Source organism: Carica papaya, chromosome 4 (assembly GCF_054855325.1).
Source record: "Carica papaya isolate Zhongbai chromosome 4, ASM5485532v1, whole genome shotgun sequence".
Lineage (NCBI taxonomy): Eukaryota > Viridiplantae > Streptophyta > Magnoliopsida > Brassicales > Caricaceae > Carica > Carica papaya.
This window is the reverse complement of record NC_142312.1, coordinates 17,489,338-17,560,172: the sequence shown is the minus strand read 5'-3', so window position 1 is coordinate 17,560,172 and position 70,835 is coordinate 17,489,338. Positions and strand designations below refer to the sequence as shown.

General features: G+C 33.5%; 7 protein-coding genes and 1 long non-coding RNA gene across 11 annotated transcripts; 6 read left to right on the top strand and 2 right to left on the bottom strand.

The window, feature by feature from the left end:
- The first annotated feature begins 11,740 nt into the window (after window positions 1–11,740).
- LOC110807353 (Serine/threonine-protein kinase WNK (With No Lysine)-like protein) lies at window positions 11,741–17,391 on the top strand. The gene is made up of 10 exons (XM_022032475.2): window positions 11,741–12,292; window positions 12,920–13,009; window positions 13,126–13,234; window positions 13,377–13,424; window positions 13,617–13,676; window positions 14,126–15,724; window positions 15,970–16,071; window positions 16,173–16,343; window positions 16,437–16,562; window positions 16,648–17,391. The coding sequence occupies exons 1-10, from the start codon at window positions 12,183–12,185 to the stop codon at window positions 16,837–16,839; spliced, it is 2,607 nt and encodes an 868-aa protein (XP_021888167.1). The 5' UTR covers window positions 11,741–12,182; the 3' UTR covers window positions 16,840–17,391.
- Window positions 17,392–21,072: 3,681 nt separating this feature from the next.
- LOC110807345 (aluminum-activated malate transporter 10-like) lies at window positions 21,073–23,193 on the top strand. Its single transcript, XM_022032464.2, has 6 exons — window positions 21,073–21,488; window positions 21,605–21,745; window positions 21,828–22,100; window positions 22,186–22,295; window positions 22,377–22,523; window positions 22,614–23,193. Exons 1-6 carry the CDS (start codon window positions 21,251–21,253, stop codon window positions 23,001–23,003), a joined length of 1,299 nt encoding a protein of 432 aa, XP_021888156.2. The 5' UTR covers window positions 21,073–21,250; the 3' UTR covers window positions 23,004–23,193.
- A 543-nt stretch (window positions 23,194–23,736) lies between these two features.
- Window positions 23,737–27,128, top strand: LOC110807360 (HIT-type Zinc finger family protein). Its single transcript, XM_022032482.2, has 5 exons — window positions 23,737–23,927; window positions 24,347–24,419; window positions 24,731–24,884; window positions 25,784–25,825; window positions 26,032–27,128. The coding sequence occupies exons 1-5, from the start codon at window positions 23,848–23,850 to the stop codon at window positions 26,910–26,912; spliced, it is 1,230 nt and encodes a 409-aa protein (XP_021888174.2). The 5' UTR covers window positions 23,737–23,847; the 3' UTR covers window positions 26,913–27,128.
- Window positions 27,129–28,420: 1,292 nt separating this feature from the next.
- On the bottom strand, window positions 28,421–33,110 carry LOC110807350 (UBX domain-containing protein). Its single transcript, XM_022032471.2, has 4 exons — window positions 32,039–33,110; window positions 29,747–29,917; window positions 29,454–29,657; window positions 28,421–28,999 (listed from the first exon to the last, which is right to left on the bottom strand). The coding sequence occupies exons 1-4, from the start codon at window positions 32,858–32,860 to the stop codon at window positions 28,772–28,774; spliced, it is 1,425 nt and encodes a 474-aa protein (XP_021888163.2). The 5' UTR covers window positions 32,861–33,110; the 3' UTR covers window positions 28,421–28,771.
- Window positions 33,111–33,386: 276 nt separating this feature from the next.
- LOC110807349 (serine/threonine-protein kinase WNK8) lies at window positions 33,387–37,273 on the top strand. The gene is made up of 7 exons (XM_022032470.2): window positions 33,387–34,051; window positions 34,733–34,770; window positions 34,914–35,141; window positions 35,266–35,486; window positions 35,565–35,722; window positions 35,813–36,212; window positions 36,296–37,273. Exons 1-7 carry the CDS (start codon window positions 33,971–33,973, stop codon window positions 37,036–37,038), a joined length of 1,869 nt encoding a protein of 622 aa, XP_021888162.1. The 5' UTR covers window positions 33,387–33,970; the 3' UTR covers window positions 37,039–37,273.
- On the bottom strand, window positions 35,501–39,918 carry LOC110807351 (protein yippee-like At4g27745). Of its 4 annotated transcripts, XM_088218009.1 has the most exons (4): window positions 39,760–39,918; window positions 39,133–39,266; window positions 38,557–38,829; window positions 35,501–36,888 (listed from the first exon to the last, which is right to left on the bottom strand). In XM_088218009.1, the coding sequence occupies exons 2-3, from the start codon at window positions 39,223–39,225 to the stop codon at window positions 38,602–38,604; spliced, it is 321 nt and encodes a 106-aa protein (XP_088074135.1). In that variant the 5' UTR covers window positions 39,226–39,266; window positions 39,760–39,918; the 3' UTR covers window positions 35,501–36,888; window positions 38,557–38,601. The 4 variants fall into 4 exon arrangements, with proteins under 4 accessions (XP_088074135.1, XP_021888164.1, XP_021888165.1 ...); XM_022032472.2 differs by lacking the exon at window positions 35,501–36,888 and having other exon boundaries at window positions 38,388–38,829; window positions 39,760–39,917; XM_022032473.2 differs by lacking the exon at window positions 35,501–36,888 and having other exon boundaries at window positions 38,388–38,829; window positions 39,655–39,898.
- Window positions 39,919–50,853: 10,935 nt separating this feature from the next.
- OPT7 (oligopeptide transporter 7) lies at window positions 50,854–61,076 on the top strand. The gene is made up of 8 exons (XM_088218006.1): window positions 50,854–51,012; window positions 51,154–51,266; window positions 51,361–51,869; window positions 51,947–52,044; window positions 59,149–59,718; window positions 59,794–60,049; window positions 60,119–60,301; window positions 60,385–61,076. The coding sequence occupies exons 2-8, from the start codon at window positions 51,239–51,241 to the stop codon at window positions 60,991–60,993; spliced, it is 2,253 nt and encodes a 750-aa protein (XP_088074132.1). The 5' UTR covers window positions 50,854–51,012; window positions 51,154–51,238; the 3' UTR covers window positions 60,994–61,076.
- Window positions 53,175–55,771, top strand: LOC148266340 (uncharacterized). The gene is made up of 2 exons (XR_015818482.1): window positions 53,175–55,074; window positions 55,396–55,771. It is a non-coding gene; the product is annotated as an uncharacterized LOC148266340 (long non-coding RNA).
- Window positions 61,077–70,835: the final 9,759 nt, after the last annotated feature.

Genomic DNA, 70,835 nt, shown 5'->3' with positions numbered 1-70,835 from the left:
ATAAAAAATTTGTCTCGAATTATTTTTCGGGACTAGGTATTACAATATTAATACTTTTAATCTAGTTAAAAACTTACAATTATTCAACTTGTTTGTGCATTACAATTTTTAAGAGTTGGGAAACATTAAAAAAGACGAAATTTAGATCCATATTTTGTGGTGATCCTCAAGGGGTTGTTTACATGTCTTGATCTCAAAATTTTGTTGAGAAAGATTTTCCTCATCATGTTTGTAAATTAAATAAAGCTTCGTTTGGCCTTAAGAAGCTCCAAAGGCTAGTTTACAACGCTAAGTTATTTTTTCTTATCTCTAACTTGCCTCTCTGCATCTAATATAAATGTTTGATGACTTTTCTTTTATCACACTAATGGTATACATGTAGTTGAACAATATTTTTTGAAAAATAATTCTTCTCATGCTATTTAATATATTATATAGTTCCTAAACTCGATACTTATAATAAAATATTTTTAGAAAATTTTCAGGTATGAAAATTAATTAAGAAAAAAGTTCTCTCTTTCTTTCTAAATGAAAGCTTCTTGGTGCTCTCTAGAACAAGACAGGTAAACTATAGTAAATCATGTCCTGCACTAAAGACTATCTCATTTTCTCTCTAAAAACTATAGAGAATCTTTTTAATTAATGAATTCCCCGACTAAAGAACATTAGTATGTTGTTAATAGATTGTCTTGGTATGTTAATTACACTACTGATCTTGGTTTAGAATTTGTACCACTTAATTTGTTTATTTGGACTTCTACACACAACAGATTGGATGATTTTCGTAATGAAAGGCTACCGGTAAGTGAATATAAGGCACTATATATATTAGTTAAGAATTCGTGCCACTTGATTTCTATTTCATTTGTTTATCTATGTTTGTCCTTCTTTAATGTGGATTATGGTTATTACTCTAGAATAAAGGGTTTATAAGTGGGTGCAAAGTTTAATTTAGGTTACATTTGTTTTTTTTTTTTTTTTTGAAAAAAAAAATTGATTGCTTAATTATCCACCAAAATTGAATAAAAAAATAACAGATAATGGAATGACTAAGTTAATTTAAATTTAGTTAATTCTTAAGGAGAATCTATATTTCTCTTTATGCATTACTGTAGTATGGTGTGATAATGTTGTGCATTCAATGAACTTTTGGCAACTCTATGTTTCATACTTGAAACAAACATATCGAGCTTGATATAATTTTCTAATGCGTATTATTTTTATTTTTACTAAAGATCATTTGTATATTTATTCAAAAAGGCATTGCCACAGCAATCATTCTCGGTTTTTGGATACAACCTTTAGCTTTTAAAGCTCCAATCATTAAGAGTATTAGTTATTAAAACTACTAGTTAAACACCTGCTCCATCAAAACACAATAACTTACATTTAGAGTCTTGTTCTGATTCCACCTCCTAAAGAGGCAATTTTTCATTTCTTTTGTTTGACTTTTTGATAACAATTCTTTTTAGTTGTTTTATATCCAAAGGTGATCAAACTTATCTTTTGAAAGTATATACAAAACCTAGCTATGTTGTAAAACTAATTAATATATTAAGAAAATGTCAGTCAAATTGTCGTCAATATCTTAGTTTCTGTAGAGTTATTTTTCTAAAAGTGTGATCTTAACGCGATAGGGATTTTTAAAATCTATTTCATTAGATTTTTTATGTGAAGCATGGAGTACCAAGTATCGCCATTATCTAAGTCTTGATTATGGTTAATTGCAAAATGGTTTCACCAAGATTTTTTCCTGTTGTTGGTCTTGCTGTTGGGTTTAAATAATTGCACCAATTGCTACTTTCGAAATAATTCCTTAATCATGATTATGAATATTTGTTTGGACAAAATTTTTTGACTCTATAATAGGAAACCATTGTATCTGAATTCTTTCCTCTTTAGTTTCTCCACAAAATGTTCTACATGCTTTTTTTTTTTTAAAGATTCTAGGTTGGTTTCTTACATAACCTAGAATTTCTATTCTGCAAGCTTATAGATATGCATCTTAAAAGCTGCTTTTTTTTTTACCTATAGCTGGATCTATAGACGTACTTTTGCACCAAGTTAAACATATTTTTTTCTTCTACTTCTAATAAGTCTTCTGGCAATACAACATTGTATATTTATATATGCATTTTCTACAATGTCCTTAGTTTTACAAGTAGAAATTGACATACAATTATTTTGATAGAGCTAGTTAATTTTGGAAGTATGAAACTAATTATATGATGCTACTGTTACTATTAATTATTATTACTTTGTTCTTATGGATACATACGCAGAAAAGAAACCTGAATTAATCAATTCATGATCATATATAAATATAATATATACGTGTATATATATGGGAGGCTTGTTCAAATACAAATCACATTTTAGAAGAAAAGAAGGGTTAACATGCAAAACTACCTCTCTGTCCCATAACATGTGCACATTTTGTATCCTGCAAAACATGTTGGGCTTAATCCGATTGACTCAGAAAAAGCTTCTTTGGTTTAGATATTTAAAACGACAAACAATAATATTAAATATATACATATATATATATATATATATTGTTCAAGCATATATTTTCTTTTCTTTTTTTTTTTTCAATTCAATCATTAAATAAATTTAGCACCTGTTTCTAGAGTTAGCATGCATGCTCTCCTTTTAAACTTTAAAGGTAGCAGCTGGAACAAGGTGAAAGAAAAAAAGAAAAAAGGTGCATGAAACGCTTTAAATAATCAAGAAACTAACAAATTAATTATTAAGGGTTAAACTTTATTGATCTTGGATTTAATTGAATCTTGATCATATCTTTTGAGCAAGGAAAAAGTGGGAAAGAAAAAGATGCATGATTTTCCTTTTTTTTTTTTTTGCTGATGATCATGAGTTGACTTTGCTATCAACGGCTATGATGAAAAGTGTACTGTCTGCAGGAGACAAAATCATAATCTTTGCTTGGTGATACAACCTTCAACTTTGAGTTTGCAAGCATTTGTAGGTAGCATGAGGGTGGGGGTGTTGTGGGTTTAAATAAAACCATATAATTTCCATTGCTGACTAACAAATGAACACAGAAGTGATAATCATCATCATCTTTCAACAAAACAAACAAACAAACAAACAATTAATGGAGGATTATTATGTTCATCGATCCTTTTCTTTCTCCTTTTATTTACCCATACAATATTATTCGTTATTTGATCAATTACCCTATTTGAATCCCTTACAAAAGAATTTAGACTTTTTCTGAAAAAATTTTAAAATTCTATATGACAAAAAAAAAGCTATTCCCAGAGTATCACAGAAAATCAAGTGCAGAAAATGTTGAAGCGGCCGAAGAAGGCAACAGACCAAGAAGGCATTCTCCCTCACCTTTTGGTCAAAAACTAGGAAGGAAAAACATTATTTGTCGGTGGAATTCAGCCGCTTCTACGTATGTAAATATTAAGAAGACAAAAAAAAATTCTAAAATAGGTGTTTACCTAATTACTAGTATTTTAATTTTGTAATACCGAGATTCACGATGTTAACATGTTTTGTTTTTATGGTGAAAATAAATTATGGAAGTAAAAAAAGAAAAGAAAAAAGAAAAAAAGGGTTTTGGTCCTTTATCTACCACTGCCATGACATGTAGGGTTCACATGCAAAGGGTTTAGTGAACATGGAAATTAGGGTTTTATGGAAGAGGGTTTAAGTCAAGATTGTCAGACAGTGCCATGAAGATATGGTGTAAAATATGGGGACCCATTTTCCATTGCAGTGGTATCCAAAACATTCCTTTCATTCTATTATGAACAATTATGCATGTCTCCCTTAAGCTTTTAGCCTCTGGTTCTTGGATACCCTACATTCATTTGTATCTACATGTATGTGCGTGTCATACAAGGCACATATATATATATATAGCTCTTTTCATTATATATCTTTTAGCTACCCCAATAGCCATGCTGGCTAGATTTTTCTTAGGATATTATTGCTTTTTTTCAGCTAGCCAATAGAAATAGTTGTTAACTTCAAGAGAAAAAAAAAAAAAAAAAAAAAAAAACTAAAGGTACTTAGTTTAATAATAATTTCTAATTTTCTCTGTATTAGATAGTCAGTTTCCATGTTTTTTGTGCAAATTTCAAAAGAAAAATATTACTTTTCTTTTTTTTTGGGAATTAAGAAGATTAACAAACAACTTATGTTTTACTATCAATATTAGCTATCTTTTTAGTTTTCTTTTTTCAACTTAGCCTTGTTTAGTGTTAAATTTTTGTTTTTATTTTTCAAAAATCAGTAAAATTATGTAAATTAGAAAAAAAAAATCATGTTATAAATATTAAGCTATTAAAAAAACCGGAGAAAATAATTAAATAACAATTAAATCAAATCACATGTACGATTGAAACCATGTTTTTTTATTTTTTTTTATTTTGAAGAAACGAAGTCAAATTTCTTTCTCATCACATCATTCTACATATATGACTTTTCCTGAGCTCAATCATTTTTCATGTACATCAAAATTTAAACATTTTAATTTCAGAACTTATACAGATTAATTGAACCCTACTTTACATATTTATTCATTTCTGTTGTTGCCCATATATTTTAAATCATTAATTTATTATTTATATTCAGTAATTAATCAATTTACTTAATTACATTATAAATATTATATTTATATATATATATATAATTTTATTTTTAAGGTTTCTAATATCTAATTATTAAGAATGAAAGAAAGGAAAATCCATGGTTATCCTCTTCCTATAATTATTCCTTCCAATTATATATTTACGAAAATTATGATTACCATCTCATTAGTTTCACTCGCATGATCAACATTAAATATTTCATCATTCAATTTTTGGTTCAATTATGATCATCAGATTAAGTGAATAAATCATATCATTTCGCGATGTTCATTCATGCATGCATGTGGTGTACGTTTATACGGTGTAAGTGCTCGCACCGTAACAAAATCTCCTCTAACTTGTTGTATCGTTAGAAACGAGGTGGTGGTGAGGCAGTGGCAGAAGCTGGCATCAGAAAATGATCCCTACAAACCCCACAAAAAACCTTTTTTTTTTTTTTTCTCAATTATTTATTATTATTTTAATGTGGGGACCACCAACCCACTTCTATATAAAATTATTATTATTATTATTTTATTTTATTAACCATTTCAGTTCCCAATTTACGTGGGACCCACCTCCCTTCTCCATGGGTCACTCCCAGAATATTCTCTGCCTTTGGCCTGAAAATCTTTGGTCCTCCTCCCACATGGAATTCCTTCGGTGTATCCTCTATTTTTTTAATTATTATACATATATGTCTGTATACATACATATAATTTTTATTAAAAAAATTTCATATTGTACCAACACCATAATAAATCCTATATGTTTAATTATATCACATAAACCTTCAAAATTCAGTTATATTACCTCAAATTTTGTGTTCCTCATTTTTTTTTTTTTTTTGGGGAAAAGGCAATAGCAAATAAATATGGAGAGCATGGTGGTGAACTTTCTGAGTTCTGTATTTTCACAAAGATTTTGGGGGGAAAAAACCATTTATATTATAAAAAAAAAAAAAAAAAAAAAGTAGTAGCTTATGTATGTAAATCAAGATAATTATGTACAAAGAAAACAAATAAATGATTTCTCATTTTTCAAAAGGACAAGAAGTGATGTGTTGTATTACATTTTCCATGAAAAGCATCTATAAATAAACAAAAGATACATTTCAAAAAACAGTATGATTTTGTATTTAGATTTTGTTACTTAATTATTACCGGAAATCAACAATCATGCACTTCTTCTTCTTTTTTTTTTTTACTTTGTATGGAAAGGAATTTTTCTTTATGAAAAAATTACTATATCAATTTTTTTAACACAACATGATTATCTTAATTAAAAAATGTAATAATTTTTTCGTATTTTTTTTCAAAAATATAGTAAGTTCGTTAGTACTTAATCCAACTTGATCATCGCAACTTCACCAATACATTAATAAGCTAATTCTTTAATCCCAAATATTAAGAGATTAAATTTAATTATGCAAAAGTACTTTTTGAAAAATTTTAGTAATCAACGTTAAGAGAACTATGAATATTTGTTTGGAACAATAGTTACAGTAGCCCCCTTGAAACTAACTTTGAAGATCATTGAAAAATTTTATCTTAATACTCAAGAAATAAAAGTCATGAAAATAGCTTAGTAAAACCACTTGAATATGAACCAAAGATGAAATCATTTAAACCTATAATTTATTAATTGTAACTAGTTACTATACAAAATGAAAATCGTAATTATTTTAAATCATACATGGAATACCATATTAGCAACTAAGTACTGCCCTTCCCCTTGAAATGTCTTAAGCATGCAAAATAGTGGGGGATTAAAGCTCTATTAACATTTGGAAAGACTTTTGAATCCGTACAACTAAAGGGTTCCAACTTAAACCTAATGAGAATCTCACGTGTTTTAATGGTAAATTAACTTATAGATCAACCTACAGTATAATGGATGTTAAACCTCCTTACAATGAACTTTGATAAGGATACAATTGTGGAAGTATAAAAAAATAATGCTTAGCAAAACAATCACTATGGATAGATAGGTTTAGACATGTTTTTTTAGCAGAGAATATAGTGTCAAGTTGGCTTATAAACTCCTAAGCGTAGAATGAAACGCAGTAACCCAGTCCAACGTGCTTAATATATGAAATTCTTATGGAGTTTCAACATCCAGGAAAGGCACAAGATATTATAATAGAGAATTCTTCACAAATCTTTTTTATAATAAAAAATTATTCACAAATCCTTCTTAGAAATAAGTGAGTCAGAAAATTACCAAAATATGTATATTCTATCAAAAAGAGCTAAAATTTTATAACCACCTATTCCAAAAATGCCACCTATTCAGAACTATATGCCTTTTATTAGATTATTAGAATAAGGCATTAAAATTGACGACTTACAGTTTTTAAGTATTAGGGAATTTATTTAATTCATTCCCAACAAACAAAACATGAGAAAATCAAGCTTTATATGATAAATGGATCTTACACTGTGCTTCAATTATGGTAGATCTGATATAAAAATGAGGAATCAATTAAGGGATGGTGTACAAAGAAGTGCCAAAAAGAACTTTAAATGACCTTCAAATTTGTGGAATGATCTCCTATTTGAAATCATATAAGAATAAATATATTTGGTCATATTTAATGTGATATAATGATTAAAAGGATCGAGCATCAGTTTTGTATAACCATATCGAGAATGGACAAAAAAAAAGCACACTCAAGAAAAATTCTAGTTATAAACACTCTAAAATCAGAAGTATAAGTCTTTTTACTAAGTTTACACATAGGCAAACAACTAAGGCTCCATTAAATCATCATCTACAAGCTCTCTAAATGTAACAAAATCTTAACACTCTAAAGATTGAGCCCCAGATTTGATGATCAATAAGTATGTTAAGAAGCTCTAATTTAGTGGATTATTTTTTACTTTGTAGTCTATTAGATTCCTAGACCTTAAAAAAATGTTACCTCATGTATTAGCCAAGTGGTTATTGAAGACCTTAATTGCATTATTTTTTTAAGTTTATCTATACGAGAATTAAAAACATTCATTTATTTATTTTTTATTCTATTAGGCTATCGGTAGGAGAAAACCCTTGAACTTTATCATCAATTTGATTTTGGTTTCAAAAAATAAATTTATTTTGCTACTTGTCATATATGATTTGAGAAATCATAGAATTATATATCATATATTACATATTCTATATTTAAATAATATGTGTTTGAAAATTTATATTTATTATTTTTTATAACGAACTGTTTCAATTTTAATTTAGATAACAATTAAAATTTTACTTCAAATTTTAAAATTTTTATTAATTAAAAAGTTAATTTTAGAATTTAATAAAAATCGCCACTTGATTATATAGGAATTAGAGAATTAAAATATTTTTTAATATTTTAAAGAGATGAAGAACAGAAGCTCTTTTCTAATTAAAAAGCAAGGAATATAATCATTATTTTTGTTATTTTTATTTGAGGACAAATTACTAAATATGTGTTTAAAGTTTGATACTTGATCATTATATTTTTTTTTTTATAATTTGGTACTTGGCGCTTTATATTTATTTTAAACATTTAATTTTGTTCTATTTTTTAAATAACAAGATAAAATAATTAGGTTATATTTGAATACTTAAAGAAATATTTTTTAAAAAATAAATAAATAATTAATTAAATTAATATATCAATAAATTAATAATAATATTAATGTCTATTTATTATTATTAATTAATTAATTAAATTAATTGCATATTATTTTTTTTGAATTATTTTTTAAAAGTATACAAACATAATTTAAGCATTTTAATTTTTTTAATTAAAAAATTAAAAGAATTTAAATATTTAAGACAAATAAAAATAATTATAAACTAAATGATAACCAAAAAAATATTATAAATAAAATTATAAGAAGTGTTAAACTTTAATAATTAATTTAATATTTTATATTTTATTAACAATAAATAATTCAACAAAAAAAATTTCGTATAAAGTAGTTATCTGTTAGTAATAATTTAATAATAATAATAACAGTAATAATACAATAACTTACATATTCAACTATTTTTTTTAAAAAAATAATAATATATTTTATTAGATCATACTACATAGAGAGCTTATAAGAAACAAAAGTTGAAACTCTTCCTTCGAAATAAAAAAATAATTTTAATAAAAATACAAAGAAGGGATAGATGGGGTGGAAGAGGAGGCGCCGTCTAATTCTGCATTCTGTACTTGTAAACTATTATAATTAAGAAATATTCCCTCACTATTTTTTTCTTCTTCCTTGACTCGCCAACTGAGAATTTGAGATTCAGACAATGAATATCTCACGGTATATCGTGAAAAAGACATCACAAAGCGACAAAATTTGTGTCCATTTTTTAAGACTTTTTATATATATATATATATATATCTATTTTAAATATTTTATACCGGAACTAAAACTCTCTTTTTCTTTACCAAAAAACAAAAATTAAAAATAAATAAAAATTATTTTGTTTAAATATTCTTCATTTTTTTACTGAACATTATATTTATATACCTTAATAAAATAAGAAATAAATAAACATAGTGTTTTTTTTAGAAGAAAAAACTATTTTTTTTTTTGTTTTAAAAGATAAATTTTGAAAAAGTTGTACTAGATGTCCAAATTTTATAAATTGAAAAATTTTAACTAAAAATTCTTTTAACTGTTTAATTGAAAACTATATATATCATTGTACTAATTATATTGAAATTAAAACTCTCATATAAAAAAAAAAATCTAATGATTAACTTTCAATATTAAAAAATGTAACTATTCAATTAAAAGAACTGATTGTAATGGAATAAATATAATTAGAAACAAATATTCCACTATCAAAAACTCTGTTGAAAATAAAAACTATTTTAATAAAAAATAACATCAGCTGTCTAATTAAAAATTTTAATGTACATCACTAACACAACTATATCAGTGAAAAATTCTACAAAATTTAAAACTGTCTAATTAAAATTTTTTACTCACTGTCTAGTTAATAATTTTATTTAATAAGTAATTACATTAAAAGATCTATTGAAATTGAAAACATCTTACTAAAAAGTCAACTAATTATTTGATTAAAAATTCTACAAAATCAAAGTTGTCTAGTTAAAAATTATACTAATGATTATCTGATTACAAATTATGCTAAATGCCTAAATAAAATGTTATTGTAGATAAAATGGTATAAATAAAATGTTATTGTAGACTAATGTAATAACATTCTAGTTATTTGTTCTACTATTAACAATACCTGTATTTTTGGTATGCAAATTTTATAGAGTAGTTTAAGTGAATACAATTCATCATATCCTTTTTATATGTCCCTTAGAAAAATTACTTTTGTTTGTCTCTCCTTGTGGTATAAAACTAGACATACCATTATATCAATTAATAAAAGAATAGGTCGTATTTTTATTGTACAAACAACCTAAGAAGCTTTTATAGTAAGTCAAGACATTCATATATATATGGTTATATATCTCTATTATAGCAGAAAACTTACATTTCTGAAGGAATCAAAGCGAACATTTAAGTCAACATACCCAAATCAGAAAATATATTAGAGAAATTACAGATGCTTTCATAATACAGAGCACTCATTTGGGTATCTCTACCACAATCACCATCATAATGTGAACTTAGTAGGATAGATTATCTATATATCTCACTTTCAAGCAGACCATTTTTTCATTTATGTAGTTCTCTAAACGAATTGGCTTATTCTCAGCCTCCATGTTTGCATCCTCAACTAATGGCACCTTGGCTAGGGTGGAAACAAGGTTTGGAGACATCTCTTTGATTAAATAAAAATCCTAGAGTTAGAATTATGTTAATATATGTATATCTAGACCATTATATATATTGGTGCTTTTTCCCTCAGTAAGCTCGTCTCATGCAAGTAGAGCTCTATTTTTGTTCCTAGGCTCATGGACTTCACTCCATTTTGATTTTTGTTGGATATATATAATCCTTGACTAGAACAATTTGGTCCACTCCTTATTAATGTAGGTTTAAGTGAATGGTATACAAGGTCTGCTTCTATAATTCTTTTATTTTGGTATGGTGTATTACTTTCAACTCAAAAAGGGCAAAGATGCTATTAAATATATTAATTTATTCTCCTTTCAAAAAGATGTTAATTTATTTAATATTTTTATCATGTGCATTAGAAGTATTAGTAAAGGATATGTATGTATATATATTTAAAGTAACTAATCATAAAAGATACATGTCCAAACGGGTAAACATATTTTTTCAATTATAATTTTATTTTTATTATTTATTTTGTTAAATATCATATTTAGATGAATAGTTCATGTTATTTTAAAGGTTATAATACATTTATATAATTAAAATTATTTAAATTAAATTGTGATGCCATCAAATAAATTATTTTCTATGTAATAAAGCAATGATAATGAAATGATAGTAAGATAATGAATTTAATATGATAGGGTTCATGAGAAGTAAATATATTTTAAATTACACATAGGTTCCCGAGAAAATGTATATACATAAATATATATGGATTATGAATGTTTGGTATAATCATATTCCATTAAATTCACTTGATAAACATTGAATTGGGAAGACCTAATTATTAATGAAAACAATAATGCCTATCAATTAATTTGTTAAAGGAATCCTAAGCTATTGAAATTTAGTATTATATATAGTGTGAACAGATTTTGTGCTATGATTTTGTAGATGGTTCAATAATGACTTGAAATATAGGTGAATGAATGAATTAAAAGTCATTTTGGAATATTATTGAAGATGTTATTGCAATTAATCATGGACCATATTTTGCTCCATCAAAATATCTTTATTTAATACATAAAATCAAAATCATATTTTATATTTAATAGTGCATGAATTTTAAATAATTGGAATTAATTAGCCCAATCTTTATCATCTTTATTATCTCAAATCTTCAAGGTTAAATTCTAAGTGGTAATTAATTTTTTATTAAAAAAAAAAAAAAGGCAAAAAGAAAAAATCTACCGAGACAACCGGCTATAGCCGGTGAGATGATCGAGACAGAGTAATCGAAAATAGGAGACGTCACCGGGAATCCCAAACAAAAGATAAAAAAACATTCAACACTGTTCCCTTGAAGTTCAGGGTATTATCAGATTTGGTTTTTGTCCATAATAAGGAGGGAGATTTATATATAACTAGTAAATATATGCGATACAAAGCTTTTACGCCCCAACTCTCTCATGGTCTCTTTCTCTGTTCATATACTAATTTTCTCTTCCACTAATTCTTTTCCCTCATTATTTTCTCTGCAAACAAAAGCAAAACACTAAACGCCTAACACTTTGTGTTCTGTACGAGCAGCAAAAGCAGTTTTTTTATTTTCTCGTTTTTTCTGTTACGAAACATCTGAATATTACCCTTTACAGCACTCCGGTTTCTTTGCTGCGATCAGGAAGCGTTTTTTTTTTTTTTTTTTTTTTTTGCAAGAAAACAGTTACAGCTTTAGGAAGAGAATGCAACGGAGTTCAGCGGGTTTGAGTTTGACCCGAGTGGTTTAATGGGAACCGGGTTATGAGGTTTGGATCGAATTGTTTTGTTCTTGAGTCGTGAAATGAGTGAAGCTGAGATGGGTTCAGTGCTAAAGCAGGCGCTTAAGAGACTTTGTTGCAGTAATGGGTGGTGTTATGGGGTTTTTTGGCGCTTTGATAAGAGAAATTCCTTGTTAGTACTCGTTTTTCGTTTCTTTTTCAGTTTTGCATGTTTTGTTTGCTTAAGCTTTTTTCTTCTTTCTCATATTTTCTACATTTTTGTTTTGCTTTGTTTCTCTCTCTCTTTTTTTTTTTTTTTCAATTTTTTATAGTTATCTTTTATTATGTATTTTGTTTTTTGTTTCCATGTTCTAATGAAATGAGCTTCAAATTCTTTTTCAAGATCTAAGTTTAGTCGTTGCATTAATTTGTTTTCTTATCTTCTATCCCTTTTACATTTTTGTTAAATTTGCCTCTTGAGAATTTTTTCAAAAATCTTTTTTCTGCAGCATTTCTTTTCACCAAGATTCTAATGAGGATAGTTAGATACCATCTTTTTGTTTTCTTTCAACTTATGTTATTTGCATGGGATCAAAAATTCACAGTGCCCCATTTTTAACATTTCATCTTGGACCAAGATTCTAATGAGGATAGTTAGATACCATCTTTTTGTTTTCTTTCAACTTATGTTATTTGCATGGGATCAAAAATTCACAGTGCCCCATTTTTAACATTTCATCTTGGAGATTAAACATGGGAAATAGTAAATAATTTGTCAAAAGTTTCTTAACTGTGAACGTCTGTTTTACAATGTTAATAGGTTGTTGACTTTTGAAGATGCGTATTACGAAGACCAGATGGGAACAGTGGTTAATCACATGCTTCTACAGGTCCACATGCTTGGCAAAGGGTATGCTCACAATATAACTACTAATTGTTATCCTGAAGATATTGTCATCAATTTGAAAATTTAGGGCACCAAATGATCTCCTGTGGGGTTAATCACGTCTTTCTTGTCTGAATTAGAATCATTGGGCAAGCTGCTTTGGCTGGTAGCCATAGTTGGGTGTTCTTTGATACTCATGGTGAACAGTCCAACTCAATTGGTTCTGTTACAAATCAAGATATATTTCAGGTTTTTCTTTTTCTTATGCACTATTGAATATTTTTAAGCTTCATCACAGCAAATTACAAAACTTCTCCTAGTAGTTTGCAGCATTTCTTGTTTAGCGGTTATAATTTTGAAATTCACTTCAAATTTTCTTTTCATTCTGTAGGAGGAAACCAGCACCGAGTTCCATCATCAATTTTCTTCTGGAATAAAGGTTAGTATCTTCGTTGTTATTAAATATGTGTGAGAAGACAAATTGCGTTAGCATATATTATGCCTTTGTGCGTATCATTGCAATTTGTAATGTTATTTGAGCTGTTTGTATACCATGGTTATATCAAGTTTGGTACATGTGGTTCCTTTCTTCATTCAAGCTAAAATTTTTAACAATTACTCCCATTTGCAGACGATTGTCACAATCTCTGTTGGATCACGAGGAGTCGTACAGTTTGGATCCACTCAGAAGGTTAGTACAATGGACATAAGTAATAATTTAACCCTTGGTTTAGCGGGAGACAAATTTTGTTATATCAATGACTTGATATGTGAGGCCTTTGTGTTAACCACTTGACCAATTTGCTTCAGAATCCTAATTGCACAAAGTCGCAATGACCATGAGAGCCTAAAAAAGTAAAGCATTATCAAGTTTTCTATTAACCAATTATGCTGTGTTACTTGGTAGATCATAGGCCAAGAGAAATTACTTCTCATTATGGTAACTCCAAACTGAAAAGTTGGTATGTTAACCATGATGCAGTCTTATAAGGAAAAGGTGTCAAATTCATTAGATTCTAAATTGAAATTCTCAATGAAGTAAATATTTGAAGTCTGTGCTTGAGTTCTATTTAATCTAATGCAAAAAAAAAAAAAAAAAGAAACACATAATGTACTGAAAGCAGTGGTAATTGGTTATAGGTTTTGGAGAGCTTGGAATTTTTGGATCAAACAAAAAGAATGCTTCAAGGCATGGAAAGTATTGATGGGCTTATTCCACTGGAACATGCATCGTCATCTTCGGACTTTTATGATCTTGATGGGTTGTTTGCTACATTAATAGCATCAGAAAATTCTTCCAGTGGGAATCTGGTCCAGGTGTATGGTGGCAGCTCAACTGAGTTGATAGGAAATGCTGCTTGTTTGTCAGCAAGCCCATCTCAGTCTTCTTTCACATCTGATTTTTTCATAGGGAACATGACTCCCATACATGGGGATTCATGTCATGTTTTCAATCAATTACAAACAGATGTTCCAGAAGCTCAAGGCGAATTATCTAGTAAGCCTAATACCAAGATTCAGAGTTTTGGCCTACCTACATCTTCTGTCAACAACTCAGTTGACAATGTTCCTTCTAATAGTGCATGGAGTGATGATTCTATTTTGGCAGCATTTGAACCAATATCACTGCCAGAAAAAGGAATGCAAGATCTTCCAGGTGTATTTGTTGCAAAAACAGACACTCTTGTATCTCGAGGATCTGCAATAAAAAGTTGTCTAGGGGAGTCAAATGTTTCCTTGAAGTATCAATACAGATCTGGAAAACTGACTCCTGACCAAAATTGTCCTCTTGAAAGAGCAATTGACCATCCTAATATATCTGAGAAATTTAAGGAAGCTGATTTATTGGCTGATATCTCTAGCGCCTTTGCAGTGGATGATCTGACTCAGTGGTTTGCCCTGTCACCAGAATACGACATTGACAAAATACTAAATGCAGCAAATGATTATTATTCACAACCCCTGCATGTCATGTCAGAGTCATTTGGGCTTATTGGATTGAATTCTTTAGCTGACAATCCAATCAAATGTTCAGCCAAATCTGCACAATGTTCTGATGCTGATACTGTCATATCTGATGGACAAGAAGTGTCCATGATAATCCAAAATGTTGAGAATGATCTCTTTGATGCTTTCGGACTGAGTGTTGCGTGTCACCAAAGTGGGGAGAGTTGGGAAGAAACTTTAATGCCAGTAGTGAGTGCTGTTCGCTCAGCTAGCAGTAGTGGCGTAGCAGAACTCAAATCAGAGTTTGAGGTTGGTTTCAAGACCACTCCACAGGAAGGATTATTTTCTGAAGGACTTAATGAGCTTCTAGACAGTGTTGGTACTTCCAGTTCTACTAAATCTGGTTTAGAGGAGCATTTTTCTACTACTAAAAGAAGGAAAGTAGAAGGTTCATCATCTAATTGTAATCAAGTTGAGTTGGTAAAAAGTCTTTCTTGCTCTGCTGGAAGCATGAATTTGAAGCAGCCCTCATCAGATTGGAACAAACTAAATAATAATGGATCCAAAAAGGAAGTTCTTCCAAAGTCACAGGTGGGTTTGTGGATTGATGATAGCTATAGCATCAATGCTGGAAATGCAGTAATAAAAACTACTAAGAAGCTCGAGGAGCCAATGAATACTAACAGGAAAAGGGCTAGACCTGGGGAAAGTACACGGCCAAGGCCAAAAGACCGTCAGCAGATCCAAGATCGTATCAAAGAGTTGAGAGGAATAATACCCAATGGTGCAAAGGTACATGCTTAACTCTCTGCTTTTCGGATTAACATAAGTTAGGGAAAAAGTGCATCAAAAAATTGGAATATTATGAAGGATTACAGTTATTGTTTTTTTTTTTTTTCGAAAGGTATTCTCTACCATACAAACTGTAGTATTTGGTGCTGATATTTATGTTCTTATTTTCTACCATGCAAACTGTAGTATTTGGTGCTGATATTTTTGTTCATTCTTTAATAAACATTTTGCGGCTAATTTTACAGTGTAGTATTGATGCTTTGTTGGATCTCACGATCAAATACATGCTTTTCTTGCAAAGTGTGACAAAATACGCAGACAAGCTTAAACAGACTAATCAGCCAAAGGTAAGCAGACTTTCTTTTATTTCATCTATAAAATTCAATCTGAAAAGAAAAAGAAACAAGCACATTCCCATGATTACTACTCATCTCAAATGATTTTGTAGCTAATTGACCGGCAGCATGGACTTCTAAAAGACAGCAATGGTGAGAGTCACGGTGACAGTAGTGATGTTGATGGTGGTGGTGCTACATGGGCATTTGAAGTTGGAGGAGAAACAATGTTTTGCCCAATTATAGTTGAGGATCTTAGCCCCCCTGGTCACATGCTTATAGAGGTACATGAATGAAAAAAAGTCCTTTTTTAATAGCTCGAAGAACCTTCCATTACCGGGACTCAGTTCAAATTTTCTTCTTATGTTTGGTTTCAGATGCTTTGTGAGGAACAAGGATATTTCCTTGAGATAGCAGACAATATTAGGGGTTTCGGGTTGAACATACTGAAGGGAGTTATGGAGGTTCGGAAAAGTAAAATATGGGCCCACTTTGTCGTTGTGGTAAATACAAAAACACTAGACCTTAAGCAACAAATTCAGACGACATAAGTACAATTTAGAAAATTGATTGGAAAATGTTTTACAGGCAAACAAGCATGTAACACGGTTGGATATATTTTGGTTCCTAGTCCAGCTTCTACATCAGACGGATATTAGTGAGATTGATTCCACAAATCAAGGAGGTAACATCATGGATAGCACATTAAATGGTTGTCAACAGCCTTTGCTTCCGCCGCCCATGAATCTGGCTATGACCTATCAACTGGGTGCTCTATAAAAAGATTCTGTCGATAACTTTCTGTAAAGCAGAGGTGATGGATGAAGATGAAAAGGAAGTTCCATGTTCCATTTTAACAACCTAATGAGAAATGGAAATGGAAATGAAATTTGTTTGAGTAGGAATCATTTTTGAAGGATTGACAAGCCATCCTGAGTAGGAAAATGCTGAAGTATACAGCTTTATAAAACTAAATAACTTTAGGAGAAAAAAACCTGGATAGGAAGTTTTCTTAGCATTGATTGGGTGTATCTTAGGTTACATACTAGTGAACAGACATGAGGTTGCCGAAAAACTCTATTTGTTTTTGTTTGCAATTTGTTTTGGCTGCTACTGCCATAACCTGTTTATAGTCTGATGCTAATAGAAAAGTTATAGGCTAACTACCAAATTGTTTCATGGCCTTTCTGTTCCTTTTAGAACAGTCGTAGAAATTTTTCTATCCACCTACAAGTAACCTTCCCTTATATTGTTACTGGCCATCAAAATCTATGGGAGACTAAATTCTTATTTTTATTTGGATAGTTCCTAAATTTATTCTTCTTTTTGACAGTGCGAGTTCAAGTTCTGAATTGTGTGTTTCGTAATTTAAAGCATTCATATTTGAAAAAGAAATTTATTAAAGAAAGTAAGTATTTATTTATAACTATTACCAATTATGTTGGTTGGTAAAAGAAAAAGATGAATAATGAAAAGTAAGGGGGGGTTAACATCATCTGGTCAATATGACGAACTTCAAGAGAGGTTATTAAGTAAATGTTATAAAATTACAAGATATTGATGATGGAAGGTGATGTAGAATATTGTATTGTGTATTACATTGTTTTTTGTATGTATATATATATATATATATATATATATATATAAGTTTGAATATGGTTTTTAAAGTTGCCTAAACACCTAGTAAATATAATCAAACATCCACTAAAAGAAAGTGTCATAGTCTATAAGACAACTTGACTTGAATAAATTTGTAACTAATGAGGCGACAATTAAATATACAAAAAAGTTTAACCTTATGGAGTTCTAAAAGTTAGATCTCAAACCAAGAAAATTATTTTAATAAACTTGAAGAACTGAAAGATGGGTGTGTGTGTGTGTGTAAGCAAGTGTGTGTACACACACACACACATCTATCTTAATATTATAATTAATTAACCACATATTTTCTCTTTGTTCACGGATTCAACCTAACAAACTTGCACTTAAGAGGAGAATGTGATAATCTATAAATAATATATCATGTCATTCTTATAAATTAAAAGTTTATCATAAAATTGTTACTAACTAGAATGACAAGTCAAGCTCTAGAAATAACACCATGAGATGGTTTGATTTAATTTGGGTTGGAGGCACTCAATTATTCCTCCAAACTTATATGTAAGCATAGAGAAGAGATGGACTTTTAATTATTGTTTTCAAATAAAATTGCATTGTCCTAATACTAGTGTCCAATACATAGTATTATTTTTACCAAGTTCTATTTATATCTATTGCTACCTTTTTTTAGTATTAATTATTTCTTCAAACAATAAAAGTTCCCTTTAAGCTTTGTTGTATTATTTGATAAATTAGTAAAACAATCAGAAACCAAAAAAAAAAAAAAAAAAAAAAAAAGAGTAAAAATGATTGAGATCATACATGAAAAATGAACTTACAAATATTAAGAATAATCTTTATAAGATTACACAAACCTATTGTTACTAAACTAGCATGTGGTAGAATATTATTTGTAATGCGATAGTTCTAAGTGCCATTAGTATAAAAAAATTTATACTTAATTTACTAATTTAGAGACACTCAAATTCAAATCATTGATACTGTGTAACTTGAGTAATTATTCATATCATAAAGATATTTGATTATTTTTCTTTATAAAAGGACTCAAATCATATACGACCAATATTTTGATTAAGAATTTTTTAAAATTAAAAATTATTAGATTAGTAGTGCTTGAGACTCGAGACATTATAAATGGCATCAAAACACATATTAGGTTCGTGACTCCAGACTACTAATTTAATAATTTTTAGTTCTAAAAAATTCTTAGTCAAAATTGCATAGTTTTACATCATCATATATGATCTCGATTAAGACATCAAAAATATGAGTGGTGGAGATTGTGATATCTTAATTCTAAGTTAGAAAAATATATGATTTTTGAGTTTTATATAAGAGATGAAGTTACACACAACCAATAATTTAAATTTTAGTTTTTAAGGGTCGGTAGTTTAAATGTAAAAATTGTTAAAAATGATAGTAATTGAGCTTGGGACATCACGTTGATAGTTCATTCACCATTCGCAAGGATATAAAAACTACTGTGCTAGACGAATCATTGACTACTACCAAATTTGGCTATAATATCTAGGTATAGAAAAAAATCACATTTCAAATTCATGAAGGTCACTATAGTAATGTCATTCATACTTACAAATGCATCTGCCACCTTTCGAGGTATAACAAATGACATTTTCAAGCCATTACTTAAAAAATATATTGTGGTATTTTTGAATGATATGGTCATATAAACAACAAATTTTACTTTGAAAAGGATTCTTCAAATGCTGAAATAGCATATTTGTATGATCAAATATCCAAGTATTACAAAACTTGCATCATGTAATTTTGAAGGAGAGAGCCCATATTGGCGCCAACAAAAATAAGTAAATTAAAAATGGTCTCAAACAATTGAAGTGAGTTGAAGAATTTTTCTGACATTATATGTCACTTCAAAATACTTAAAATAGAGGTTTTGGAACCCTTGAACAAAAAGAAAATAAATGATTTAAGTAGATCCAAGTAAAGAAATTTGTAAGAAGTTTTTCAAAGTAACCTTGCTTGACAAAAAGATTACCACAAAGTTAGAGAGGAAAAGGCATAAATTTTGTTGCAACCGCAATTAAGATTTTAAATATGCAATGACGAAGTCTTGTGATATTTTGTGTTTTCTTCTAAGAGCAATTTTTAACATTTCATTGTGCTTTTTATTTTTTTATTTTTTATTTTCTTGGTAATTTGTTGCATCACACACAAGAAATAATAAACCCATGTTAACCAACTAAGTTCCAAAGTGGTTCAAATGACTTCCATACCTAGAGAGAGAGTAAAGATGAAAGATTTTACTCAGAAAATACACTTTGGTGGAGTAATTATAATGTGAGGATAAAATTACATAAGAAAAATAAGAAAGATTTGATGTGTTTGGTTGATATAATATATGTCAGACAAGTTATTAATGAGAGAGATGCACCAAGTATATGGGAGAAATTAGTTGTACCAATATGCACATGAGAGAAAATAACAATATGTTCATTTGGAGAATATAGGATCAACTCATTCTCCCTTTATCTTCTTTAGCTCCCTCACATGGTACCTTTGTAGATATTATGAACAGAGTTTGGTGGTGACTGATTACCTTTGTAGATATAACAAGTATTTACACCCATCAGAAAATTTTATACAAAGAGAGCTGATAAGAACAGATTTGAAGAGAAAGAAAGAAGCACATATAGTCTTTGTGTTATAGTCAAGTTTCCCATACCTATTATTCAAAATTTGGATCAAACACAATTTAATAGAATTTAATACTCTTTTTTTTTTTTTTTTGTCTTTTTTCAAGAAAAATTCATATTCTTTTGTTGTTTCTTCTTACAACTTAGTGGATTTAAGTGATAAAATGTTTGATTAGTGAAACTAGTTATCAATTGTTTACTTTTAAATATGTTGTCATTAATTCATTAATCAAGTTTGGTATCTGTAGTTATTCTTAACCCAAAAGGAAACCTAATTAGCAGCAATGTCTTTTATTTAATGGAGACACATAAAACCAACTCACTGTTTTGAAAGGTCAGCATGAAACCCTTTTTTCTTTTTATAAAAAAAAAAAAAAAAATTCTAATTTTTTAAAGCACATACTTAATTAAATTGAAAAGAAAAGAAAAAAAAAAATTAGACACAGAATAATGTGGAACAGAAAACTAATTTTTGATAGTTAACTCTGCTTTTCAAATAAGTGCAGCTCTTTCCATTCAACTCATACCAAATTTAAACTTTAAAAATAAGCTTAATGGATTAAGATGTTAACCAAGCTGAGAGGTCATATTCTTTTATATATCATGACCTAATAAAACATGATTAGGAAAGAATAAGTGTAGTCAGTTAGTGTAATGAGGTTTGTACATGCACCTACCTACTTTGATTAAGTAATGCTTGTGAATCTTATTGGTGTCTCCACTTTAGTTGAATGCCACTAGGAAAAGGATTTTAATTAAGCTGATGGAATTAGAGTTAAACCCAAAAAAATCCACATCTTTATTTATACTCCTTCAATAGTCACTCAGCATATGTCATACAAAGCTTCAACTAACCCACAAAAATCCCTACATCATCAATCTGAAAAACACAGAAAATGATTCTAAACATGAAGGGTCTGATTTCATGGTTTGGTTTCAAAGTATGGAGATTTTTGGAGAGGGCATGGGAAATAGGCGTAGATGACCCCAGAAAAGTGATACATTGCCTTAAACTAGGACTGGCTCTTACCCTTATCTCCTTCTTATACTTCATGAGACCTTTGTATGAAGGTTTTGGAAAAAATGCAATGTGGGCAATAATGACAGTTGTGGTAGTTTATGAGCAAACTGTTGGTAAGTTACCTAAAATTGGTAATCGAATCATCAACTCTCCTATACGGGTGTTATGTCATCCGGGTTAGATGTTCTTTCCAACATTTTTAAATATTACTTGTCCGTGCTGGCTGCAGGTGCAACTCTATATAAAAGTTTGAATAGAATGATTGGAACTTCTGTTGCTGGATTTCTTGCTGTTGGTGTTCACTGGGTTGCTACTCAATCAGGCCAAAAATATGAGCCTTTCATTGTTGGCATCTTTGTTTTCATCTTAGGTTTGTGTATTACTCATCTTTTGTTGATCAAATTGATGGCAAAAAAGAAAAAAGAAAAACTAAACTTTGTGTTTTCCTCCAGGTTCTGCTGCAACCTTTTCCAGGTTTATTCCAATAGTGAAAGCACGATTCGATTATGGAGCTCTCATCTTCATCCTCACATTCAGCTTGGTCACAATATCAGGTTACAGGGTTGATGAATTGCTGAAAATGGCTCAACAAAGGGTATCCACCATTATTATTGGAACTTCCTTGTGCACTATTGTGATCATGCTAGTATGCCCTGTCTGGGCAGGTGAAGAGCTACATAATTTGATCATTCTGAACATGAATAAACTAGCCAATTCCTTAGATGGTTAGTCCTCCATTGTAGCTACTCATGCTTAGGTTCTTCGCCTTTTTCCCCCCCAACAACCCTTCACTTCTTTTCAACTTTTCAGGTTGTGTAACCCTGTTTTTCAACAATGTTGATCAAAATAATGAAGAATCCCAGACAAAATTGCTTGGCTATAAGTCTGTCCTAAGCTCAAAGGGAAATGAAGAATCTATGGTACGTGACAGAACTGATTAGATATGGAAATATTAGGCTTATAGAAGAAGTTCTTTTAAATCACAGTTTCCTCTTTTGCAGGCAAATTTCGCTAGATGGGAGCCGGCTCATGGTCAGTTCAACTTTCGTCACCCGTGGGAACAATACCTCAAAATTGGAGCAGCAATTAGAAGGTGTGCTTATTGTATAGAAGCTCTCAATACTTGCTTGACCTCAGACAATCATAAGGTTAATTTTTGGTCTTTCTGAAAATCTTAACTAGTTTGTTTTGTGAACTTATAAAGTAGTTAATGCAAGAAGGATTTTGCACATTAACAGGCCTCTCAAGTTATAAAGAAACAAGTAAAAGGTAGCTGCTTGAGATTGAGTTCCATCTTTTCAAGTGCAGTAAAAGAGTTAGGCAAAAGTATTCAGTCTATGCGAAAACCATCCACTGTAAACTTGTTTGGAGAAATGAATAATGCAGTACAAGAGCTTCAAAACGACTTGAAATCTATTTCTGATTCACTCAATTTAAGTCCGCCCTCAAATCCACAATCTCTTCCTACACTGATGGAGATCATTCCACTAGTAACTTTTGTTGCTTTGCTGATTGAAATTGCATCGCGGGTTGAGGTCATTTCTAACGCGGTTGAAGAGCTAGGCAATGTAGCTGAATTCAAGGATGCGGAATCTCCAAAGAAGTCGAAACAAAATCAGAATAACTAAACAACTTGTAGCAGATGAATATAGGAAAATTGTGTGAGCATGCAGTGAAGAATGAAAAAGGGATATGTGGGTTAAATATTAAACAGGTTTATTCAACTGCTGATATTAGTAAAAAGAAAGTGGCGAGTGTTGATGATGATCAAAATCTTATAATCTATTTTGTATTTTCCATAAACTTATCCTTATACACAGTCTTGAATTTAGTATGGTTAAATATATTGATGATGTTTTTCTTGTGTCAACTCGAAAACTAAGTTCGATTTTATCAAATACATTATTCAATGAGTTGTTAAACCTTATTATGTCTACATACATATACATATATTCATGTACTTACAAGAGAAGTATTAGAGAGAAGGCAAAATTATAAAAATGATTTACAAAATTTAACAGCTCAATATTTAAAAAATTCATAACTCTCTTAATTCTCTCTTTAGTTGTATGAAAAATTTACAACATGAAAATTATATCTAAATAAGTTTAATAATAATCAGAAATTGGCTGTCGTAAAAATGTTATATTATGTTTCCATTGTTCTCTAGTAACTTTTAATCATAATGTTTTATATCACAACCAGAATAAATCAGAAAAAAACCATTTCTAGGTTAAATGAAATTAGTAAATTTATAATAATAAATAAAAAAATAGTTTCAATAATAAATAATACTAATTTTTGGAATTTTATATTCATTATTTTCTTAATTGGCATTAAAAAAAAAAAAAAAAAAAATCCTGCAATTTTAGAAGGTTTCTGAAATTCTTTCTGACTGACTACTGCTTAGAAAAACCATAAGCATAAGCCCTAGCTTCTTTCTCTTTACTTTCTACCTTTTCGGTTCTGGTAATGGAAGAGACAATCGTTACATCTGAGAAGCCTCCTAATCCCTCGACGTTCAATCCTCCTTGCCGGATAATATGCCACGTGTACTTTCTTCTCCGTATCTTAATCTTCAGATTGTTTTTATTATTATTATCATTTCTGGATTTCTCCAATCTTTCTTGCTGATTTCCTCGCCTAGTGTTACTTTAATTTCCGATTTCTGCTTCACTTTAGTAGCTAATGGACTTTGTATGGTTTAGTAGCTAATGGACTTGTAACCTGCATCGTTGTTAATTAATTTTTAGTTTGAGAATCATATACGTTCTCGATTTATGTCAAGTGAATAAATAATAATGTCCGACGTCCAGAAGCCCAAATTACTATCTAGTTGCGGGTTCTCTGGAAGATTCTAACTACTATTGGTTAATTTTTCTTTTTCTTTTTTCCAAATTTTATATAAAATTTAAGTATTATTAGCAGTTTGTCATCTTAACATTTTTTTCCCGCTTTCATTTGTTTCCAGGTGCCAGAAGCAATTTTCACAATATACTTGTCCTAGATGCAACTCCCGTTATTGCTCTCTTCAGTGCTACAAGGTAGTAAGAAATTCTTAACCGAATGTTCATTTGAAATTCTGAATGTTTTCTGATTTTTGTTTAGAACTTTTAAAGTGTTTTACCTTGTTTTGAAGGTAACAATAGCTTCGTTATTTAGTGATTTTAATATTTCATGGAATAGGGTGTTTTCACGAATGCTAACTGAATCAAACGTAACTATTTGTTTAATGATTGGGTTTATGTCTAAGGTGTTGTGGGCTGGGTGACTGAAAACTGTTGGGAACATATCAACAACATTGATTGTGTGTTTATGCTTGTATATTTAAATTGTTGATTTTTTTTTGTTGCAGTCCCATAGTCTTCGATGCACTGAGTCATTCATGAGAGAAAATGTAGTTGACGAGCTGCAGCAAGCTCAGCCTGATGATAAAACAAAGCAAAAAATGTTAGACATACTAAAACGATTTCATTCAGAAGAGAAAATGGATAGTATGGATGAGGATGGTAGGTTTTCTAACTCTTTTATTATTATTATTAGAATTTTTCGTAATAAATTGAGTTATTTCTGGAAAATTTTTGAGATTCAACATACTTATTTATGTCTATTGATGAGCATAAGAAAGAAATTCCTTTTTGTTATTCAGATATTAAATCAGTGATGAATATGTTTGTTTCTGATTTCTTGATTAATTTTTCAATAAAATTGTTGATATCAAGCTTGCCTGATAGGGATGCAATCCAGTGTTCATGGTTTATCTAGATCTTGTTTTGCAGTTGTAATTTTCTGGTGATAGCTTTTCTATTTTTTGTTTCTCTGTTGATATATTCAGCGAGTCATCTTTCTCTATATGTGTGTGTCTGTGTTCATAATCAAATAAAATAAGACACTGGCTGAGAAGGTAGATATCACCACATGCACTACTGCCTTAAGATACTTGTACAGATCTAATACATCCATTGGGTAATTATATAGCTTTAGATATTATAACGGAAAGATAGTCTATAATAATTTCCATTGCATTTTCTTGAGGATTCCAACTAGTAGGAACAAGGACACTAAAGTATCGTGTACTTTTGCAATTGCATTTTCTTGAGGATTCCAAATAGTAGGAACAAAGACACTAAAGTATCAATGTACTTTTGCAAATTTTCTCTTTTCCCCAGCAGGGTGTGACCAGGAATATTACAAGGTATCTTTATGAACATTTGTGGTTTTGCTTTTGAACCTTTTGGTTTAGTTCTTTTTATCTTGCTCTGATCTTGCTTGGATAGTGTATGGAAACTATATTTGGAATTGTTGAGGCTCTGCTTTGTTCTGGTGATAGCAATGACTCATATGTTGATCAACTTGCAGATTTTATTGCATCTTCCCATTACTAATTTCTTTTCTTGTTTGTTGGTAGATTCAACTCTCTCAGAGGAGATCATTCAAAAGGTTTTATCCGGTATGATTTCTGCCGATTCTTTCTGTTTCCATGCTTTTTAACTTTTTCCTCTGCAGTTCACCTTATGCATTTCCAACTAAACAGAGTTTTGCCTATAAAGTCAATGTGGGAAATGAATTGTTTTGTCATCTGGAAGGGGGAGGTGCTCTTTGACTATACTCATACCTCAAAACTGATATGAGTTGTGTTATCTCTCCTTTATGCAGGAGGTGAAGTTAGTTTTGATGATTTATCTGCAGAAGAGAGGAAAAGTTTCCAAAGAGCCTTGGCATCTGGAGAACTGAGTAGAATGATTGAACCATGGGAACCTTGGTGGTTGAAGCCCTCTGCTGGAGTAATTGTCCTCAGCAAGGAAGGAACACAACTTGTTCAATCTCTTGCTGAGCAGGAAACGCCAGTACCACCAAAAGATGATCAAGAAAGTAACCTGTCAAGTGGAATTCCTCCCGGACCTAAAACCCCACTGCCCCCAGTTAGCAAGCTTTGTACTGCAAAGCCGTCTCCTTTCTTAGCATTTCATTTGTTGGATATTATATATAGCTACTGTTTCACACTTCGCCTCTACAATGGTGATTGGCAGTCAGATCCTACAGGATCAGCAATGGTGGTGCTCAGTGTTTCCTCTGTTTTGGTTCAAGGCGCGCAGCCGGAATCAGTGTTGGAAGCTCTGTCTTACTGCTTGGAGCAAACTTGCTCTCCAGCTTACAGGCATATCGGTGGTGTACAACTTGGGTTGCTTCTGTTTGATGATGTCGTGAACCTCGTTTATCTAGGAGGCTCTGCTTTAATCTGCTTGCTATGTGATCTGGAGAGGCTGGTTCAGGCAGCGGCAGGGGAATTGAAGTCAGAGAAGCCAAGAAGGTCAAGAGGGACAGAAATGAAAAGTAAGCTCAAGCTTGCAGAGAGGAAAATTTATTTTACAATGTGTTGGGTGCATGAGCAGCCAGCAGGAACATGGTCTACATTAGCAGCTGTTGTTGAAGCAGAGAAAAGTTTGGTGATGAATTATGGAGTTGGCAAAGGTTTTAAGGAAATAGGCGATGGAGCCAAAAACAAGGGCAAGGTTTTGATTGAGGAGATGGAATGAGTACTGATCTGCCTTTGGTTGTCTGACTGAGAATGTTCTTGGTAATGAATTTGTTGTTTTTGCTTATCAGAAAAAAAAAAGAAGAGAAAAGAAGGATCTAGACCTGTATCTTTTGCGGCATATATTTCAAGTGAAATTTTGTAGATATAAAGAAACTTTATTTATCAGCTGAAAGAAATGAAGAGATTATTTTTATGTGGCAACAAAAAGGGGATTTGCAACTGATTGAATTTTCTGAGGACCTTATTTGAGCAGGTAAGTGTAGTTTTTAAAAGATATAATTAATCATCAAATATTTATTAAATTATTACATTTGAAATCTCCACTCCCGTCATTAGCAAGGATCATACTCTTAAAAAGTGAAATTCTATTGATTACCATTTAATGCTAACTGAACTAAGTAACAACACGTAAGAAGGTTAAATATATTTGTCTCTTGAGATAAACCCTAACAATATTTGAGAAACTAAACTTAAATATTCAATTACAGATGATCTCCAAATTACTAAAATCAAATTCAATCCTCAATCACAAAATGTTATTATTTTATATTACTTTTTTATTTTTATTATTACTTTTTCTATATAAATTTTCTAAAGCAATCTTTACATTCTGGAACCATATTTGTGAGGTTTAACTATTTCAATCTCTTGAGAAAAGAAGAGAAAAGAAAAGAAAATGTTCCAAAATTTATTTTTATCATTTTCGTTGTTTGTCTTGTCAGTATTCTTATAATTATTTATTTTTTTTTTCCTTTTCTTATAAGCCAAATAAAAATCGGTCATTAATTTCTGTAATAACCGACTTTTTTCTGCTTATTTTTGCAACAAAAATTTTTAAATCCAACACAGTACTGTTATTTATTTAATTAGAATTTTTGTCATTTGTTTGGTCAAATCAGTTCTCACAACAAACTAAGTCACTTTGCACTTCTTCTTTGACACATTCGGTGAGAGTGTTAGAAGATAGAAAACGGTTCCTTCTGTCTCCTTGTAATCGCTTTTAGTCCTAACCACACATACGTAGAATCAAAATAATTTAATACAAAATTGATCCAATAAAACTTGACAAACTCTCGAATAAAATTTGTCCCTCAAAAAAAATAAAATAACTTAATATTTTCGTTGATTCTTGCAATTATATCCTCTTACATAATTATAAAAAAATTTACAAATTTAACATGTAAATTAAAATAAATAATATATAACTTAATATTTTCTTAATTTTAATAAATTAATTAAAATCATTAATTTATTAAAGAGAAACTATAGTAACTTGGATAAAAATAAAATATCATCCTTGATTAAGAATAATCTTTAGATTTAATTTGAATTTTTAAATTTAAGAAATATTAAAACATGATGGTAGTGAAACCACCAGCTGAGTTCGTGTTTGTTTATGTTCTTCTTTAAGTTAAGCAAGCAAGGAGCCAATCACGACATCACCCAGACTGTATCAACAAGGTCATAACTAGTGTATTGAAATTTTTGCATACATTCATTAAGGCATGACCAAAAGCATATAACTTCTTCAGCTAAAAAATGAATTGCCAACATTCAATCACCTGGAATTTAATAACTTCTTACAATCCATAATTAGAAGGCAACCTTAGCTTGTATAAGATATTTCACATTCATGTATGTGCAAATCAATATAAAGAACTCATTATTCCAGTCCCACTTCACCTCTAAGTATGTCTCTGCTTGATTGAATATGCGTTTCAGAGCACTATCGGAGCAGCTCTCTCTGCGTCACTGCTAATTAAAGCTAAAACAGGAAAGAGAAACCCAACAAAATATCCTACTCGCTGCAGAATATTGGACTACGCATCTTATAACTATGCATTGAGCTTCCTCATGCTAGTTCAGCTCCACAAAAAGGCTAGCCTGAGGATGCAAACCTGCATCTTTCAAGGATAAAGAGAGCTTATCTGCTCCATAAACAGTCCGTGGAAAGTTGGATACTAGGCTGTAATTTTCAACTTCTAAGCAACCCAAAGAATCAACATAGTCATACAAACATTGGATTGTTGCACTGCTGTGAAACCTCCGGTCTTTGCGTTCTCCAGATGGAAACCGGACCAACACCTGTTTCAGGGAGAATACAAGTCATAACAATGTTTGACTAAAATCCGACATTCAATATCTTCAGTTACGTATTCGTATTATCAAAATACCCAATAACAGACAAAGATGTCGTGATCTCCTTTTACTATTAAAGAACGTAGTTTCATTGACTTAATTTGAAACAGACAAAGAAGAAAATAGGTTGACACTTTTATTTCTGAAAGAAAAAAAGGCTGACACTTTGATGCACTTGCACAAAATCCTCATGCATAAAATCCCACCAAAGCCACATGAATTGAGGAAATAACACATATAGACTGACACCTTGCATTCACTTGAAAAAAAAATCACCTAAATAATCACTGTATAGAAACATGCGGTAGCAGAAAAACTAAATAGGCATCAAAAGTAAACTTTGAAAAAGTCTTTTGGCAGCATAAGAATAAAATGTCAATCAAACTTGGAGGGAAATTACTTGTGTAACATCAGGTCCTTTCTCTGGTTCAGCACCAAGTGCCAAAGCTTTCTCCTGTCGCAGTCTAGCTCGTGCAGCCTCTCTTTCTGCAGCTTCGCGTGCTTCTCTTTCACGAGCCTCTTCTTCCTCTTTACATTTCCTCTCAGCTTCTGCGGCTTCCCTTTCTAAACGCTCTTGCTCTTCCCTCCTTTGACGTTCCCTAGCCTTTTAAGGAAAGAATGACAGAAGTGTTCAAAAAAATAAACAGAAACTGAGTTGCATAACCAAAATGTACCGTCTAATTAACACCATACCTGATCAGCTTCAAGTGCTGCTCGGTAAGCTGCATCCTGCTCCTCTCTCAATCGCATATTAGTCCTTCTTTCTTCTGCATCAAGTCTTGCAGCAACAAGAACAGGGGCACTTTCTTCAAGAACTCTTTGTAGTATCATAAGAAGCTCCTCAGGGGAATTTGGTCCCTCAACCTGCAGAGAGAGCACATATGGAACCACAAGTAGAAGACAGTTAGCAAGAGTAACTTCTTAACATACATATACCTATCCAACAACCGGACAGAAGGGGATTTCTGTCAAACAATTCTATCACATCAGAGCAGCATTTGTAAATAGATATCTCTTAAAAATGCAAATTTTTGGATATTCATATTCACCTAAAGGTGCACAAAGTTAACCAACAAAGAAGACGAATTGAACCAAGTGACCCATGTTGACTAGATTCGCAAAGAGGTTGGTCTAGAAGGTAAGCAATAAAAAATCAACAAAATTCATCATTCCAATTATCTTAATCTTCTTCTTACAGTACAACAAATTAAATTCAAGGAAGACAACAACAGAAGCAGAGAACTTCCAAACATAAATTTAGATATTTCCAGAGCTCATGAAGATTATGATCCATAACTGGAGACGAACTTGCTAAAACTAACTTCATATATAGTAATCAGAATCACAAAAAGTTCAAGAATATTTTCACATCCGATTTAACCTTATCCTACTTCAAAAGTATTCACCAACCATTCAAGAAACTTAAGCCAGTTAACCCTCAAAAAGTTCCCCAGCATAAAGCATATCAACACAAAACTAACCCACAAGCAAGTAAGGTAAAAATATCCCCAGTATGATGCAAAATGAATAAGAAAGCTGCAGCTCCTGCACTGCAACTACAGATAAATATTAATTTCTTTTATGGAATATAAGTATTAAATTCTAAACTTTAGGCCAGTGATGCCAAAATGTTTTTCCTCAAGCAAGTGGTTGATAATTTGTATCACATTATGATAATTTAAATCTAGCACGATAACCAAACTACTTCATCCAACTACCAACTAAAATGCCATGAGAAAATAAATACGATCATAAAGAAGACTCCCCCTCTCACCATTCCTTGCTCTCCTATCAAAGAGAAAGGAGAAGAAAAAAAGACTAAAAAAACAAAGGAAAAAAGAAATAAAGACATGCAGAATGTCCACTCAATCACTAAATTCTTTGTTAGATTAATCTTCAACCACTATATTGGTGTCCTTCGATAGATCTAAAAGTCCTCCTCAGTTTCCTCTAATGAGACATCCTTGAGAATGCTTTCACCCTACAAGGAAAAATATTTTTCGCAGCAGCCCTAACTCCTCCTAATGCAATCTTCAAAAACTTTACTAGGATGCTTTCAACATTTTCCCTTGTTAGACAACCAATAAATATAATTTTCAATACTTAAAAAAAAAAACAGAAGTCTAATTATCATGCCATTTTCGTTTTGTGGAATTTTCACGACATCTTCAAAATCTTATTTAATTAACTTAAAATGAAATCGATATTTCAAAAGTCTCAAGTCAAAATAGGGCGGAAGATTCTTTTATTGAGAGCTGATTTATCTTTACCAAAGAAAAAACTATTGTAGCAGGTTCACGAATAAAATTAACATCCTGAAATTTAATTACCACGGAACTTTAATTCCTGATCTGACAAGTTGAGGCCAATTAATATGAGTTACAAATGCTACAAGAGAATATCATGATAATTAGTCTTCTTTATTTATTTATTTTTTTCTTTTCCTTTCTGCTATCTCATTACCACAGACTTGCGGAGAAAATCCCAATTCTTCTAAAGATAGAACTTTTTTGTTGCTCCAAATAAGTACCCACGACTTAATTACTATTGTAATAAAGAAAGGGTATACTTGCAATATATAATTTCTACTTTAAACTTCCATAATAAAACTCAAAATTTTATCTCAAGACCTATATTACACGTCTAAGAATGTTGTTCCACATTGCATTACGGACAACTCTATACAAGAATAGGAATGTTAAGCCAATTTGTAACCAAAAACCATGGTTTCCTCATTCTTAGTTTATTCCCCAGACATAAGCCACATCCCTTCGTGATTGAACACTTCTTTAACATTTAGTTCAAATATCAATCTAGCTTCTTCTAACACAGACTTTTATGAAACTCAAAACAGGGATCGTCATTGAAGTATACTACCACAAACACAAGATAGCTGTTATCTTCCTCCCATCAAAACATGCCAGCATACCACAGATGCGATGGTAGTTATCAAATTAACAAAAAGACATTATTTTTCTAGCATACCTGCTGAAGCAGAGCGATCCTCTGATTCGTGGCCGGCATAACCACAGCACAAAATGGGAACCTAGAAGCCTTCAAGCTGTTGCTCATCTTAAACCCCTCACTAGCACGGATGCTCCCTCCCCAAGAAACGAAGTTCTCGTTGATAAACGGCGCAAGGGCCTCATTGCAGAGCGTCCTCTCACAGAACAAGGGCGTGTCCGGATGATCCGGCGAGTGCAAGTACACGAACAGCAGCTTGAAGGCGTTCCTTGACCGCTGCAGCGCGTCCATGAAACCTTCAGCCACAAAATTCGGCCTTAGGTTCCCGTACTCCCTCTCAAACGCAGCCACGAAGTCCATAGCCTCGGACGCCGCGGCCGACACCGACACTAACCTGGTAGATGACTCCCCTCCCCGACCGGAGCCCGACCCCAGCCCGATCATACCGAGAGAATAGGAGAGGACGCCACCGGCAGCCCATAGTCCGAGCCCAATCGCACCCGAAATCAACCCTAGACTTCCCGAAATAACCGAAATCGGCAAAGTAATTATCTTCCACGCTAGACCAGGAGGAGCAGGAGCAGTAGCAGCGGCGAGCGGTTGTTCCCTGTTGAGTAATTCGGGAGACGGCGACAGAGGAGAGGAAGTGTCGGTGGCATCGATGTTATGATTGGTAGTAGTTGTGGCATTATTAGGTTGTTGAGGGGGATTTGTGGAGGTGAAGGAGGAGATCGCAAGTTCAAGGTCCCATCCATGGGCTTGAAGGATCTCGGTGCACAAATCGAGGTCTTCAAGGCCAGTGATGGCTTGAAAATACTCCAATTTATCGGCTACATCAACCATTATAGCAGCGTGAAAAAATTAGGGAGGAGAAATTTAGGGCTTTTTGGATTGATGGTAGAGAAATTTGAGGGTTGGGAGGAAGGAATAGCGAACTGTCTTCTGGTTGTCTCGTTTGCGAAGTAAGGTAAGCTTTAACACAAGGTGTTCGAATTTTGCAGTGGTGAACTGGGAGGAAGGATTATATATATAGCGGAAGTTCATATAGAATGGGGGTGTATGTATGTATATATTTATATAATCCTTGTATAAGAAGGATTTATGCAAAATAAGATGATTACCGTTACATGCTGTCACTGAGACTATCGAATTGGTAATGTTCGTTTCACTCTTTGTTTTTTTAAAAAATTAAATTAATTCTTAAAATTTAAAATTTATATAATTTAATTCGGATTTTTAATATTTTCTATTTTTTTTAGAAATCCCACTTGTTTGGAACCCTGCAAATATTTAATTATTTTTTGGGCCACGTGTACCACGCTCTTTCTCCTGCGCGTATGCATTTAATCGCCTTTTAGTCGTAGTTCCCTCCATCTCTGGCGCCTAACTCGTAACTCATAACTCATAACTCACGCGCATCTCTTTACCGCAGCTGTGTCCCAGTGATTGTTTTCTACACTGCCTCTCACTTGTACAATACTACTCCTACTTCTATTCTTATTGCATTCTTCTCTCCCGATTCCCTTCTCCTATATATGCTATTATATGTGCCACTGTCACCGTATTTGCATCTGTTAGGGTTTTTGTAATTCTGCAATTACGCGACGACCTTATAGCAAATATTCAGTTTCTGGAGATCGAAACGATGAAAGTGTTGCCAATTATATCGAAGAAAGTGGTATGAGTACGGGGAATTCAAATTACTGGTGGAATTTGAGAGCTAAATTGAAATCCAGGAAACCGAAGATGGGTGTGAAAGTTGTTAAATGCAGATTACGATTTAGATCAGCGATCGATTCCTATTGCGCTGCTCGCGAGGCATTCTCTGAACAAGTCGTCATGTCTGTTTCCAATTCGATCAGAATTCATATTGAACTGTTCTGACCCTGCGTTGTCTTCGTGTTTCCAATTTTGTCGAGAATTTCTCTTTTTTTTTTCGGTGTTTTTTTCGATATGAATACGGGTTCAGGTTTATTGTGGGAAGCGGAGAGTGCTGGATTTGCGGAGAAAGATCCGACTGGTCGATATATCCGGGTATGGATTTTCTGTTTGTTTTTATTTCTCTTGCTGCATTTATTTTTTGTTTGGCGAATATGAAAAGCTTCGAAAGAATTAAATCTTCTTTTTTTTCCTTTGTTGAGTTAATGATGTTTTAATTCCACGTCAGAAAGAATTTTCAGCAACTTAGCGGCATTCTTATGGGGCTAATTTGACTGTTGATAAATAACAATTGTGCATTTTCTTTGTACTTGATAGTTTTACTTTCTCAACTACGAAATAGAGCACTGTGCTTCCGGTGAAAATCTTTCATTAAGGACAACGATTGTACTGTTTTATGATCTTTCTTTGTTTTTATTAGTCTTTTTTTCTAACATTGATTCGTGTACATAGCTTTAGAGAGTTGTTTTTTCTTTTTTCTTCACATGACTGAAATAAAAAAATTAACTTGAAGATTGTTTCTTATATCATGAAGACAATTTCTCGTTATTACTGCTGCTTATTGTTTAGAATGAACCTGTTAATTTTGGATTAAGGTATTGTGAACTTCCAGTGAATTTTTTACTGTTTGTCTGAAGTGGCTTCTAGTTATGTCTTTTCATCCCTCATTTTAGTTGCTTTATTTGAGTCAACATGTTATTGGGGTGACTTATTTTCTCCATTGGATTAGTAGTATTACGATCTTTATTTCTTTCTTTTTTTCTGTTCTTCCTTCAGTATGATGAAATCTTGGGGAGAGGAGCATTCAAGACTGTGTATGGTTCCAAGACTTCACTTCTTTTGTTTTCTCATTTGCATTTTAATTGTTCATGATTCAAATAGAGGATAATCAAAGAGAAGGGAAAAAAAATTGACTTTTAAGTTTCCCTGCATTGGATATCGTTCATGTTACTTTCAGATACAAGGCATTTGATGAAGTTGATGGAATAGAAGTTGCTTGGAACCAAGTAAATGTTGAAGATGTAATGCAGTCCTCTAATCAACTTGAAAGGTTATACTCAGAGGTTCATCTGCTAAAGTCATTGAAGCATGAGAACATTATCAAGTTTTATTACTCATGGGTAGATCATAGGAACAAGACTATCAACATGATAACAGAGTTATTCACTTCTGGGAGTTTGAGGCAGTAAGTTTAAATAGTTCCTTTCGTGCATTCATTATAGTTAATCTCTTTACTTGTTTTCCATCACCAGTTGAAGAGCTCAGCTTCTATATTTTTTGTTCTATTTCATTATTTTGCTGGCATTTAGTTATCGGAAGAAGCATAAGAACGTGGATATGAAAGCTATCAAGAACTGGGCAAGGCAGATACTTAAAGGATTACAGTATCTGCACTGTCACAATCCTGCTATTATTCACAGAGATTTAAAATGCGACAATATATTTGTTAATGGAAATAATGGAGAGGTCAAAATTGGAGATCTTGGATTGGCAATTGTCATGCAGCAGCCTACTGCCCGTAGTGTTATTGGTAATATCATCAAATTCTCAAATGTTGATCTTTAATTAAATATCATATTAAAACTTGAGATCTTACATTATTGTGTAGGTACTCCTGAATTCATGGCTCCTGAACTTTATGACGAGGAATACAATGAACTTGTTGACATCTATTCTTTCGGGATGTGCATGTTAGAGATGGTTACTTCTGAATATCCGTACAGCGAATGCAAAAACCCTGCACAGATATATAAGAAGGTTACATCTGTAAGTTTATGACATCCTCCAATTTGTCTTATCCTTCATCTTTCTCTTACATGTAGCAATTTCAGTATAGACCAAGATCCTCCACTGCAGGGTATAAAGCCTCTATCCCTTGGCAAAGTGAAGGATCCCGAAGTTAAACAATTTATAGAGAAATGTCTTGTTCCAGCATCAATGAGATTGCCTGCTATAGAACTCTTGAAGGATCCATTCCTTGCAACTGAAATTCCAAAAGAGCCTTCTTCTTCTGTGCGGTTACCCAGTCTCATATCCAAATCAGTAAATTTGCCAGGGTCAGAACCTCTTCTTATGGACATAGATCCTAACTTGAAGAAGCTTTCAGTTAGCTCCAGTGTGAAAAGTGACGAAGTGAGTAATCTGTTTCCAACTCATGAATGTCAGAGGTCCACTGCAAGCAATGAGTTCAGGCTAAGAGGGGAAAGGGATGATGGTGATACAATTTCCTTTACCTTGCGGATTGCTGATCGTTGCGGTAAGTAAATCTGCAATATGAAAATTCAAGTCTTTTTGCATTTATTGATGCATGATCTATAATTGGAGTTGTTTCTCCTACAGGTCAGGCAAGGAATGTCCATTTTACTTTTTATCTAGATTCAGATACTGCAGTGTCAATAGCTGAGGAGATGGTTGAGCAACTTGATTTGTCACACGAAGATGTGACTTTCATAGCTGAGTTAATCGATGACTTAATAGTGAAGCTTGTGCCAGGTTGCAACTCTTCATTTGGAAGTACTTCAAGGCAACCAAATAGTTCTTATGAATCGGGGAAATTTTCTCAAAATGTGGTCAGCAGGCAGCATGTGCTCCCACACGTGGACATTATGAAAAATCAAGAAACTAACAGATCTGCTGCAAATTCAGATATATCTGCTGAATTTGATGTCACTGTTGATACCATCAACACCAAGGTTATGGAATACCATGATCACAGTTATGATAAGTTGCACTTGTGCTCTGGCACAAATGATTTCAGCTCAGATTTTGGGGTTTATGATCACAATGAGTGGCATGAACAGAGGAGAGATGATATCAACATTGTTGAATCCGGATTGTTTACGGAATCCTCAAAGAACTCCGAAATATCTTTTATTGACTCATGCTCTGGGATGTCAAAAGATTTGAGCTTATCAAGTATCTGCTCTCTTTCCCTGGCAGACAAAGATCAATACGATGAGCTGAAGTTGGAGCTTGATGCCATTGATGCTCAGTATCACCAGTGTTTTCAAGAACTGGTGAGAATGAGGGAAGAAGCAATTGAAAATGCCAAGAGGAGATGGACAACGAAGAATAAATCCTAGAATGAGGTTTTCAGCATGAGTAGTTTGCTTTTTGTATGCTATTTTGCTTTTTTTTTTTTGTTGGTTCTCATTTTGTTCGCCTGAAGACTTCATTGAAGGAGTCATTTTGAGCAGTAGGGCTTTTTTAGTTTGAGAGGTGTGTTTTAGTTTTCTGGTTTTCATTTCAACATTCATTTTGATCTTTTTCCCCTACCGTTAAGAGTGAAGCTGCTATATAGATTCAATCTGTTTATAATTCCATGTATTTTTATATTTGTTTCATATTAATCATTCTTTTTTCATAATTAACCGCAATAATTTTTTTTTACATTGTATCAAATTTACACATTTGAACCAAATGTTATCATTTAATAATAAAGTAAGTTGTTATATTAAATTCGAATTTCAATTTTATATAGTGCGAATACAATACGAATGAGACAAATTTGAATGCTATAGTTTTATGTCTGATGTAGATAATGTTTTGGTAATTTCACCTTCAATAAGTGAGAAAAGAAATCTAATTATGAAACAAATTGACTAATTGTTTATAAGGTGTAAAAGAACCAATTTCAATTACCTTGAGAAAAAAAAATCAGAAGAGGAAAAGAACAGTTCATGCCTACAGCCGAGTAGATACCCAGAAACAAAAAGTTCAATTCATCCACAAAAAATTCAGTCTATATCTTCAAATAAATAAAATATGATGATAAGAGAGTGATAGTGAAGATTTGAATGGGAAAATTTGCAAAGACTGGTAGCAAAGGTGCAAAGTAGGATAGCAGTGATAAATAATGGAAGTCAGTTTGGTCCGAACAAAGAAGCTATTTTGTGTAACTCGGAGAAATTATTGTGTAACGGGTACATGTCAATGCGGTATGATATTTTTATCATTAAAACATTAGAGAAAGTTGTCCAAGGTAAACTATTGGCAGAATATTAAGTAAGACAAACCTATGAAGTGGAATTAGCTCTAGTACCACCTTAGATTCTTACTGAAAACCATATGGTATTAAGAACTGTCCAACATGTATATAAACTAATATAGATATCATACATGGTTAATGTTTGATCTTTCTTCCAATTACAGAAGGAAGACATGACACAGAATTTTTTCAGTGAACAGAAAAGCATGGAATTTAGCAGGCCAGATGACTTTAAAGAATAGATACATCCTATATCATTTCAAGAACAACTCTACTGTGCAACAAACAAACACCACTTGTATTAAATATCTGATCTCTTCTTTCCAACTTTAACCTCGTTTATCACGGAAGAGCCGTGATCTCTTTATCTCTTTTCTTTTTTTAGAAGAATATATCAGTAGCTTTTATAATACCAAAAAAGAAAAAGAAAATTCAAGATAGACATTACAAGAAGATTGCAATAATTATTCCTAAAATCAATAATCTCCAATGTAATATCAACAACAAGCATAACAAACAAAGATTGGAAAAAAGGAGGAACATTAAGCGAAGATTTTCAATTGGGGAAATTCTGTGCACATAGAACATGATAAAAAAGGATCAGTACACTTACATACAAGGGAGATATCTGATATGAGATTGAAAATCTTCTTGTGTGCTACCAATTTTCCTTGACAATTTTTGATTTCTCAAGTATGAATTTTCCTTCCTTATACTTTTGTGTATCCTCATAAGCCCGTTCATACTTCCAACCTAACACCTGACGGCAATCACTGCAGTATACATCAGCAACTGTATGAAGACCTGTCATGAGCTGCCGATTCTCCTTAGCTCCTACCATAATGTTCATTGCATGAGAGAACAAAAAGGCCCGGCCGTTTCTTCCCTATTGTCAAAATTAACAAATGAAAATACATGAAATACGTTTGGCATTATCAGAAATCAAACCCAGATGATCAAGGAAGACAAACTGTGATGGAATATAGAATACTGTCCTCCCCCTTGAGCCTAATTTCACAACTTGGATTACAAAAACCAGATTGAGTTGAGTTTCTACCGAACAAAAACATGGAATTAACAGTGATTATATATTGAAGAGTTGATGCCATCAACTAATTAATTGAACTAACAAGGATTAATTTAAAATTTAAGCATGATTAATAGAGTAAATGTAGGGAAAACCCAATACCTGAAATGATTTAGAAATGACATCATCATGAAGAGCAACATTGTTCCTGCAATTACAGCAACTATACATCCTTGGCCCAACAATCTCCACCATTATGAATAATTATCTCTTGCTGGTTTCCCAAAATCAAGGTCCTTCTCAAAATGAAACAATGAACAAACATACAGTATGAAACCAACTGAAATCAAAATCAACAATATCTACATAGACCCAGTGAAAGCAAGCAAAGAAAATGGTTGCGAATTTGCACAAAGATGACAAATAAAGCTATAATCTCAGATTAGATATTATCTGGGCATGAAAAGGATACTCGATTAAACTCGTAAAGACAAGATTTTGTAAAAGGTACCGAGGGGGGGAAAAACAGAACATCCAATTGAGAAATGACACAGGGATCAAGGGCATGAACATAAATTGAACAAGCAAGCAAATAAGAATCCAAATTAAAAGCAGTTAAAGAACCAAAAAAAAAAAGGAAAAAAAGAAGACAGATGAACAAAATTCGCAGGTATGAACATTAACCTGAGAGTAGATAAACGATATGGGTAATGTAATGATGAAATAAGAAGATCTGTGGGGGCGAAAAAGAAGAAAATTATTGAAGATAGATATACATTCTGAACTAACCTGAGCAGACTTGCAAGATGTGTGTAGAAGGTTCTTACTTTGATGAGATATAGAGAGGAGGCCGAGTTTTAATCTAAACCGAGTTGGATGGAGGGTTTGGTGGGCTTTTCTCTTTAACAAAAGTTGACAAAGTACAGTACAGTCTCCTGCCTAATCTTAGACCTCTGGTTTTCAAAGTTTACACCTTTTCTCGTTTTATGTTTTTCCCAAAAAAGAAAAAGAGTTGAATTTATTTTTTCTAATCTAGGGTTTCTTTTCTTCAAAATTTCTCCAATTTATTGTTGGATGGTATCAGAATAAGAAGCAAAATTTATTTTGAATTTTTTAATTTAACGGGTATAATTTAATTTTATTAATAAATTAAATTTTGCATCAATTATTTAACCTATTAAATTAGTATTTATAATATAATATTTCTAAATATTTTATTTTTTTAATATTTATTTCTTCTATTTTAAATATATATATTTTTATATATTTTATTTCTTGACTTTTAATGCATATTAATTTCGCTAATGTAATATCAATTTGGATACGTAATTTACTTCAGTTTAATAATTTTCTATGTCGAATATTCCGATATCTTATATATATATATATTTTATATAACAGAATACAAAAAAATAAATGTTAAAGGCATTAAATTAAAAAAAAAAAAAAAAAAACTTCCGTCATCTTGTCAGGGATCTTTATGCAGGTGGTGGATGACAGTGCTCCCGACGAATGCTTCTGTCGCTGAACGAACAAAGCCGGCTTTTGCAACACGGCTCCGGCTGCATTACCATCTGAGGTGGAGGAGCAGCCTCGACAATGCTCCACACCAGCCCGAAGGCAGGTCTGGCCGTTAACGCCCAGAAACCTTTGACGGTAGCCAAGGAGTCCATGGGGGGTCTTACAGTGACACTGTTGTCGTCTTTGGAGCCAGCATCATCATCTGTTCTTATACGGTTGCCAAGAATACAGTGGACGGGCCCAGCAAAGTCTTGTGATCGAGGGCTGACGAGATGGAAGAGGAAGTGAGGAAGTAGAAACTGGCGGGAGTTGTTCCTGGTTTAGTAGCAGCTATGATGGACAGAGGAAACTTTTAATTTTATGTTTTTAGTATTTAATGTTTTATTATTTCTTATATTAAAAATAATTTACAAATTAAAATATTTTTACAACTTACATATTACTTTAAATCTGACATAAAATTTTTAGCCAATAAAAAATAGGCACGCACATGTTTAACTTGATATGGCGTAACACTTGCAAAAAATCATATAAGATGAATTTAAATATTGACAAATAATACAAAAATCAATTTACTACTTATATATATGAGGAAAATTGGAAATCTAAATTATGATAATATATATAATAATTAAATCTATTAGTTTTTTTTTAAAAAATAAAGTGAGACTATAATAATGTTTTAATACGATTAATTTTTACTTGTTAGAAACTTTAGAATTACACATTGTATAAACTCTCAACCACTTTTCTTTTTCCGACATCATTTATCTTGTAAATTTTTATATCAAAAACTAAAATATGATAATTTTTTAATATTTTTATTAAAAATTTAGTTATTTTTATATAATTTAAATTCATAAAAATAATATTTATATTATTTTATATAATAATAAAAATTATGTTATATACATAAAATGCTGTGAAAAATATAATAATCAACTCCATGCATTACAAAAAAAAAAGATTTAAAAAAATTGTATCCCTTTTATGCCCATATATTATTTACTCCATGAATATCTTATGTAAGTAAAATATAAGCAAGTGTAACAAAAGAAGAAAGAGAATAAGAAGAAAACAAAGTAAACATGTTCCAAATTATGGCTTCTTTCTCTCTCTTTTTCATGTTTGCCCAAGAAAAAAGAAATTTTTAGCTGATTTTTTCTCATTGCTTGATTTATAGGGAAGAGAAGGATCCACTGAAACTAAAGTAGCCTGAATAAGCCTATCTGTTGTTCTCTAACCAAAGAATGATTACTCTAATTGCTAAAAACAAGAGTATTTTAAAGGTAATTGAGTCTCTCTTAATGAATTTTTTAAGTTATAATATTTTCTTTTTAAATTGTGGTTGGTTAGAATTATTTACTGACAGTAAAAATTACTAGTGAAGAATAAAAAACATGAGCGAACAACAAAAACAGTCCTATGAAGAGGTTCACTTCCTAACCAAACGTGTTATTCATTTTCATTTCAACATGCCATATGTTTGATTATGTTTTGTAAAAAAACAAAGAGAAATATTTACTGGAGATGGACACCTATAAGTAACTGAAGGATGAAGAGATAAAAAACTTGAAGAAGGAGGAGGAAGAAATGATGAAACTTTAGCGACAAAAAGTCAGGCAATTCTTAAGAGAAAGAGATAACATAAAACATAATTAAGATAGTTCACATTTACCATGAAGTGATTCTTATACATTTTTTTGTAGAAATATTTGACTGACAATAAATGACATATTGCAGAAAACTAAATAAGAATGTAAGAAAAAGAAAATGGAGCAGAATGTTGATTCAAACAAGCCTAAAAAATCTACATCCTCCTCTTTTTTTCACTCCTCGCATTCCACTAATTAAAACATGGACACCAAGAGTTGTCAAACAATAATATTATACCTTCCATTTTACTAGAATCATTGCATTAAGGGGTGAATTATTTATTCCTGGTCGCTCCTCCTACAAAGTTTTCTTTATTTTTTTACTACATCAACAAAAAAATGTTATACACTCTACTCCCGAGGTTTCATACCTTCATTTTCTGGCATTTATTTATCTCGCTTCCACTCGTACTGGAACAAAAAGAAGAAGGATGCAGGTTTTTTAAGCTTATTAGGATCAACATTATGCTCTTTTTTTCTTCTTTTAACATTCCTCTTTAGTTTTCTACAATACATCAATCACTGTCAATTAGAGATTTCTATGAAAAAGGGATAATAATCATTTCATGGTAAATATGAACTATTTTAATTATGTTTTCTATTCTCTCTTTCTTCTTGAGTACTTTGTAGGGCTGCCCATTTTTAAAGCTACATCACTTCTTCACAAGAGCACTAAAATTAGACATGAAATCTTCCACTCCATAAAGAAGAAAAAAGGTGTGTCGGGTGGCTAGCTTAAAGGCAACATGAAAAAAGCATTTAATAGAGTGAAAAGGAAATTCCTAATACAGATACGAAATAATATGGCATTTTCTTAAAAAATGATTCAATTAATCTTTCAGTATCTCTCAACCATCTATTTTCAATTAATTATTAATGGGAATTTAATACATGGCATAACATTATGTTAGAAAAATTAATCCGTAAAGCATGCATAATCATAAACAAAGTAAAAGAAAAAAAAAAAATAATAAGATAGGATTTTACGTGGTTCGACAGTATACATATATCCATAGACAATACCAGCAAAAAAATATTCCACTATGATCAAAAGAGAGTACATCACTCATAAGTTAGCAAACCTGCATATTGAGAGGCTTCTAAAATTTTTTTATGGCTCCAGAATACACATAATATTAATCCCTAGGATAATTACAAAAATATTCTCATGATTAAAATCATTAAAATTTAAGTCATATCAACAAATCTTCATCTTTGCTTGAATTCTCTTTAAAATCAAAAGAAATGACATTCTTATCATTCTGTTTTGCCATGATACCCATTCGAGGGTACTAGTGAGTATTACATACTTTAGTCAAGTCTAGGTATTGTTTAAACTTGCTAACTGGGATTGCCTTGGTTATCATATCCGCAGGATTCTCTTGTGTAGATACCTTCTGCACAACTATGATACCCTGTGATATAATGTCCCAAATTAAGTGATATCTAACATCAATATAATTGTTTGTTCATAGTACATCTAGTTTTTAGTGAGATGTATGACACTTTGGTTGTCACAAAACATTGTCAACTTTTTTTGTATTAACCTAAGATCACTCACCAAATCCTGTAGCCAAATAACCTCTTTTATTGCTCCTGTTAAAGCCATATATTTAGCCTCTGTGGTAGATAAAGCTACTGTAGCTTACAATGTTGTCTTCTAATTGATAACATTTTCAGATAGAGTAAACAGATAACGTGTCAAAGATTTTTTTTTATCCAAATCCCCTATAAAGTCTGGATCCACATAGTAAAAAACTAAGTCACTTATCTTGGCTTTGTCAAACATCATACCCATATCTACTATACCTTTTAAGTACCTTAGAATCCATTTCACTATTTGCCAATATTGTTTCCCAAGATACGCCATGTATCTACACTAACTGCATGTGAAATATCAAGATGAGTACAAATCATATTGAAGCATTGTAGTATTTTCTCAACATATGATCGTTGAGATAAGAAAAATTTTCCAGCACTTTTATCCCGAGTAATATCCATTTCTGATATCTTCCTTGCAATACCCAAATCTTTCATCTCAAACTCTTCACATAACTGTATTTTTAGAGTATCCATCTGTGATATGCTTTTACCAGCAATAAACATGTCATCTATATACAATAAAAAATAAATAGCATAATCATCTAAAAGTCTCTTGTGATACACACAACTCTCATAGACACTACGAATGAAGCCATTCTTTACCATGAATATATCATTGTTTAAGCGACTGTTTCAAACCATACAAATATTTCTTAAGTAAAAAAACATATTTTTCCATACTTGAAATGATAAATCCCTCGAGCTGACTCATATAGATATGCTCCTTCAATTCACCATGTAAAAATACAGTTTTTACATCTAACTGTTTCAACTCTAAAGCATGAAGAGCAACAATGGCAAGTAAGACTTTGATGGGACTGTGTTTCACAACTGGAGAGAACACTTCATTAAAGTCGATCTCTTCTCGTTGAGTCGAGGCACTTCTACCCTTGGAATGCCTTTATTCTTCTTGAAAACCCATTTACAGCCTATTACCTTTTGTTCTTTTGGCAATGACATGAGTTCTCAAGTCTGATTCTTATGAAGTGACTCAATTTCTTAACCCACAGCATTAATCCATTGATATGCATCTAAACTAGAAATAGTTTCACTATAACTTTCAGGTTCCTATAAAGTAAATGTCTCTGCAACTGCTAAGAAATATGTAACTAGATTTTCATACCTCTACGATGGTCTAATTTGTCTTCTCTCCCTCTCTGTTGCGATGCTATAAGACTGTTGTTGATTACTAGTACTACTTTGTATTCTGTTTGACTGAGTTGCTAGAGTCTCAACTTTTACCTCCACTTATTCTCCAACACTAGGATCTGATTCTGCTATTGCATTCTCCTTCTAATTGTCTAGTGAAACAGACTCATTAAATGTCACATCTCTATTGATAATAAACTCTGAAGACTTTGAATCATTGTACCTCAATATATAACTTTTCACTCCAGATGCATACCTTAAAAAATGCATTTCTTTGTCCTCGACTCAAGTTTACCATATCTTACATTAGCATAAGTAGGGCAACCAAACACCCTCAACTGAAAGTAATCAACAAATGAACTAGAGCACACATTAAAAAGAGTTTTGCACTAAATAGCTGTTGATGGAGAAATAAGCAGTATTCACAATTTTTGCCCAAAATTCTTATCCCAAACCTGAATGAGAGAGCATACTTCGTACTTTATCACAAAGCATTCTATTAATACATTCTACAATATCATTCTGTTGTGGTTTCTTAACATACGTGCGGTGTCTCACTATTTCTTCCATAATGCAGAAGTCATCAAACACATGATTGTGAAATTCTAACTCATTGTCAGTCCTAAGACACTTGATCTTTCTCTCTGTCTGCTTCTCAATCATAGTCTTCTATTTAACAAAAGTTAAAAATACATCTTCCTTAGAATTCAGAAAGTATGCTCAAACCATTCGAAAATAATTATCAATCAGAGTCATAAAATATCTTACACCATTTTTTGAGGGACTTTTATATAGACCCCATAAGTCAGAATGGATATAGTCCAACTTATCCTTGGTCTTGTGCGTTATCTTTTTATTAAACTTTACCCTAGTTTGTTTTCCAAACATATAGTATTCACAAAAATCCATAGCTTCTTCCTTATAACTGTTCAATAAATTTTGTCTGCCCAACACAAAAAGTTCCTTGTCACTCACATGACCTAGGTGTATATGCTACAACTTAGTTTGATTTTGATCACTACTCTCTAACGTTACAATAGCTTTTCCTGAAACAATATTTCCCTGAAGAGTATATAATCTACATTCCAAACTGCCTTTTATAAATACCATTGAGTCATTGCACACTTTAAGAATATCATTATCTGTATGAAACCTGTATCCTTAAGAATCTAGAGTAAAAAGAGACATCAAGTTCCTCTTCATCTGAGGAACATATTAACACTCGATGGTTCTGATAGCTCCATCAGACATTTTTAATCTGATGTCACCAATTTTCCTCTATAATCAATGGACTACTATTGTCTATGTACACAGTATCATTCATCTGTTTGTATGTAGCAAATCGATGTTTGTGTGGACACATATGGAATACAGCACCAGTATTAAGAATTCAAGAATTCTTTCTATGATTAAAACTCATAGTTAAGACTTCTCTAGTACTACTATTATTACTATCATTAGAATTGTTGTCGTCAACTAAATTAGCAGAGTTCTCTTGTTTTTTTTCTTTTTTATTTTTTAACTTGGGACAATATCTCTTAAAGTGACCTTGCCCCTACATTCATAACAGTTTGCTTCCTTAGCTCTAGATTTTGATACTCCTTAACTTATTTCTTCTTTGTGTTCTTCCCTTATTCACCAAACTCTTTCCTTTTGTTTTATACTCTGGGAAGTTCTTTTTCAACTATTTTGATTTTAATGCATTATTGACATCATTAAGTGAAATATTATCCTTCTCATACAATAGAGTGTCAACAAAAGTCTCATATGATAGTGGCAGTGAACACAACATAATTAGAGCCTAATCCTCATTATCAATCTTGATATCTATATTGTTCAAGTCCATAATGATAGAATTAAAAACATTAAGATATTATTGAATGAACGTATTTTAGATAAAGGCAGTTCATTAGCAATCTTGCAGAGTATAATTCTTATAATTTCTTCCATGCAGCTGAAGGAAAAAATTTCCCAGCAATTTTTTGCAGAACGTTATTGGTTATACTCATGAAAATCGCACATAAAGTTTTATCTTGCAGATCTCCCTTTTCTGGCTTTCTCATACCATCTATAAATTTTTTTTCAATTTTCTTCCACAAATCTTGTAATACTAGTGATGATCTCATTCTAATTTTTCATAAACTGAAACTCATTTTACCATCAAAATTTTTAACCTTATATTTTGTGGATATCATCTTCAATCCCTATATTGTGTACCAAAAAATAAATTAATAGAAAGAAATAATACTATTAAAAAAAATCACTCATAGTGAGTCACCATTGCATATAAAACCACTGTACGCAACCATCAGAGCACCCACATATGCCTCCACGTGCTTCTACATGCCTCTACACATGTGGCCGCTGGGGCTGTCACATGTCGCCACAAGCCGTCGCTCGACGCTACCATAAATCACCAAAAAACTACAGAAATCTGCAGCCGTTCTGATCTTGCACAGATTTGTTGAAAACGCATTGAACAACTGTCGAAAATGCCATAAATCGGCCTTGCGTGATCTGGAGTCTGTAGTGTTGGTTTGTCTTCTCCAACTTATTTGCGGCTCCTATCTTTGGCTTTCTAGCCTTAAACTTCATATACCTCGCTGTAAAACTCTTTTGTCCCCTTCGGTCATGCAAATCAAACAAAAATAGAAGGCTCAGTCACACAATTTCCTTTAGCCTGCCGCAATTCCATCTCCATCAAGCCGCGTGCACATGGCCGAAGACCAGGTCTGGATTGGCTGCTCACCAATCGGTAAGCCTTCTTCTGGTTTTTCTAGCTCACCATACGTCTTCTGTCACTGCCGATATTTGAGGGAATGACAAAGGGACTTGGCTGCTGCGATTGTCTTCCTTTGGTTTCCCTAATTTTTGTGTGACTTTCTCTCACAACCAACATGCTTTCTCTCCTTAACCTAGCTCAAACCTGGCTTTGATATCATTTGTTGGAAAAATTAATTCCTAAAATAGGCACAATCACAAAAAAAAAATAGAAAAGAAAACAACACAAGATTTTACGTGGTTCGACAGTATGCCTACATTCACAGACAAAACCGATAAAAAAATATTTCACTATGATCAAAAGAGAGTGCAACACCCATAGATTAGAAAACCTATATATAAGGACGCTTCTATGATTTTTTTAAGTCCCCAGAATACACATAATATTAATCCATAGGATAATTACAAAAATATCTTTAGAATTTAAATCATTAGAATTTAAGTCATATCAACACATCATTAAGAATAATCAAATAAAGGGATCCTCTCTCACCCTATCTCTTCATCATAATAACCAAAACTCTATCAAGAATTATCTATAAAGCTCAAGAGAAAGGGACTCTAAGAGGCATTCAAGTTGCTCAGGTCAGTCCATCTTTTAAGGAAATTCCCTTGTGCTTGAATAATGTGTAAGACAATTTGCGATGACATGTTTAATCTTTTAATGCCATATGGATTCCACAATAGGATCAACTGAGAGATTAGAGTAACTGGGATAGTTTGTACTTCTATGCCCAATTTGCAGCAATATTAACATTCAGTAGTAGGAAAACAAAGAGAGTATGACTAGGTTGATGACAACATTTATAGAACTAAGCATCATATTCTGAGTGGGAGAGCTTGAAAGAAGTATATACAAGAGAAACATTAGATTATGACACTTTATTGAGAATAAGACATGTCTTTTTAAAGTTGATTTCATAAATAACAGAGAAGATGATTTGTATATAACATAGTGGTACAACTTCACATTTTAGTCAAAAGGCCATGAGGAAATGGATAAAATGATAATGATCTTTACTAGTCTTGGCCTAAGATAATTGATTCTTAACAGCTTCGGCTTAAGCTAAAAAATTCATATATATATATATATATTGGTTGAATCCATATTTAAAAATTGTGGAACATAGTCATAATTGATACTAGTGACTAATGCCAATGATTTAGTACTTATGGTCCAGACAATCCTGAATTTCCTTTACACTATCAAAAGTTAATAACTTGAATGTGAATAGAGGGATAAAAGTTTTATAAAACCAAGTGATAATATGGTAAGTTTCTTTTTTCTAATCTTTAAGATGATCTTCATACTCATCATCGTTTTATCTTTCTCATAAAAGAGATTTAAGTATATTTCATGTAATAATAGACAAAAGTTTACACACCATAAGAAAATTTTTAATAACTTGAACCAATAGATTGTAATTAAGACTAGTTAAAATAATAGTAAGATATTCTAAAATTTCAATTTCTATATAAGCAAAATTTGTATAAAGTTCATAATGTCAAAAATAGTAGAAAAGTGAGCTAACATATACTATTAACTTAGCAGTCGAGTGGGTGTGAGGTGGAAACTTGTTGACATTAGTACTAAAGTTAGCAAAATTTCAGGTACTGCGTACAAGTAATGATTTGGATAAAGAGAAATAGCTTAGGGATCAACCTAACACATAAAATTGTGTTTTGTTTATTAGAGGCAAGTAGATAAGGAGTGACGAATCCTATTCTATGTAGTCATTTTCAATTTTAATACGATTAAAAGTATCTAGTAGCTAGTAGCTAGTAGCTAGGATGAGAGATGGTGTGAATGTTGTATTCATGGAGGAGTCTTATTCTAGCTAGGTAATGATAGAGCTTGATGAAGAGGTTAAAGAAATGAACTTTTAGATTTGAAAGCTTCTAAATGCTTAGAAGAGTTGGCAAATAATTGGTGTTTTAGAAGGATGGTGAACTAGAAAAAAATTTATGTAACTATAACACCATATGAAAATTGTATGAAGAAGCTACAACAAATCTAGCTTCAATATATGCAAAAAAAAAAAAAAACAACTTATTTTTTTAAATATATATATAATTATATTAACGATAATTATGAAGATCTTTGTTAACAAAAATAATAAAAAGTTTATATTTAAAAAATTAGAATAAACTAAATTAGAACTTATCTTTGGAGACAACTAGTAAACATAATATTAGCCTGAAAGAGACCTTAAAACTCTTTACATGGTATATTTTAATGAAACGTGGATTTAGATTATGAAATTGGGAATCTAGTCTTTTTCAAGGTATGAAGGGTAGTTAGTTGTAAACTTATCCTTGTCATAATTATAACTTTCATTTTTTCAATGTGAAGAACAATCTCTCCCAATGACTTTCAAAAAGAAATCATCATATCATATTTTATATTTTCTATTATTCAACAATTGTAAATTAAAGTTCATCAAATCCTATTAAGGAGTTTGAAGTAAATAAAAGTATATAAATAAGTACTAATAAAATTGTATAATTGAAATTTAGATGATCTTTTAACAATTAGATTTTAAATCTTAAATTTAAATAAAAAAATCTCTTAAATATATAATATATTAATATATTACGTGTATTATATTAAAAGTATATTTTCATATAATAAATTAATTATTTAGTTTGATAAATTAATTTAGAAATTTAATTTTACAGTTGATCTTTTCGTGCAAACTTGTAATTCTAATGATTGAGGGATTGATTAATAGCTATCATATATATATATATATATATAGAAAAAAAAATGAGAATCACTCATTAAATTAGACTTTATTCTTCATCTTAATAATGAAGATAAAATGTCAAGGGTTGCAGATACTATCACGTGGGCCATTAAATGCAACAACTGCTCTAAAAGAAATCATAATATATATATATACAGCATTCTTAGCCTATTATCATACATAGCATTTTTAGCATATTATCAGATAATATATATATACACGGCATTTTTAGTCGATTAATAGCTCACATATATCACATATAATGTTCTATTGTAATGATTAAATATTTGTATTTTATTTGAAAATTACATATTTAAATTTTATTAAAAAATTAATTTTTTTAATTTTAGAAATGCATGGGCAGTCGTAATTCACATTTAGTTTAATAAAAATAAGAATTTAATTATTAAATTATTGATTGAATTGCGAATTTATGAATGTATTTCTTTAATTAAGAAAGCACAACGTGTTACACGTAATTTTTTTTTTTTTGCATTAAAAATAACAAATAGCCCACGCATATCTTGATTTGACTTCTTGTCTTCCATTACCTACCTCCATGGAAGATGAAATCAGAGCCCCTCTCTGTAAGTTTTCTTTTCTCTATACACACACACATTGGATCCTTTGTTATAAATATTTTCTAGTTAGGTAATCTAACGGTGTGTATGTATATATATATATATATATATATATATACACATATATCTAATTTCTATTTATTGCAGTGGCTGAAAAGAAAAAATAGGATGCATCTTCATCTTTAGGAAATATTTTCTTGTTTTGACTTGTTGTTTTCCATTCTCTACCTCCATGGAAGACGAAATCAGATCCCCTCTCCGTAAGTTATCTTTTCTCTAGATCCTTGATGATAAATTTTTTCTTGTTAGGTAATATAATGGTATGCGGATATATATAATTTGTATTTATTGCAGTGGCTGAAAATGAAAAAGAAGATGCATCTTCATCTTCATCATCTTCGTCGTCGAAGTCGGAGCTGGAGATTGATCCAGAAGAAAACTCGCCGATCAAGCAAGTAGCGATGACGGTTCCAACCACCGACGAGCCATCGATGCCAGCCCTGACGTTTCGTATGTGGGTATTAGGGAGCCTGTCGTGCGTGGTCCTATCTTTTCTGAACCAGTTCTTCTGGTACCGGAAAGAGCCACTGTCGATCACGGCCATCTCCGCTCAGATTGCGGTGGTTCCTCTTGGCCACCTGATGGCTGCAAAGATAACAAAGCGGGTGTTCTTTAAGGGAAAGCAATGGGAGTTCACGTTGAACCCAGGTCCCTTCAATGTGAAAGAACATGTTCTTATCACCATTTTTGCAAATTCTGGTGCAGGCAGCGTGTACGCAATTCATATAGTTACTGTTATCAAAGTCTTCTATAAACAGCATATCACCTTCTTCGTCTCCCTGATTGTTATCATCACTACACAGGTCAGTTTTACTGATTTAAACATCATCATCATCTGTAATTACAGCTAATATATGTATGTTTGGGATATGAATGGTAGGTGCTGGGGTTTGGTTGGGCCGGGATATTTAGGAGGTACCTGGTGGAACCAGCAGCCATGTGGTGGCCGGCAAATCTTGTGCAAGTATCTTTGTTCAGGTAATAATTAAATTATTTAACCATGCATGGAAATTGTTTTTATTAGGGTAAAAATATAATTAAAATATTATTATTATTATTTTTATATAGTTGATTATGGTAGTTAATAATAAAATCCCTTTTGAGTTGGAGAGTGGGATGATTGATGAAAGTATGTATGTGGGGTCTGTCTCACTATTGTCCAGCTGGCAAGATGCCAATTTCATATTCACTTTCTCAGTAGCCTTCCAAGATTCTAACATGTGAAATTTTCTTACACCATTTATATAACTCATATATCCCATCTTTGTAAATTATCCAAAAAAGTTTGGATGTAACATAATCTTCTTTTCCATACAATTTGAAGCTAATATTACAAATGATTTTTTTATTTTATTTGTTAATTATAAGAAAATATACCTCTTAAACAATTTCAAGCTGAAAATAATATATTTCAATTATTATATTAATTTTACTTCAATTTTTTTGTTTTTAATAATTATTTCAAAAGTTGTATGCGGCCTTGCAGTGCTATGAAAATATTCCATGTGAATAATAAGATTTTAAAAGAATTAAAAAAATGATATGTTTAAACAATTTGGAGACTTCCAATTTTGTTTCAAGTTAATAGCAATCGGTTAAATTTATTTTAAAAAGAAGATGGCTTAATATTTTATTATTATTTTTTACAATTATTATTCATGGTTTTCTATTATTATATTATTTTAAAATATTTAAATTCATTATTATGTTATCTTTTATAATTTTTCAAATTTCTAATTTACATTAATATAGTTAATCAATTTATAAGGTGTTAGTAAACTAATACGTAATTATTTATGATTGGATAAATTTACACCAGTAGATTCCTCCCTCCTCTTCTCCAACCCACATGCCTTGTCCCCTTCCCACCACCGAGAGAGAGAGAGAGTGGTGGGGGCGACTGTACGAGATCAAGGGAGAGGCCAGAAGCGTTGAACATGGATTTGGTGAGAGGAGAGACAAGCCACAGCTGAGCAATGGCACCATTTGGCATGTTCACGGCGGCGTTATGGTGGTCGTGGTTGTCGTAGGATATGTCACCGAGGATTCGTGCACTGCTGCCAGAAATGCTGCTATCGAGAAATCTCCCCAAAACTCATTCAGTAAAAACACTCTTTACCTCTAACTAATACTAATCAAGCAAATAATAACTCAAGATTCTTCTCTTCTCTCTCTGTACTAATCTACAGATAGTCTGTGTGTGTGTGTGTGTGTGTATCTCTCACTCTCGCCGAGTGATTTTGCTTGATGACCCAGATTTTGCCTTTACAAAAAAGTATATTTCCACAAATTAAATAAAAAATTGAGTGAAGGGTATCATATACATTACAAGAAAGAAAATTTTCAGTTGTTTGGATAGAAAGGAAAGAGAGAAAGAGTAGAAAGGGAAACAAAAAACAAAAACAAAAATCCAGAGAGAGGATAGAGATGGAGCTTGAATGGATTAGCTTCTCAAGAAGGCTAAGGAGCTCTCAGTTCATCGACACTTACTCCATTTCCCGCAATGATGATGGAGAGGGGAGTGGACATGTTGGTTGGGAAAGGGGAGGGTTGAGAGGTTGGCAACAAGGACTTTTTTTTTTTTTTTTTTAATTTTATATTTTCAATTTTTTGTTATATAAAAAAATTAAAAATCAAAATTTTAGCATAACAAATTGAAAATAATTAAGTAAGAGGTTGAGAGAAACAAGGACAGATGGATCGCTCAGATCAAAACCTTAAAATGAAGGGTTTAGATCTTTTTTTCTGTTTAAAAGTTAAAGACAGCTGGTGGTCTCAGATGATTCTAGAGACCACCTTCATTTACTCCCCTGCATGTGTATATATTCCCAACACCCACACAATAAATGCTGTAAAAAAATTAAAACAGCATTAAATATTCTCTACTTACTCGGTTGGATTTTTACATAGTATCAGAGTAGTGTCTGTAATAATTGCTAATTTCTCTTATTTCTATATTACATTATTATCCTACTGCTCAAATGGCAAACCCTAATACATATATGTTGACACTTTTAAACTCATTTTATCCTGGAATGTTACTTGTTACCACCACACTTGATGGCCCCAACTACTTGTCTTGGAGCCAAGCCATGGTGATTGCATTGCGAGCCAAGGACAAGCTCGCTCTCGTTGATGGCAAATGCAAAAAGGCCAAATCTGATGCAGCAGAATATAAACAATGGCACAAAACAGACAGTATGGTGGTGTCTTGGATCCTGAACTCGATGAACAAAGAGCTCGCTAGCGCCTTCTTATTCACCATATCAGCAAAAAACTTATGGGATGAAATAAAAGAGAGGTATGGTGAAAGCAACGGACCTCTATTATATAAATTAAAACGTGAAATCAATTCCATTACGCAATTTAACCTTTCTGTCACAGCCTATTATACAAAACTCAAAAGGCTATGGGATGAGTTAACTCACCTAAGGCCCTTACCTGCTTGCGCCTGCCATGCTACAACACAACACAATGAAATAAACAATACCAACAACCTAATCCAATTTCTAATGGGTCTTAATGACTCATATGACCATGTCAGAAACCAAATATTGATCATGGAACCCTTACCGGGTATAAATAGAGCTTATTCTATGGTGATTAGTGTTGAAAAACAAAGAGAAGTACACAATAGTAACTCACCTGAGGGGACACCTGTTGCATTTTACACCAACCTGAAAGACAATCCAAAATTTCCAAATTGAAAAAAGGAAAAGGACAGCAGGACATGCACTTATTACAAGAACACATGGCACACGAAGGACACATGTTTCAAGCTCCATGGCTACCCAGAATGATTTGTAGAACTCAAAGGGAAAAGGAAAAAAGAAAAAGTCAATGCAGTGGCAAACACTACCCCTAATAATTCCAAAACAAAAGCATTCAACACAAACTGGGGCACATAAATGGCCACACTCATACAACAAGAGATCAGCAAGTACATGAAAAACCAAGGAGCAAACGCGGTAGAATCAACAGGGTGCATGGGCTACTCTAGCCCCCCTGGTAAGCAACCTAAATGCTGTTTTTACATGCTTTTAATAATGTAGGAACTTGGATAATAGACACAGGTACCACATTACACATATGCCATGATTTCAAAATGCTTTCAAAACCCGTAAAACTAGAACCTACCGTGCTATCTCGTTGCCAGATGGAACCACGAGTCATTCAACTCACAAAAGAACCATAAAGCTGTGTGATAATCTAACTTTGCAAGATGTCATCTATATACCAAAATTCACTTGTAACCTTATTTATGTCATAAAGCTAACACAAGTTTTAAATACCTACATTTCCTTTCATCTCAACCATTGTTTTGTGCAGGATTTGACAACTAACAAAATATTGAGGAAGGGAACAATAATGAAGGGCCTATACACCCTGAGTGAAGACATAAACTCTAACAAAGCATGCACCATCCACACCCAAAAAAACAACCTACAACTATGGCACAAAAGATTCGGCCACACATCCACAAAAAAATTGATCCACATCCCCAGTCTAAAGTTACCAGGCAGTGCAACTTTACATGATTGTGAAATATGCCCCGTGGCAAAACAACAGCGTTTGTCTTTCCCTAAAAGTTTCATTAATACCAGTGACATTTTTAGTTTAATACATGTTGATCTTTGGGGACCATACCCGGTCAATTGTATTTTTGGTGCACTCTACTTTTTAACCATAGTTGATGATTTCTTAAGAGCCACTTGGATTTATTTATTAAAAGAGAAAACGAGTGTATCAAATACCTTAAAATATTTTTGCAATCTAATAGAAAACCAATTTCAGAAAACAATCAAAATAATTAGGACAAACAAACGCACTGAGTTCATAAACACCTTATACAAAAAAAATTTTCAAGAAAGGGAAATCATGCATAAAAAAACCTGCACATACACACCACAACAAAAATGGTGTGGTGGAGAGGAAACACAAACACCTACTGCAAATTACTAGGGCATTGATGTTTGAATCGAAATTACCAAAAAGGTTTTGGGACGAAACCATACTCACAGCCACACACATAATAAACGTTTTGCCAAACTCTGTTTTAAAATGAAAAACTCCTTATGAAATTTTGTACAAAAAATAGCCGGATTACTCAAATCTAAAAGTCTTCGATTGTCTATGTTTTGTTATAAATATTAACCCTCAAAAGAACAAGTTTGAACCTAAGGCTTTGAAATGTGTTTTCTTAGGATATGCACCCGACGCAAAGGCGTATAAATTATATAATATAATAAACAGAAAAATAATTTTGTCAAGCGATGTCATATTCCATGAACATGTTCTCTCATACCAAATAGAATACCCTAAACCAGATTACCATGACACACCACTGCCAATACCAAGCAACGACACAGTAACCACACCTAAAAACCAGTTACAAAGAAGAGAAGAAATTTCTTCACCAAACATTATTCCCCAAGAGTCTGAAATAAGGAAGAGCACCAGGGTGAGAGGCAGGCCTGCCTGGAGGGAATAATTTATCGCTCATACCACCAAACAACTTGTGTCAGAACTTCCCTTCCTCATGTCCACCTCACCTGCATACAATCATGGCTATGTTAATTTCATTGCACAAGTGTCTATTATGAAGGAACCAATGCCATACAGGGATGCTAAAAAGGACAGCAAGTGGGTTGAGGCCATGCAAGCCGAGCTGTCCGCACTAGAAGAAAACAACACTTGGAAACTAACTGCACTACAAAAAAAGAAGAAGGCAATCGACTCAAAATGAGTGTATAAAATAAAATAGAATGTTGACTGATCAGTTGATAAATATAAAGCAAGACTCGTGGCTAAAGGTTACAACCAAGAGTTTGGCATAGATTATCACGACAGCTTCTCACCAGTGGCCAAGATGGTCACGATTCGACTACTTTTAGTCGTGGCAGCCGCAAATGACTAGCCAGTGTATAAGTTATACATCAATAATGCGTATCTACATGGGTTTGTAGAAGAGAAGTTATACTTGAAACCCCTAGAGGGCTACCTCAAGGCAAGTGAAGGACAAATCTACCGTTTAACCAAAAGCCTATACGGCCTGAAACAAGTAGGTTGTCAGTGGAATAAAGAGCTTACTTCAAAGCTCCAATCCATCGGCTTCACAAAGTCAGAAGCCGACCACTGTCTATTCACAAAAGGAACAAAAGAAAACTACGTTGCAGTTGTGGTATATATGGATGACTTACTTGTCACGAGTCCTAATGAAAAAGAGATTTGTGAAGTCAAAAGCACCATGGATGAAGCCTTCACGGTCAAAGACCTCGACCAAACGAGATATTTATTTGGAGTCGAGATAGCTAGGTCAAAAGAAAGGATCTACATCAGCCAGAAAAACTACATTAAAGACATTTTACTAGATACAAAAATGGAAGATGCAAAAGGAAGCCACTTTCTCCTGCCTTCCGGACTAAAGCTAAATGCAGAAGAAAAAGAAATCTTACTAAATCCGGAGAGGTACAGATGTCTAATCGGCCGTTTGCTTTACCTCAACTTTACTAGATCCGACATAACGTACTCCACCCAACATCTCAGTTAGTTCATGCAATAACCTAGACGACCGCATTCGACGCCGCACTACATGGTTTCAGGTACCTAAAGTAATATCCGGAGCAAGGCATCTTTTTTTCGAGAAAGAATGACCTTAAAATTCAAGCCTTTTGTGACTCGGACTTGGCATCGTGTCCGATGACCCGCAAATCCCTCACAGACTTCTGTATCTTCCTCGGGCCTGCACTAATCTCTTGGAAAATAAAAAAACAAACTACGATGAGCAAGTCTTCCGCAGAAGCTGAGTACAAGAGTATGTTATCCACAGTATGTGAAGTTTAGTGGATAACCTATCTTCTTCGAGATTTTTAAATAGTACCTCACTTACCTGTAATACTGAACTGCGACAACAAAGCCGCCGAGCATATCGCAGCAAATCCGGTCTTTCACAAACAAACGAAGACCTTGACATCAATTGTCACATAGTTCGTAACCAGGTTCAGAAGGGCTTCGTCGAGACGAAACACGTCACCTTGAGAGAACACTCACCGATCTGCTCATGAAACCTTTAGGAGCCTCAGCACATCACCGACTTCTGTTCAAGATGAAGCACTTGCAACAAGAAAGTACAAAGGTTTAATGAAGTGGCAGTGTGGGACTCGAAGAGTTGAAAGTGAACTGGTTTCATCTTGAGGAGTAGGTGAAAAGAATTAAGTAAAAGGCTGAGAGAAAAACGGACAGGTGGACCGCCCAGATCAAAACCCTAAAATGAAGGGTTTAGATCTTTTTTTCTGTTCAAAAGTTGGAGATAGCTGGTGGTCTCAGATGATTCTAGAGACCACCTTCATTTACTCCCCTACACGTGTATATATTCCCAACCCCCACACAATAAATGTTGTAGAAAATTAAAAGAGCATTAAATATTCTCCACTTACCCGGTTGGATTTTTACACAAATCAATTAATAGTAATAATTTGCGGTAACAGTCAAGAACTATATTTATTTTTTTTAAAAAAAAATATATGTACTAATAATGAATAAAAATAATATAGAGATTATTTTAAAATCGTACATAGTCTAATTTAATATTTTGGTTGTCACCAATGTTTATTATATCAATGTTCATTGTCTTCAATCTTTTTTAGAAATTATTTCTTTGCTATTATTTATATTAAAATGATAAAATTTTATATGTAACTCGTGATACTTTTAATAAAAATATTATGTCATGCACTTTTGCAAGAAATATATTAGATATTGTTTGCATGCTAACAATTGAAAACATTAATACTATTTTAAAAGGCATTGCAATATATTTAAAACATGTTATCAATATTTTTTTTATATACTTATAAAAGTAGCATTTTGCATAATAGTAACAAGAAAATTACTGTTTTGCATACTCAAAATCATTTAAGGTAGGCATGTCTATTTGTAACTATTAGTTGAAAGTATAGCCTATGAAACAAATTTTGCAACACTCTCTTGTTTGATATATATTTTAAGTAAACAATTTATTTTACTTCTCTTAAAAGCATTCTAAGAGCTATGGATATGTAACTAATATATTTGGAGTTACAGGGCCTTGCACGAAAAGGAAGAACGTTCAACTGGTGGCGTGACTCGCACCCAATTCTTTATCATTTCCTTTATTTGCAGCTTCACTTACTATGTCTTCCCAGGCTACCTCTTCCAAATGCTAACATCTTTATCTTGGGTATGCTGGGTATTCCCGCAATCAATAGTTGCACAACAAATTGGTTCAGGGCTTTATGGGCTTGGAATCGGTGCAATTGGGTTAGATTGGTCGACGATCTCTGCCTACTTGGGAAGCCCACTTGCAAGCCCATGGTTTGCCACAGCTAATGTTGCCATGGGTTTTGTCTTAGTCATGTATGTCTTAACTCCAATTTGTTATTGGTTCAATGTCTACAAAGCCAAAACCTTCCCCATATTCTCTTCCCAACTCTTCACATTCACAGGTCAAGAATATAATATAACATCCATTATAGATTCCAATTTCCATCTTGACATGGCAGCATACGAAAAAGAAGGACCGCTTTATCTCAGCACATTCTTCGCTATCAGCTATGGTGTTGGCTTTGCTGCATTAACTGCTACTATTGTACATGTTGCATTGTTCCATGGAAGGTAGCAAATCTTGAAGTTATATTTATGTATGTCATTATGTATCCATGTTAATCAGTCTTGAAATATTAATTGCAGAGAAATTTGGGAACAAAGTAAGGCTAGTTTTCAAGGGAAGGAGATGGATATACACACAAAGCTTATGAAAAGATATAAACAAGTTCCAGAATGGTGGTTTGTGCTTATTCTTATGGTTAACATTGCAACCACCATTTTTGCTTGTGAATATTACAATGAACAACTTCAGTTGCCATGGTGGGGTGTTTTATTAGCTTGTCTAATTGCCATTGTTTTCACTCTTCCAATTGGGATCATTACTGCCATCACAAATCAGGTATATTTACTTAATTTTTTTTTTTTATTTTATAAGATGATCATAAAAAAATTTGAATGTTAATGACAGTCACCTGGGTTGAACATCATTACTGAGTACATCATCGGATATATTTATCCCGGATATCCAGTTGCAAATATTTGCTTCAAGGTGTATGGATATATAAGTATGACTCAGGCCATTACATTCTTGCAAGACTTCAAGCTCGGCCATTACATGAAAATTCCTCCTAGGACAATGTTTATGGCCCAGGTTAGTTGATACTATATTATTAACATATACACAGATATATTTATATATTTATGACACGATTCCTCATGTTATGATCTGTGTAGATAGTGGGAACTCTCATAGCTTGTTTTGTCTATTTGGGAACTGCATGGTGGTTAATGGAAACCATACCTGACATATGTGAATCATCCTCAACTAGAGTGTGGACATGTCCAAGTGATAGAGTGTTCTACGATGCATCTGTGATTTGGGGTCTGATAGGGCCTAGAAGAATTTTTGGAGACTTAGGGACATACGAAGCAGTAAATTGGTTTTTCCTTGCAGGGGCAATTGCTCCGCTTATTGTATGGTTGGTGTCTAAGGTATTTCCGAACCAACATTGGATTCGACTAATCAATATACCGGTATTAATTGGTGCTACTGGAATGATGCCACCAGCTACCGCAGTCAATTACACTACATGGGTTTTTGCAGGTTTCCTCTCTGGGTTTGTTGCATATAGATATAAACCTCATTTGTGGCAGAGATATAATTATGTTTTATCTGGAGCATTAGATGCTGGACTTGCCTTTATGGGAGTCCTTCTTTATTTGTGTCTGGGCTTACAAAACATTAGTCTAGACTGGTGGGGTAACGACCTTGACGGATGCCCCTTGGCTTCCTGTCCAACAACTAAGGGAATTCTGGTTGAAGGCTGTCCTGTTTTCGACTAGAACTTTCGTTTTTTTCTTGGAAAATTGTTATGTATGCACTGAAGATTTTAATAAATTAGTCCATGAAAAAAAGTTATCAATTAGTACATAATTCATAATTCATCTTTATTTAAACATTTGGTGCTAATATATTTCTTCTTTTTGAGAAACATTATTCTATTAATTTATGATGTTTAGTGTAACGACCCGAAAATTCTAAAGAAAATAAATTATGAATTTAATGCAAAAGTGAAATAAATAGTTAAGGTTTACATTCCTTATACATAAACTTAAAGTTCCAAATATTATTACGAGAATTACTCTTTTGAAAGAAATACAAAAAAATTAAGGAAATAATCAGAAAATGAATAAAACTGGTTTCCTACTCACAACCCTCTTCTGGATCGGGCTATGGATCCTGGTTCTCTTGATTTGAAATAGTTAAATAAAAAATGAGCTACATTAACCCAGTAAGAATATCACGTTACATATAGAAATGAAAGTTGGTAGAAAAATTTAAAACAACTAATGGAGTACTTAATTAAGCAAATTTATTTATCAATAATAAAATCATTTACCGTCCACTTACTGAAGTGAGATTTACTAAAACAATCTATAGAAACTATAACATAACACTTATCATGACTTCATATGCAATCGGTAACATGCGCATATTACAATTTCATATTCAATTAATCAAAACAACAACTGCCCCTTTTTATAAGTCTGTTGGTATCCATGGGGTCCATAGAAATGTCCCCACTACGCGTGAACTATTTCTTTTAATATTCTCAATTAGCAGGCCATCCCCATACTCCGTCTGGTATGAGTGCCAAATTATTAAACCTTAATACCCCATCCGATATGAGGGTGAAACGGGTTATCTCCATATCCCGTCCGGTATAAGCACCAAATTACTAAGTCTAAATACTCCGTCCGGTATGAGACAACGTTCACGGTAGAGTTTTCTATGTACTCGGTTCGTCCACTAGCTCCTAGGATACCCAGTATGGCTATCATTTTTTCCATTCACTTAATCACAAAATTTTTCGTTTACCTTTAGCGTTCAATTCTCCAATTCAACCATAACCATACAAAACAAACAATACATGCATTCAAAACTATAAAATCAATTAATTAAATACTATCATGCATTTAAATCGTAAAAATAATCAACATAAACAACAGTAGATAATTTTCAGTTCTGTCTTCATTAATAACCCGTAATTAGTTATGAATATTTTCTAGATTGCACAAAATACTAAATAGATTTTAATTTGACTTTAATTCCATTACAGAGAACAGAGTGAGGGATTCTTACTCAATTTGATACCCAAAAAGCTAAGCTGTTGACTGCGCCTACTGGCGGTTCCTAGGTTCCCTGAATTTTTTCTTCGGGGAATAAGACGCGCTATAAGTACCTATAAATATCCTACAAAAACTCAAAAACAATGTTAGGAACCCTTTTCAGCCAATTTTAAAATTTCAGCACGGAAGCTCCACCGTGCTCCAGCGACGATGCAGTGGCAATCCACCTCGAATTGGCTGTTTTCGGTCGAATTCGGCCAGTTTTACATCAACCCCTACGAGAAAACACGTTAAAGGGACTCGGTTGGCCCAAAAAAATTGAAAAATTGAAACTCACCGGCAGTAGGGCTCTCTAGTGCTGCGGCTCCGCCGGCTCGCTTTGCAATTGGGTGTTTTGCTCCGATCAACCTGTAGAGAAGGAAACGGTGATCAAAATGGTGGAATAATTATACAGAACAAGAATCGAGAAGGGCTTCATTGGAAGTAGTTTTTGAAATTTTCTGCGACGAAGCCACCGAGCTTTGCCCGCGATTTTCGGTCAATCTACCGGTCTTTTGGCTCTGATTTGGCTATGCGGGTGTTTAAAATTGAATTCCAAGAAAAGCAAGAAATTTTTACCTCTTTTGGCAGTCAGAAGTGGCTCCGGCGCAGCGGCGGTTGGCGGCGGCTCTCCTTCCCGGCGGCTGGGTCCTCTTCTCTGGCGAGGGGGTCTTGCGGCTAGGGTTAGGGTTTGGTGTGAAGAGGGTTATTTATACCCGTCCTCTTTTAATCTGGAACTCTATCGCTTTTGATCTGAACCGTCCGATCGTGATTAAATAGGAAGTAAATATGGACCGTTGATCTCGTATAAATCTGACCGTCCGATTGCGTCTAGGGAGTGCATGCATCTGGGTCGTCCGTGCGCGTAGGAACGGATTTGGATCGTTCGATTGCTGACACGCGGATCGCTCACGTGGCCTCCCACATGGCACTATGTCAACGTCTGTTGCCACGCGTCGCGTTCTGGTTCGTCGGGGCTACTGACTGAGCATCCTACGTGACACAACTTTTCTAAATTATATTTTAACCTCCAGTTTTTTATTTTTCTTTCAAAAATACACCAAGAACCTAAATTTTCACTCCTTTTTCCTAAAATTGTTTCCAATTTCATCGTCCATCAAATTTTCTTCATTTTTACACTAAATTAAAATTAAAAAATTACAATTATAAATTAGTTTAATTTTCATTAAATTAAAATTGGGCATTACAACTCTCCCTCCTTAAAAAAAATTTGGTCCCTCAAATTTGTCTCTCTCACTCTCAATCAAGCAACTGGGGATATTGGGTTCTAAAGTTTGATTCTAGCTCCTATGTGGCATCTCTCGGTGTGTGATTCTGCCATATGACCTTAACAAAGAAAATTTTCCAGTTGCGGAGTAATCTACTCTTTCAGTCCACAATACCGACCAATACTTCCTTATAAGACAGATCCTCCTATAGTGGAAGAGGCTCGTGGGCCAAGATATAGAGGGGTCTGGCTTGTACTTGCATAGCATGGACACATGAAACATATTATAAACCCTGAAAAGTTCTGGACGCAGTGCCAGTCTGTAGGCGACGGTACCAATTTTGTTTAAGATTTCAAATGACCCAATAAACCGGGAGCTTAGTTTTTTCCTCGTGCCAAACCTACTAATTCCCTTAAGGAACACCCGATCGCCTTTCTCAAATTCTAAATCCCTCCTCCAGGTGTTCGCATAACTCTTATGTTTGCCCTGAGCCGTCTAAATGTTCTTCCTAATCTTAACTATTTTGGTTATAGTCTCATCTACAAGGTCTGGGCCGAATAATTTTTTATCATCCACTTCTTCCCAACAGATCGGTGATTTGCATGGGCAGTCATACAATGCCTCATACGGATCTATGTCAATACTTATTTGGTAGATGTTGTTATAGGCAAACTCTATCAGGGGTAGATGGTCATCACAATGGCCCCCGAAGATAAGAACGCAAGCTCAGAGCATATCCTCAAGTGTGAGGATTGTCCTTTCGGACTTTTCATCGGTTTGAGGGTGGAATATAGTACTAAGGGACAGTTTCATTTTCATGGCTTGCTGAAAGCTAGACCAAAATTGAGAAGTGAACCTGGGGTCCTTGTGGGACACTAATGTCACTGACACTCCACGTAATCTGACTATCTCTCGGATATACATTCTTGCTAACTTGTCTAAGGGATCGGTCATCTTGATGGCCAGGAAGTGGAAAGACTTGGTAAGCCAGTCAATAATTACTAGATGTCATCATGTCAACATTTACCTAGATGTCATCATGTCCTGAGTGTGCCATATGCAATCCTGTCACGAAATCCATGGTGATATGTTCCCACTTCCACTCCTGAATTTGTAATGGCTTAAGTAGCCCACCTGGGCATTGATACTATACTTTGACCTCTTGACATACCAAATACAGTCAAGTACATCTCTTTTCATCCCGTTCCATCAAAATCAGGGTCGCATACTTTGATACATCTTAGTGCTTCTGGGATGCATGACAAACTTTAAGCTATGGGCCTCTGTCATAATGTCCATTTTCAACTCACTGTCACCTGGAACACACACTCTATCCTGAAACCTGAGCAATCCATCGGTAGAGACTCGAAATTCTGAGTTAACTTCCTATTCTGCATCTTTCTTGAGGGCTGCTAGGGTGAAAATCGGTGGACTGAGCTTCATTTATTCTTTATATTAACTAAGGCTGAACAATCAGGTGACCTAAATATGTGACCCTCTTCAGGTCCTGAAGCCGTACCTATTATGCGGCCCCTATCTACCCCCATTATGAAACCATCAAATGAACTAATGTACCTACATTTTTCCTGCTGAGTGCGTCGGTTACCATGTTGCCCTTACTTGGGTGATACAAGATATCACAATTATAGTCTTTGAGGAGTTCTATCCACATTCTCTGACACATGTTGAGATTCTTTTGAGTGAATATGTGTTTCAAGCTCTTATGATCGGTATAGATCTTAAAGGGAGACTCATACAAGTAATAGCGCCAAGTTTTCAAGGCGTGGATGATTGCAGTAAGTTCTAAGTGATGGGTGAGGTTGACTCTTCAACTGTCTGGACCCATAGGTTATGACTTTCCCATGCTGCATCAAAACACAACCCAACCCTAGGTAGGAGGCATCACTATAAACTGTATATCTACCCGATCTGCTCGATAAGGCCAACACTAGTATGGTAGTCAACCGTCTCTTTAGTTCTAAAAAACTTCTTTCACAATCCTCATTCCACTCAAACTTGATGTTTTTCTTTGTGAGCCGAGTCAGAAGAGCAGCTAGACTAGAAAACCCTTCTATAAACTTGTGGTAATAACTTGTCATCCCCAGAAATCTACGAATCTCCTTAACCGAGGTCAATTTTTTCCATCTGAGCACTGTTTTAACTTTTTTGGGGTTCATTAACACTTCATCCTTTGATATGATGTGTCCTAGGAAGGTAGTCTGCTCAAGTCAGAACCCACACTTACTCAACTTTGCATACAACTTTTTCTCTCTAAGAACCTGCAAAACCTGAGTTAGATGGTGAGCGTGTTCCTTTATATTTTTTGAATAAACCAAGATATCATCGATGAACACAATGACAAACTGATTCAGGAATTGTCTTAAAACCCTATTCATCAAGTCCATGAAGATGGCTGGAGCATTGGTTAGTCCAAATGGCATGACTAGGAACTCATAGTGTTCGTACCTGATTCAAAAGACTGTTTTGGGAATGTCTTCTACCCTTATCTTTATCTGATAGTAACCTGAACGCAGGTCTATCTTGGAGAAGACCTGGGCACCCTACGACTAATCAAAGATGCCATCGATCTTGGAAGGGGGTATTTATTCTTGATCGTGACCCTGTTCAGACTTCTATAGTCAATACATAACCTCAACGTCCCATCTATCTTTCTAGTAAATGTGACTTCGGCACCCCAAGGGAACACACTATATCGGATGAATCCATTGTCCTGCATTTCAGTGAGTTATTTTCTTAGTTCCTCCATCTCAACACGACTCATGCGGTAAAAAGCAACTAAAATAGGCTGGGTGCCTGGGTAAAGGTCAATGGTGAATTCGACTTCTCTGTTTACTGGCAATCCAGATAGTTCATACAGAAACACATCTGGAAAGTCTCGAATTACCAGAATCTCTTGAATACAAATTTCTTTCTTAGGTTTGCCTAATTAGAGAAAATAACTGGGTTAAAGTACGTGATAATAAGAAAATTTGCCATGAGTGAACAAATGTTAAACGATTTTATTAGTTTGTAAATGACTCCTTATTAGAAGAATTGAATACAATCTTCTTGCTAAAATAATCTATGGTGACATGATACGCCGCTAGCCAGTTCATTCCTAAAATTATATCAAAGTCCCACATGTCAATTTCAATTAGGTCCACACTCAACTTCCTATCTGCTATATCTATGACACAGACTCTATATACAACCTCCCCCAGTAGTGTCATACTCCTAGGAGTAGACACAAACAACATAGAAATTAAGTTTCTTAGGTAATACATTTAATTTTGACACAAAATGTGTGAAATAAATGAATGCGATGCACCAGTATCAATCAAAACATGAGTAAGATGGTTACAGATAGTGTACATACCTTGTATTACATCCGGGTTGGCTTTGGCATCTTGCTGAGTGAGTTGTAAGCCCTACCGTAGATAGGAGGTCTAGCCTGATTTTGGTTCATCAGGCACTCCCTTGCATAATGTTGGGCGCTACCACATATGCGGCAGGTGTTGTTAAGGCGATAGTAGGGTCGGTTCCTATGATCTTTATCATAATGCTGACAGATCTTGCCGCATCCTGTTGTTGGAACTTTAGGGGGAACCTGAGTCATCGACCTAGGTCTCTTGTTCTGTTGAACAGGTACAGTAGGTGCTGGTCTGCAGTGTGGGGTTGAGGACATTAAGGTTTCCTACTGCTTGAGAGAAGGTGTAAAGGCTCCTCTCTACTAACTATGCATTGGCCAAAACAACCGAATAAGTACTGAGCTCTAGCATAAACAATTGCTGTCTGATCTCAGGATGGAGACTTCACTTGAACCTTCTAGCCTTCCTACCTTCATTCATCATGCTCTTAGGAGAATATCAACCCAACTCTAGGAACTTGCAAGCATATTCTAATACAGTCATGTCCCCCTAGACCAAGTGTGCAAACTCTATCTCTTTCAGATGTCGGAGATGCTCTGGGAGGTACTCTGCAAGAAAGGCCGTCAGAAACTGTTTCCAAGTGACTGGAAAGGACAGGGTGTCTGCTTGAGTTTCTACCAGCGGCCTGCTTCTCCCACTAGCATGTAGATAGTAAGGATGACCTTCTGTTCGGGAATCACCCCAAGGGTCTTGAAGGCCTTCTCTATCTTAACTAATTAGAACTCGGTCTCTTTAAAGAAGGATCCCCTCCAAAAGTAGATGGATTTAATCTTTTATACCTTTCTATGTAGCTTGGGTCCATCATGAGAGGAGCTGGATCCCGTGGATAAGGGACTAGACTGTGCTGAGGATGGACTGGATGGCCCTGCAGTGGTACTTGATGATACGGTGGAGGCACCGTATTGTACTGTGGTGGTGCAGGGTGATACAATGGCTGGGGCACCAGATCATACTGTGGTGGTGTCGGGTGGTACTGTGGAGGAGTAGAGTCATATCAAGGTGGCTCGAGATCATCCCGTTGTGGGGGTGGCTCAACTTGTGGCAACGGGGGATGGTCAGGTAGCTCATTCCTTTCCTCCCGAGCCTGTTGGACAGCAATGAGTCTCTCTACCATCTCAAATAACCGGTCAACATCCTCTCTAAACGAACCCTCCTGAGCTGCTCAGTTTAATGGGGGTCTTCCTCTCCTCATCTATCTGTACCTGTATTTCACAAGGAATGGTTGAGTGACAATTCATTGATTTTGGTGTTTCCTAAGGATTTTGTGTAAGGAATGGATACGAGGAACGTAGCTCTAATACCAACTGTAACGACCCCAGAAATTATAAAGGAAATAAATTATGAATTTAGTGCAGAAGCGAAATAAATAATTAAGGTTTACATTTCTTACACATAAACTTAAAGTCCTAAATAGTGCTACGGAAATTACCCTTTTGAAGCAAATACAAAAAAATTAAAGAAATAAACGGAAAATAAATAAAATTGGTATCCTACTCACAACCCTATTGTGGATCGGGTTCTAGATCCTGGTCTTCTTGATTTAAAATAGTTAAATAAGAAATGAGCTACACTAGCCCAATAAGAATATCACGCTACTCACCGACACAGAAATGAAGGTTGGGAGAAAAATTTAAAACAACTAATAGAGTACTTAATTAAGCAAATTCATTTATCAATAATAAAATCATTTACCGACTTACCATAATGAGATTTACTAAAACAACTTATAGAAATCATAACATAAGATATATTATGATTTCATATGCAATCGGTAATATGCACATATTATAATTTTATATTCAATTTATCAAAACAACAACTGCCCCTTTTCATCAACCTGCTGGTATCCATGGGAGTCCATAGAGATGTCCCTACTACGCGTGAACCAATTCCTTTAATATTATCAATTAGCGGATCATCACCATACCCTGTTCGATATGAGGGTGAAATGAGCTATCCCCATGACCTGTTCGGTATGAGCGCCAAATTACCAAATCTCAATACCTCGTTTGGTATGAAACAACATTTACGGTAGGGATCCTTATATACTCGATCCGTCCACCAGCTCCTAGGATACCCAATAGAGCTGCCGTTTTCATCCATTCACTTAATCACAAAATTTTTCATTTACCCTTAGCCTCTAATTCCCCATTTCAATCGTAACCATACAAAATAAATAATGTAACGATCCCGAAAATTTAAAATGAAATATGTGTATTAAAAATGTCAAATGCGGAAGCGAAGTCAAAATTTCGATTAACATCCCTTACACTAAAACCAAAAACGTGCTCAAAATATAAAAGATCAAACTAACTAAAAGAGAAACTCGAAAGTAAAAGCTATGAATATGACTATGGAGTCTTTAGGCATCCCCTTCGTCGTCTTCCTGCAGAACGGGCTCGGGAACAATGTATTCCTGATCTGAAATGATTAAATAAGGAATGAGCTACACTAGCCCAGTAAAGACATCACGATATCTCACCGTCACGGAGGTAAAGGTGGGTAAAAAACACAAAAAGACCAATGGAGCATAATTTACAACAAATCCTTTTATCAATAATAAAACCTTTACCATCCACTTACCTCGATGAAATTCATAAAATAATATACGAAAGCAATAACATTATCATCATCATGAAATCATATAAACTGTATAACATAATACTTATCACGCCTTTTGTAATTCAATCATTACACAACATATTTTTCCTCTTTTACCAGCCTACTAGTATCCGTGGGGATCCATAGGAGTCCCGCTACCCGTGAACCTTTAACATTTACAACCTGATTCCAGGGCCGTCCCCATACCCCATCCGGTATGGGCGCCAAAACACATAAGGTCTCCATACCCCGTCCGGTATGAGAGACCACAATCCCGGTAGGGTTCCCTACGGACCCGGTCCGTCCACCATCTCCCAGGATATCTAGTCAGGCTGATCACATTATACGATTATCAATTTACATAACCTTTCATTCTCCTTTTCCTCAGTCAGCATCATCAATTCACACACAAACAAGCAAAACAGTAATTTATGCCAAACAAGACAACATACAGCATCGGTTACTCAGTCATTCAACCCATAATCAATAAAACAGTAAAATATGCACATGAAACTATGAAATGAAAACATCAGACCTCATACTGCATTTAAAACTGTAAAATAGGTCAAATAACAGTTAACCGACAAACACACTAGACTCGGGCTCCATTAGCGACCTTAAGCAATTTCACACATTCGTTGATTCAAGAAATACCGTTTTATCATTATTGAACTTTAATACTGTGATAGGAATAAGGTGAGGGGTCCTTACTCGTTTCGGGGTCTGAACACGGCTTCACAGTGCGCCTACAGGCTGTCCCTAATTTTCCCTGAATTTTTCTCGGGGAACTGAAACGCACTACTGGTACCTGCACGTGTTCCAAAAAATCCCAAATTAGACCCAGGGCCCCTTTCGGCCACACTTACATCGGTCCCTGTGATAAAACAACCCTAGGACCCTCGGGGGGCGAAAAAATTACGAAAAACCGAAGCTTACCGGCGGCGGTGCTCTCGGGTGCGGCGGCTCTCCAGCGAGGTTCGTGTTTTGGTGATTCGGCTCCGATCAACCTGTAGAGAAAAGAATGGTGATCACGGTGATATAAAAATTGCATCAAACGGAGGCCGGGAAGGGCCTCATCGGAGGCAAAAACCGAGGAGGGGCGCAGCGGCACCGCTGGGTTTCGGCCGTTTGGCCGAGATTTTGGCTCCGATTTGGCCACAGGAGAACTCAACGTGGAAAAACGAGTCGGGAGTATGAAATTTACCTCGATCGGCGGTCGAAAATCTCCCCGGTGCGGCGGCGGGTGGTGGCGGCCGGC

Coding starts and splice junctions, on each gene's coding strand:
- LOC110807349 (XM_022032470.2), top strand. CDS start 33,971: ATGAATACGGGTTCAGGTTTATTGTGGGAAGCGGAGAGTGCTGGATTT. Junction 34,771..34,913: donor AGAGGAGCATTCAAGACTGT/GTATGGTTCCAA, acceptor TGTTACTTTCAG/ATACAAGGCATTTGATGAAG. Junction 36,213..36,295: donor GCGGATTGCTGATCGTTGCG/GTAAGTAAATCT, acceptor TTTCTCCTACAG/GTCAGGCAAGGAATGTCCAT.
- OPT7 (XM_088218006.1), top strand. CDS start 51,239: ATGGAAGACGAAATCAGATCCCCTCTCC. Junction 51,870..51,946: donor TTGTTATCATCACTACACAG/GTCAGTTTTACT, acceptor TATGAATGGTAG/GTGCTGGGGTTTGGTTGGGC. Junction 59,719..59,793: donor GTTGCATTGTTCCATGGAAG/GTAGCAAATCTT, acceptor TATTAATTGCAG/AGAAATTTGGGAACAAAGTA.
- LOC110807350 (XM_022032471.2), bottom strand. CDS start 32,860: ATGGTTGATGTAGCCGATAAATTGGAGTATTTTCAAGCCATCACTGGC. Junction 29,658..29,746: donor CAGCACTTGAAGCTGATCAG/GTATGGTGTTAA, acceptor TTTCCTTAAAAG/GCTAGGGAACGTCAAAGGAG. Junction 29,000..29,453: donor AAGGACCTGATGTTACACAA/GTAATTTCCCTC, acceptor TCCCTGAAACAG/GTGTTGGTCCGGTTTCCATC.
- LOC110807360 (XM_022032482.2), top strand. CDS start 23,848: ATGGAAGAGACAATCGTTACATCTGAGAAGCCTCCTAATCCCTCGACG. Junction 23,928..24,346: donor TGCCGGATAATATGCCACGT/GTACTTTCTTCT, acceptor ATTTGTTTCCAG/GTGCCAGAAGCAATTTTCAC. Junction 24,420..24,730: donor GCTCTCTTCAGTGCTACAAG/GTAGTAAGAAAT, acceptor TTTTTGTTGCAG/TCCCATAGTCTTCGATGCAC.
- LOC110807345 (XM_022032464.2), top strand. CDS start 21,251: ATGATTCTAAACATGAAGGGTCTGATTTCATGGTTTGGTTTCAAAGTA. Junction 22,101..22,185: donor ACTAGCCAATTCCTTAGATG/GTTAGTCCTCCA, acceptor TCAACTTTTCAG/GTTGTGTAACCCTGTTTTTC. Junction 22,296..22,376: donor AGGGAAATGAAGAATCTATG/GTACGTGACAGA, acceptor CCTCTTTTGCAG/GCAAATTTCGCTAGATGGGA.
- LOC110807353 (XM_022032475.2), top strand. CDS start 12,183: ATGAGTGAAGCTGAGATGGGTTCAGTGCTAAAGCAGGCGCTTAAGAGA. Junction 12,293..12,919: donor TTTGATAAGAGAAATTCCTT/GTTAGTACTCGT, acceptor CAATGTTAATAG/GTTGTTGACTTTTGAAGATG. Junction 13,425..13,616: donor AATTTTCTTCTGGAATAAAG/GTTAGTATCTTC, acceptor TCCCATTTGCAG/ACGATTGTCACAATCTCTGT.
- LOC110807351 (XM_088218009.1), bottom strand. CDS start 39,225: ATGGTGGAGATTGTTGGGCCAAGGATGTATAGTTGCTGTAATTGCAGG. Junction 38,830..39,132: donor TCATTTCTAAATCATTTCAG/GTATTGGGTTTT, acceptor TTTTGACAATAG/GGAAGAAACGGCCGGGCCTT.